The 60948-nt window shown below is 41.5% G+C and overlaps 1 pseudogene; it reads left to right on the forward strand.

The window, feature by feature from the left end:
- Positions 1 to 45935: 45935 nt before the first annotated feature.
- LOC144371058 (large ribosomal subunit protein eL20 pseudogene) lies at positions 45936 to 46455 on the forward strand (annotated as a pseudogene).
- The last annotated feature ends 14493 nt before the right edge of the window (positions 46456 to 60948 follow it).

Consider the following 60948-nt stretch of genomic DNA (forward strand, 5'->3'; position numbering starts at 1 on the left):
AAGAATCAGAGCCATTTTCTGGAGAACCTATCAGGAGCTCCCCTTTTTTGAACCTAATTTCTGGTTCTGTCTCTTATTTCTTTACTAATTATTTCAGACTTTCTTTTCTCAGGTGGCTCATCATCTTCTGAGCAGGAAACTAAGCTGGCAGGGTGCTGGCCACCCACAATAGTGATTATCAGATTAGTAATACAGTAAGGTCGTCACCACCTCTGACATTCCGAGATTCATCCTAGAGGAAACTCATACTAGTCTTCCACAATAATATTAGCAGCTTCTAGGGGAGAGCTTGTCCTGTGACAGATGCTGAGCCAGTGCTTTGCAGTGCTCTGACCTCAGTGCAGAAGGGGCTGTCCCACTGTCCTATTTGATCTTCACATCAAGAAACAATTTCATTATCAGAAATCTGTGTTCAAGAGGCTTCCTATTTAAATTGAATGAAATAAACCCTGTGAGGATACACAGCCATCTCCCCATCCTCAGGTGATTCCATGGTCTCATGGGACAGTGGCCACACAGCTGCATAGCACTTTTCCTCAGTTCAACGTGGTGTGCAAGGACCCTACAGCACTGCATGCCCAAATCCTTGTATGTTCTAAGGGATTTTTCAAGGCTAGTTTTAGTAACAGGCATCATACCATGATGTCTGGCATTTCATACCAGGTCAGGGACTGCAAACACCTTCCAGTGGCCCTAACGCAGACTCAGTAGGTAACCTGGAGAGGCACAGCTCTGATTGAGCTTCACCTTTAATGAGCAGGCCAATAATGGTGTGCATGAGGGCTGTGGATGTAGATCGGTGGTAGAGCACATGCCTAGCATGTGCACGCCCCTAGGTTTGATCTCCAGCACCACAAAATAATAATAATCATTAAATGGTGTGCATGAAGACAACATGTCCCCCCAAAAATTTCACCTGTACACACAAACGCATACACAAACACATGTACACACATATACACACATACTCCTATGTCACCTACCTTCTTCCAGAGAAACTGTCCTCAACAAATCCCTACTACCTCCCACCATTGGTGAACCCAAACCCTCACAACTAAGAGTTAAGGAATCCCAGCACACTATGAAAGGTGGAGAAACACACAGAAATTGAATATTACAGTAGCATATAATTTAGAATGATCTTAGGACTCATTAAGCCTTCAAAACTTAAAGAGATGTTTACTTTAAACCCCAACTAAAAATTAAAATGGTTAGCATACCCTTCAACCACTCTTCTTTGTGGGCAGGATGGCACAGCTAATCAGTGCACTTAGCTCTCACCTCAGGGGCAAATTAAATCTGTCTTCACTCATAATAGACTTCTGCTTAATGGCTTCCACCCAGTCCTTGCAGGGAGCAGCCTGCACTACACCAAAAGGCAGCCACAAGAAAGCGGAGAAGTTTTCCTGGGAAGGCTTTGGGAGATGAGGGCAGGTGAAGTAAGGTGAGGTGAGGTGAGGTGGCACCTCTGGGGCCATGAGCAAGCCCTCAGGTGACTTGATCCAGAGAGGAAAGCAGCTGTCAGGGTTGTGCAGGCGCTGAGGGCTCACTGCCATGCCGTGTCCCACACCGGTTCCACTCTCTGCACAACCAGCAGGCTTTCCAGCTTCCTGGCTCTCCCTGTAGGTCTCTTGACCTTCCCCTCTCTGCCTCCTAGCATGGTGGCCCACTGGAGATTTAGCTTGTGTTTCTAACTTGTGCCAGAAAGCTATCTTGGTCACCACTTGGACTCACAGGGCAAGGCAGACGTAGTCCCTGGAAGACTGGGGGACACACTGCTTGTCAGTGGCTGCAGACGCAGACAGCGCTGCTCTGGAACAGAGAGGTCTTATCACCGAAGAAAAAGAGGTTCACCATGCCTGTGGCTGCCCCTTAACCCATGCCCATCACAGATGACCTGCTGTCCTATATTTAGAGGGCTTGGAACCAATCCAGGGAGACCCTTGAGTTTTGGAAGGAGAAGTGTTTTCACAGTGGATCCTGGGGCCTGGAGTGGACCAGGGGAGAGGACCTGAGCTAGCCAAAGCCCAGACCCTCTGGGCAGAGGAGCCTGCACAGGAAAAAAGCTGTGGGCATGAGTGAGACCTCACAGTGGCTTGTGATCCCAGGCTTCACCACTCCTGCAGCCCTCTGTCCCCTGCTCCAGATTCTCTGTCCCTTCAGCTCCCTCCATAGTCTCCTGAACCCTCCCCACAGCCCAGTGCTGGGGATCAAATCCAGGGCAAGCTAAACAAGTGCACTACCACTGGGCTCCATCCCCAGGCCCCCTCCTGACTGTTGCCTTTGCCTCAGCCTCTGCACATCCAGAGTGTTCTTCCTAAAAGGTGTTTTCCATTAGCACTCACTGCCTGCTTAGAAACTTCAGTGGTTCCCCACTGCCGCCCAGGCTAACTGCCCACCCGAGACCTCAGCAGCCCACGCTCCCCCTGCTCTCGTGCTCCTCAGGGCAGCCAACTCCAATGCCCCTGTCAGGGGCCCTGCTTAAAGTGCCTGCCCTTCCTCTCCACACCTCTTTATGGCCCAGTTCCAGGCCCACCTCCTCCATTAAGCCTCCTAGGCCTGCGCCTACCTGGGACCTCATGCACTTGTGCCTTTCCTTGTTTCTGCCTCTTGATTTAATATTTGTGCCTTTGACACGTTCTGTTGCCATATTTTTTTGATTCTAAAATTCACTTTTAAAAAAGTTAACTCTTCAGGGGGATGCGGCTTAACCGCCCCTGCTCTGGCCAGGCCTAGTTGAGACAGTTGTGATTGTTGTGTTAGAGCATCAAAGTTTGAAGGAAGTTATGGTTTGAATCATACGTGTCCCCCCCCAAAAAAAACTCATGGGTTGAAGGCTTGATCCCCAGCTGATGGTGCTATTGGAGGTAGAGGAAACTTTAGGAGTGGGGCCTAGTTGGAGGAAGTAGGCCACAGGAGGCATGTCCTTGAAGAGCATATGGGGACCCCAATCTCTTCCTCTGTGTCTCTCTTTTCATTTTCCAGCAGTCATACGATGAGCAGCTGTGCTCTGCTACATTCTTCCGTGATGTTCTGTCTCATCACAGGCCCAAAGCAATGATATAAAGCAACCAGGACTGAAACTTCTGAAAGTGTGAGCCAAAATAAACCTTTCCTCCCATTATCTCGTCTATTTTGTCACAGTGACAGAAAGCTGACTAGTATTATCAGACTTGGCAAATAATCCTAGTAACAGGAGTGAAGCTCATCTTTCAAGAAAGGCTACACAACTGAGGCTCTTCTCAGTACAGAACAAAGTTATACAGAAAAGCATAGACATCAAAGATTCTCCATGAAAAACCAACTTAATCTCATCATTGTGTATATCCACAAGACTGAGATCCTAATTAGAATAAGATATACTCCATGTTTGTATAAATATGTCAAAATAGACTCTACTGTCATGTATTACTAAAAATAACAAATTAAAAAAAGAAAAGGGGGAAAACCCCACTTGAAAATACAGATTGTGTATGTGAAGAAGTCTAATAAATATTTTAACAAATTTATTTAGTTTATATCTGCATCTAAATAGGTCTCTTTTTAATATCTATAAAAGAAAAAGTCAGTGATAGCACAGGTGAAGGATCTCCTTGTTTAGTGACACATAAAATAATGGTGTGCCCTATACTATTCCGAGCTTCAGAGTGTACAAAGTGTGTTACTGGCATGAGAAGCTACCCATGTCCCCAGCTGGATCACTGACTTCTCAAGAGCTATGGGAGGCACTTGGGCTCCATCAGTGTCTCTTGGGCAAACAGCTGGTCTGAAGAGAGCTTTAGGTTCCCATGCCCTGGGCAACTCTTAAGGGGACCCTGCAGTGGCTACTTGGAGGAAGAGTAGCAAACCATCGGTGTTTCTCTTCTTCCCATCATCGACTGTTTCTTCAGACAAAAGAAGCCCTCAAAGAATTTCCTGGCATTATAAATGTCATTTAATTCCTTGAGCCTAAGGGGAAAGGAAGAGAGGAGAGAAGAGACACTCCCGTTACCAGGGTCTTTCCCTGGGCCTTCCTCTAGGGATGTGCTGAGATTGTCTCAGATATTTTTTCTTAAAATTAAAAAATGCTTGTGTCCCCTCTGCTACAGAGTGATCACTAATGGAAGAGGACACATCTGCTTTCTTCTGCTGTGAACAGGGTCATGATTCTGACAGCTCATCGCTGGGGACAAACGGGATGCAGGCCGCCACCGTCCCCAGCATATCAGATGTGTTCAGATGTGTCTCAAGTAATCAGTGTCACAAGCAGGCAGGAATGTGGGCATCTCCAGGGACGGGCCCTCTCCCCCTCCTGCATGTATCACACTTCTCTGGCATGTAGAGGAGCCGCTGGGCGCCATCTACAGCAAAATAAGCCAAGTAGTCAGACCTGGGGAGCATTATGGCCAATTAGTCACAGGTCCCTTCCAGCAGCAGGAGATCACAGTTCTGAATCCTGATCTCAGAGAAGTGAGGTTCAGGGGAGCAGGCTTGCTGACAGCCCTACACAAGGACAAGGCCAAAATGAGAACTCAGGTCTCCTGCCCTTTAAACAGCACCATCAAGCCCTTCACCCCACAGCATTAGGAAAGTCCATCGTTGGCAAAGGGGGCCCGGAGGAGGCTGCACCTCTGGTGGACCAGTGGACGTTCATGAAGAACCTCAAGTCTCTGCTTGGGTAACACCCTCCAGGGAGAACAGACTGCACTCCAAGAACCCTGCAGAGAAACCAAAGTCATCAAGGAGGTACAAAAATGTAAGGAAACATCCACTTTCACTTGGGGTTGGTCAGGAAAGGCTTCATTTTCAATGTGCAGGGAATAGGATGAGAGAATTTTTGAGGCATGGGCCAACACCCAGCAGTAGAAATGCGCCCAGGTTTCCCACCAGTCCAGCAGCCACCTGGGGAAGTATCTGCAGACGCACCAAGCATTTGAAGATGAAGAAAGTTGGGGAAGACCAAAGAGAGACCAAGTCTGTTTGGCAGCTAAAGCCATCTCAAAATTCTCTGTAGGAACACTTCCCATGACACCCATCAGTCTTCCAGAAGGTTCCCACTCACATTGACCAGTCAAAATGTTAAGCATTTTCTTCAAAGATTGTCCGAGGCTTTGAGATCATTTATAACAAAAATTGAATGAATGGAAAACATGGTTGTAAATTTGTTGGGTTTATTTTAAACTTTTATAAGAAGTATTTTCAAATACACATAAATATCAAATAGTATAATAAACTCCTGTTACCCATTACTCAGCTTCATTAATTACCAACATTTTGCCAACCCCATTTCATCTGTTTTTCCTCCCACATCACCTTGAGGTACATTTAAAATACAGCCAGCCAGGCATAGTGGCCAGCGCCTATAATTCTAGCCACTCAGAAGTGAGGCAGGAGGATCACAAGTTTAAGGCCAGCCTGGATCAACTAGTGAGATCTGTCTCAATATTGAAAAATAAATCCAGAAACAGTGGTGCATGCCTGTAATTCCAGAGACTCAGAAGGCTGGGGCAGGAGGCCCTAAGAAGTCAGCGAGACCTGTCTCTAAATAAAATACAAAAAAGGGCTGGAGATATTGCTCAGTGGTTAAGCACCCCAGGGTTTAACCCCCAATATTAAAAATTAATTAACTAATTAATTAATTTTAAAAATAAAATAAAAAGATTGCTCAGAGGTAGCAGCCCTGGGTTCAATTCCTAGTATCCAAAAATAACAAATAAAATACAGCCAATGAAGATACTTTTTAAGATGCCACAGTACAACATGGATGGTGCTCACAAGATAACTACAGAATTTGTTTTTAAAAAATGTGTATTAGTTCACTATATGTCAGAGGTAAGGCTGAGACATAAATTTGAGCAGGTAGATAAACATCTTCTTCCCTTCAGGGTGTCTGGGTAACCTCAGCCAGAGAGATGTCCAAATGTCTTCAGGGAAGCTCCTGGGGCTCAGAATGGACCCCTGGGGCTTAGGAAAGGATGGTCAGTACTGGGCCAGAAACCAAGTACACTAAGACAATGCTAGGGTAGGAAAGATGGTAACTGAAAGGAGAGACTGTGCTTGTGTCAACCTTAAAAACCCTCCTGGGCCAGGGGCAGTGGCTCATGCCTGTACCAGGGGCTTGGGAGGCTGAAGCAGGAGGATCACAAGTTCAAAGCCAGCCTCAGCATCTTAGCAAGGCCCTGTGTAACTCAGTGAGATCCTGTCTCTAAATAAAATACAGAAAAGGGCTGGGATGTTGCTCAGTGGTTAAGGGCCCCTGGGTTCAATCCCTGGTACCAAAATAGATAAATAAATAATAAAAAGTCCTCCTGGGCTGTCACCAGAGCTTCTTTCCTGGTGCAAATCTCAGTTATTAGAATAAATGCATCAATTGAGCCTTTCATCCAGAGGCCTGCAGACTCTGCAAGGCTACAAAAGGCAGAACTACAACAACCCTATTACATTTTTCTTCTTTCTCTTTTGAAGGAAAATAATTTTTTCTCTGGCGGTGATTATTGCCATCTTAGTGAAACACCTCCTTTAATCTTAAGATCTGAAAAACTCCGGTAGGAGGTGAATATTTTCAATGTTCTCTGCCTTCCCACAAGCAATTAGGGGTTTAAGCAACGACAGTTAATTTCCTAGTTATTATTTTCACTCTAACACTCTTAGTAGAATCATACAGACCCCACACCATCTAATTAAAGCATTTAAAAGGATAGCGTAGGCTATTGAAATTAACATGTGGTAAAATGTTAGGTGAAAAAAAAAAAAACAGATAACTCTGTAGCAGCAAAGCCTCAGAAGGGACACACAATGCCAGCTCTGATGTGTATTTCTGAGAGTCTGTTGCCCTCTGGCCCCTCCTGGTAGCAGCCACTGTCAAAGAAAACCAACCCATAAAATATGGGGCTAACTGTCCTGAGGATGCTGGAGCCAGGGAGAGCAATGGCTCCCATCTCATCTGAGGCTGACCCTTCCCACTCATCAAATGTGCCCCTTCCTCAAGACATAGCCCAACATTCAGGCATCCCTCCTCCACCCCACAGCTCTTAGGATGGAACCCAAATTCTTTTCCTGGACTTCCCTGACCTGCCTGGCCACTGCCTGCCTCTGGGACCTTCTTTTATAGCTCTTTTTTTTTTTTTTTTGCTTTGTTCTCTAATTTTCAACTATACTAGGCCTATTTCTTTCCTTCTGAACAGGCCAAACCCTTTCCCATGAGGACAGAGAGGGAACTGCAAGCTCTTCAATATGGGCTGGCTGGTTTCTTCTCTTTTGGGTCTTGGATCGAAAGCCACCTCTTCAGATAGGTCACTTATCAGCTTTCACCATTCTCTGCTTGACCTCACGTTTTCTTCACAATGCTCCCCTCTCTTCCTCTCTACGTCCTCTGTTTACACGTGTTCTGTGTGTCTTCTGTGCTGGAAATGGAAGCTCCGTAAGAGAAGGCACTGTGTATTGCGATCTGACTTAGGTTTTAGTTTCAGCACACAACACAGTGCCTGACAGACCACAGTGTGTAAATAATTCTCTGTAAGATGAAAATCAAGAACAATGGTGTATGAGAAAAGTCTGCCCAAGTGTGTCTCCCTTCCTGCAATATGAGTTCAGTCTTCTCTGGTTAATAAAATTTCAGTAATAACACAGAAGGCAATTTGGTACCTCTTGGAGGATCTGGTCAGGTAGATAAGGGAATTTGGATAAAAACTCTTCCTACAGTAGAAGTAGGAAAAACAAGGAAAAGTCAAAAACAGCTTGATTCCCAGGAAGGGTCTAAGGCCTTTTAATTCCCTTTGGATCAAATTGCTCAGTGTGCCCCACAAAAGCCACATTTTTGGTGTATTCCTCCCTGAGTCCCAACAACTATTACCCCATCAGAACACCCCTTGTCTCTAGCTTTAAAAGTTACTCACTTCTGACTACATTTATGTCCTTCAGAGCTTCCCCACTCCACCAGGCTTCATGATCATTCATTGACATTGTTTCAACAGCCACCTTCTGTGGTCAGGCCCACATAGCAGCTGCAGAGGAGGAAACCACGTCACCCCTGCTCTCAACCCTCCAAGGCTTCCTTTCACACCTAAAGGATTTCAAACTCCTGACAGCAGCCCACACACCCATGTGATCCTCTTCTTGCTGTCTGATTCACTTCTTCCTGTGCTCACTCCTCCGCAATAGCCCAAATGGCTGTACCTCAGTGCTTGGCGCCCACTACTCTTCTGCTCTGCACAGCCTCTTCCAAGGCTCACTCATCCTGCCACCTTCCTTCCAGTGTCTCCTCAAATGCCATTTTTTTCTTTATTGGTCCTTTTTAGTTATACATGACAATAGATATAATTATACAATCATGGAATATATCTTATTCTAATTAGATCCAGTAGATCCCAGCCTTGTGGATGTACACTGTAGTGAGATTCACTATGGAGTATTCATCTATGTACATTAGAGCAAAGTTGTGTCCAATTCATTCCACTGTCTTTCTTTTTCCTTTCCTCCCTCCCTTCATTCCCCTTTGTCTAATCCAATGAATGTCTATTCTCCCCACCCCCATTATTGTGGGTAGCTTCCACATATCAGAAAGAACACTCAACCTTTGGGTTTTTTTAGAACAAGCTTATTTCACTTAGCAAGATAATCTCCAGATTCATCCATTTACCAGCAAATGTCAAGAAGACATTCTTCTTAATGGCTCATAGCCATACCAATGTTTGTAGCAGTTCAATTCACAATAGCTGAGCTATGGAGCCAACCTAGGTGCCCTTCAACAGGTGAACAGATAAAGAAAATATGGTATATATACATAATGAAGTATTATTCAAATGCCATCTTAACTGTAAGTCCTTCTCTGGCTTCCTTATGTAAAAATCAACCTCCCATGTATCCCATCCCCAGGTGACTTAACCTGTCTAGTCTTTTGCCATCTGTCACATTCTGCATTTATTATTTATTTTTAGCGCCTCGCCCGATAGAATATGAGCTCTGTGAGGGCAGGAACTTTCTCATTCATGCTATATCCCTAGCACCTAAAACAGTACCTGGTATACAGTAGGCACTCAGTAAGCAGATATTAATGAAAAGACATATTTGCTTTGCATACCTTGATCACTACCACCTTCACAAGGCCACAAACATTATCATAATATCTCAGAAGGCTCCCCACCAACTGTTATGCTATCCTCTCTAGAGTATTTTCCCAGTTCTGTCTCCAGCTATCCCCACAAGCATCAACAGGAGGAGAGGCTTCTGGGATATACTTTCTGGAATCTGATCTGTTTCCCCCATTTTATGATGCTTCCAGTTAAGACAGCATTTGAGAAATACTCCATTATGTATGTATACCACATTTTCCTTATTCATTCATCTGCTGAGGGCACCTAAGTTGGCTCCACAGCTTAATTATTATGAATTGACACTAATTCTGGGCATGTTATATTATTCTAAATCTATACTTAATATAATAACTTGAAAATTCCAAATTTCTCCATTTTCCATGATATGTAGGAGAGAGAGGTTTTTTTGAGGCAAGGCCAAAAACCACTATCAACTAGGAAATGCAAGTGAAAGAGAAAGGGTTTTCAAACTGTGCCCTGCTCTGACCAGGCAAGACTAGGAAGTGTTACATACACAAACAAACATCCTTTGGTACAAGAAGACTTTGGTAGATTCATATCCAAAAAAAAAAAAATCGCACAAGTGTCTTTCAATCTCACTGTTGGGACCTGTGGAGGGCTCATCATTATCTGTCACAGCCAGCTAGGTAGCCAGCATGGTTGGGATGGCACTAACCTTCCCACTCATTTGACCATGGTCTTCTGTCTTGTGGTTATATCATGTTCCAACAAATACATTTCACCTATAAGCATATTCAAAAGACAATTGCGTGAAAGAGGCGAAATACAATTGCAGAGGCTCTAGAGAACTTTAAGATGATGGTTAATTCAACAGGATAACAGTCAGCAGGAAACCAAGACTAGCCAGTCCTTTGATTTAACCAAGAGTCAGAGAATGGCACTGCATGACATGACCTAAGGAAGGTCAATGGAGAAACTAGGTCTAGGAAGAGCAGAGCGTGTCTGCTCTTCAGGGAATTTGAAAAGGAAACTGATTCATGTACTGTCCCCTTTCTAAATTCATTTTCAAATTCTGCTGATCATGGATTTTATAACTCACCTTTCAAGGACCTCTTTCCCAACACTATCAGTAAAGGGGGTTCACATCCACAACTTGTAGGTCCACAGAACACATCCAACATCCCTTGAACAAGAAGCCTATTTATCTCTGTTGAGGAAGAAACTTTCCTTTTTTGTAGATCCCACTATAAACCTCACCCATGATGAACCCAGAGGTTGTTCCAAGGCAGGAATCAATAAAACACAGCTAATGCACCAAATCCAACTGTATTAGTCGGTTTCTGTTATGATAATATAAACCTGAGGCTGAATAATCTATAAAGAAAAAAGGTTTAGTTAATTCATAACTTTGGAGGCTGAATTTTGAAACATCATAGAAGAGAGAGAGATCATATCCTGAGATGAAAAGCCAAGGCAATAGAGGGTTGAGACAGTAATCACCTCCCACTAGGTGCCATCTCTTAAAAGTCCCACCAACTCTTAACATCACCAGACTTCCCAACACATGATCTTGGGTGACATACACAAACCATATACAAATCAAAGCACCAACCCTCTGCCTGTTTTCATGAATAAAGTTTTATTGGAACATGGCCACACACATTCTTTTATGTACTGCTGATGGCCGCTTTCATGCTGCAAAAGCATAGTTTAGTGTTTGCAACAGAGACCATATGGATCTCAAAGGCCAAAATACTTACAATCTGTTCTTCTATAGAAAAATCCTGCCAACCCCTATTTTAAAGCAATTAGCCAAGTCAACAGAGAGACAACAAGAATAGAATTGTAAAAACACAGGGCCAAACAGAGCTATTATCCTGTCATCTGCCTCCAGAGCACTTAGAGAAGAGCCTAGAGGTTTTTTCTAGCCAAACAAAGCAAATTGAAAGCTTCCCCCAAGCAGACCTCAATCAGAGATAGATGGGTAGTTGGTAAATAAATAGTTCTGCCCCTTTGCCCTTCAAATTGGGATAACTTAAAGTTACTTCCCCACAAATCTTTTTCTGTTTAAACTAATTCAAGTTGGGTGGTTTCTATCTCATGCAATTTAAGAATTCCCACTAATCCTAGTGGGCTGTTCCATAGGATCCTCTCCAAGTAGGAACCCAGCAGCCAAGGTCAGGTGCCTAACTGAGATCACCAGAGGATCAAGACTCTATTGGGGCAGGGACCCCAGGAAGACCCTTATGTACCTCTGCAGTCAAAATGCAGTGGATCAAGAGAAAGACATACTGGCTTCCCCACTTCCACCACCTGACCGCATGTCTCCATGCTTCCTGTGGTTACATTCATGACTTCTCATGTCCTCCAAGGTCCTGCACGGACTGGCCTTTGTGACTCTCCAAGCTCAATCCTTCCCATCTCATAACTCTCTAGCTACCCTTCCCTTCTTTCAGTCCTTTGACCAGACCAAACCTTTTCTCTTCTGGGGACTTTGCAGTTGCTCTTACCACTGTCTAGAACACTGTCCTCAAGATTTTTGCATGACTAGCTTTGGTATTCAGCAAAAAAATGTCACTTCTTCCATGACCACACATCTAAAGTGAGTTTATTCAAACTCAAAAGGTCAAGAGTCATGTTTTCTCTCATTGGTGGAAGCTCTAGAGAATGAAGGGGGGAAAAAAAAGTAGGGAGTAGTCACATGAGAAGCAAAGGGAGATCAATAGAACAGAGGAATGGGATCAGGGGAGGAAAGGGAATGCCTGGGAGGGATATTGGCCAAATTTTATATTGTGCACATGTACTACTGTGTAACAACTAATCCCACCATTACGCACAACTATAATGCACCAATTAAAAAGGTGGAGAATAGGGGCTGGGGATGTGGCTCAAACGGTAGTGTGCTCACCTGGCATGCGTGCGGCCCGGGTTCGATCCTCAGCACCACATACAAACAAAGATGTTGTGTCCGCCAATAACTAAAAGAAATAAATATTTTTTAAAAATTTCAAAAAAAAAGGTGGAGAATAAAATAAATAAATAAGTGGGCTTCTTTCTCCTGCCCCTTCATACTCTCACATCACCCTGTTTTAGTTCTCACTCAGCACTTGCTACTGTGAAGTCATCTTGTTTATCCATTTGTTTATATTATCAGTTTATGCTCTTTTGGAGGGGTGACTTCTCTATTGTTTACTATTGTTTCTTCTAGTATGAAGATAGCATGCTGCAGGTGCTGAATAAACATTTGTTGAGTGGATGGACCAGTGGATGGATAAATAGAAATATGAAGGGAAAAAAGGAAGGGAAAATGGATAGAAATAGGGTAGATTTCTCTACAGAATTGCCCAGATCTTGCAACTTAAAGTTGGGTTTATAATTTGGACCTGGAATGTTCCTCAAAGGTTCACGCATTGAAGGTTTTGTCACTGACTTTGCTTTTGGAGGTGGTAGAAATTTAGGAAGTGGGCCCAGCTGGAGGAAGTAAGTCACTGAGGTGCGCCTTTGATGGGTATATCTTGTGCCCAGTTGATCTCCCCCCTCCCCCCTCATAACTGCCACAAGGTGAGCAGCTCCACTCTGCCACGTGCTCCCCACCATGATGTCCAAAATAAGCCCTTCCTCCCTTACACTTATTTTCTCCAATATTTTGTGACAATGACGGAAAGCAAAAAAATGTCACTGGGTCGCCACTTGAACCAGATATATTTGATCATAGAGGAAATATCAGTTGAAAATGTGTTAGGTTGTAAAACTCAAACTATAATAGCTAAGAGATATGAGGTAATTTTGTTTACCAGTCATAAATCTAACAGTAGCACCAGTTCATGTGTTTGATGATGGCATACTTCTTCTTACTTCATCATCTCTGGCGTGGTGGATCTCTCCCCTGTCCACCTTTCCCCATGGTCATCAGGTAGCTGCTGCAGCTCAAACATCACATTAGCATTAAGGTAGGAACACAAGGAAGAGGTGAGGCCAGTCTTATTCCTTTCAGGAAAATGAAAACTTTAAACCTCCCCCCAACCACCCACCATATCTTCAGTTATATTTCATTAGACAGAACCAGGGCATGTGGTCAATCTGTAAGAGAGTCTGGGGAAATGGCTACATATCCCTCCCAGCCTCTACAGCAGAGAAGCAGGTGAGAGACAGGGTATTGGAAACAGGTATTCTGTTGAACCAACTCTTAGTGTTGGTCACTGAGCATATACTCAGTAGCCATGACAACTGAAAGAAGGAGGACAAGAAGCATCTCACACTAACCAAGGGGTGTTAACCAGAGAAAAAGGGTTTCTGTGCCTGCTTCTACCAAACCAACAACCCCAAAGGCAATGTGAGTTCATTCCATATAATGATTTGGGGGAAACACTTCCCAGGAGTCCTGAAAGCATCTCGTTCTCATTTTAATAATCTGTGGGCTTCATAATTGCATTAAATGAGATAGAATAATGGTGGTGAGAAAATATGTCACACTTTTTTTTTTTTTTTAGAAAGGCTAAATGAACTCAGTACATTTAGTCACGAAGTCGTTACAAGCTGTTAAATTATTTTCAGACTAGGTAAAAGAAATAAGCCTGGGAGATTTGTCTGGTGTGTTAACACATATTATTTACCCTGAGGTGACATTTTAATAGCAGGGGGAAACATGAGCAGCCTCCCAGCCCATGCACACATTTTGCCACACGCTGCTCTGAACACATAAATCCCAGCTTTGTCAACAGTAATGAGGCCCAGAGAGCAGGCACCTGCTGGGGTCCTTAAACTTTTCCTGAGATAAATATACATAATTAAGAAATTGTGAGCACTCACCTCTGATTTATTATTAAAACAACACACCTTGGGCCACATTTGCACCCTGAGTTGGAGTTAAACAGACAAGTGATTAAATATCAACCTCACAGGGGGTCTTCCCACACTAGGTCCTCACACTCTCAACGTTCTGCCCACCTGTTCTCAGAGAGCAAAGGAAAGTAACCGAGCAGCATTCCAATGTAGATAGAAAGTGGATGTTAGGAAGTTAGGAGAACTTTTGGCCTTCCATTGTCCCAGCTTTTATTAAAGAGTAGGACTCATGGTTAAGAGCGCCGAGTCTGGAACTTGCCAGACCTGGATTCCAATTCCATGTCTATGGTCTAATATCTGTGTGCTCTTCTATTGTTTGATCCTCAGTGTCCTCCTCATCTATAAAATTGGGTGGATAATGGCTCCTTTTTTTAGGCTGCAATGAGGATTTCCTAGACATGATTTCCAGTATATAGTAATTGTTCCTAGTCTCAGAATGGCTGCCACACCTCAAACATCACACCCACATTTAAGGCAAAAAGGGGAAGGAATGGGATAATACCAGCTTTCCCTCTCCCCTTGAAACTTCCCTCCAATAGCAGAGAGAACTGCAATGAGCTTTTCTGTACCCCATGACACTTAGGTGGTTTCTTCTGCATCATTTCTTCTATATCTCCCACCTTTGAAGACTCTGTTCCTAAACCCATTGTCTTCAGCAAGAAGCTTTTTCTGAACTTTCCTGACCCCTGAGAATTCATCCACTTCACTGGGAGCCCATGCAGAGCAGCTTCACATCACCACCTCTAGGGACAGGGCATGACCAGGAGATGGCTGGCCAGTCGTGACCTTCAGTGGGTCTCTCACTGGGTTTTTGAAAGGTAATTTGTCAATACAGTGCCTCTCGGGCTCTCACAAGGAACACTACAGGAACATTGTGAAGCAAGCCCCTGAGTCAGGCAGAGGAGGCCAGCAAGGAGCAGAGCATCGTCAAGAGGAAGCTCTCCATTAAGGAAGGAGGGGCAGCCTCGTCCCGCAACACGAGGCTGGTGATTGAGGGCTGCAGAGATTGGCAGCACATCAGAAAGGCCAAGACCAGAGCAAACTTCTGACAGCTCCCAGGATGACCGTGGGTAAGGAATCTGAGGAAAGGGCTTCCTGGTCACCCACGAGGGCCTCAGTATTGGTGAGACAGAGAAAGGGTCTGAGGCATGGCCTAACCCTTGCAGTGACCCTCCGCTGCAGCCTTGTGGCTCACACTGAGTAGCCTAGAAGGGCACAAAGGTGGCAGGGCACAAAGGTGGCATCCCAAAGCTGTCGGTGCTCCAGAGGGCTGGGGGAGTGATGGAGGGCTGCTAGGAAAAGGAAGGCCTTGAAGAAGAGTAAGAATTCAAAAGGCAGAAGGGCAGACTAAGAAAGAGAGGTGAAAATGGGCAGAATGGGTTCTTAACATTGTATTTCCTCAATTCTAAGACAACATTCATTTGGGGATGAGCATTCCAAACTCATCCAAAATCATCTTAAAGGTGCACAGCCATAAAGCACATTGTAGTCTCAGAGCACAATGATGTGGGGAGAGCATGAAGGCCACCTTCATATCAGGTCCTTCAAGTCCCCATCCCCAGGGCATAGGTATCCTCCTTTTATCTTCACTCCCACATTATGAGTGGGACAATTTTACAGATAAGGAGGCAAGAGAGATCAGAGGCTTGGCCAAGGTCTTCTCTAATTTCTGGCAAAACTCATGGGTGGGAAGGCTATGGTTGGGATACGTCCAATTGGATAAAGAAGGAAGAATGGCCCTGGCCAGGACCCCATGAACTCCCCTCTCACCATCCTCCACTCAGCAACAGGGTAACTTGCCTTCCCTTTGCACTTGGAATGAAATCCAGATTTCTCAAATGACTGACAAGACGCTACCACACGCGGCCTGTGCCACCCTCCTGCTTCTATTCCCTCTCTTCCTCCATCCTCAACCACACTAACCTCATCCCTCTTCCTTGGCCACTGGAACCTACCTAATTCATTCTTGCCTGGGGTTTCATTGCCAGTGTTAGTTAGGATCTCATCGCTGTGACCAAAATACCTGACCAGGACAACTTAGAGAAGGAAGAGTTTATTTTGGCTCATGGTGTCAGAGGTTCAGTCCACGGTCATCTGACTCCATTGTCAGAGATAAGGTGGAACGTCATGGAGGAAGGACAAGACTGAGGGAAGCGACTCACCTCATAGCGGCCAGGAAGCAGAGAGAGAGCATGGGGAGCCACAGCCAAACTATAAGACCCAATGGCATGTCCCCAGTGACTCACTTCCTCTGGCCACACCCAACCCAGTTAGTCCATTTAAATTATTAATCTATCAAATGGATTAATTCACTGATCAAGTTACAGCTCTCATAATCTAATCTTTTTCACCTCCGAACATCCCTGCATTAACACAGGTGTTTCAGGGGAAACCTCATATCCAAATCACAACATCACCTAGGAAAGTTCTTTTTTCCTCAGAAAAAAGACAACTCAGCCCCTGGCCAGTTGGCCTCTGCTTTTGAGTGGCCGCCGAAGAACAGCCTCCTCACCTTCAATCACAGAAACATTAGTCTAATTTATTTCATATCACTCTGAGAATGTCAGCTGACTTTTGTTTGTGTGTTGTCTCAAACACACACACACACACACACACACACTAACCCACACTTGCTAGAATGGGAGCCCCACAGTAATATAGACTTTTGTTGTTGTTGTTGTTTTCCCTACAGTTTCCATTTGTGAGTTTGTTTGTGTTTGTTTGTTTGTTTGTTTTCATTTTCATTCAGTGAATGAGTGCTCCCACCCCTAGTGGTAGTGGATTGGCATGTCCTGCCTTTGAACAAATTGACTAACCAAGCCAGGAGTCCCAGTGGGACTTCAGTCAGAAGCAGACATTGGGCTGAGCAGTCTCTCAGGGGCTTGTCCCAGCCTAGGCAGATGACCTGTCTCTGAGGCCCTCTTCCACCTAGAAATGAGCTGCTCCTTCCTACACGGAGCTGCGCTATCCCAGGGTTTTCCTGCATTATCGTGGGACGGTCGCTACATTTGTATTCTCTGCTCTGTAACTTCAGACAGTGTTGCCTGTAATCTTTTTCTCATTCTTACCTTGTAAATAATGAAACCTACAGGCCTCTCCACATCCCTGTTTGTCTTCTACCTCAAAGGCAGCTTTTTTAAAAAAGTTTTTATTAGTGCATTGCAGTTACACAAAATGGTAGGGTTCATTTTGACACAATCATACATGCATGGAATACAGTTTCCCCCATTTCAGTCCCTAGTGCTTCCTCTTTCCTTCCTCCCTCCACTCACCCTATTCTCCTTCCTCTACTCTACTGGTTTTCCTTCTATTTATTTATGTATTTTAATTGGTGCTTTATAGATATACACAAAGGCACAATTCACTGTGGCATATTCATATATGTACATAACATAATTTGGTCACTTCATTCCACATTTACTCCCTGTTGTCATTCCTCCTTCCTCCCCATCAATCTCCTTTCTCAACTCCACAATTTTCCCTCTATTTTCATGGGATCTCCCCCCTCCATGCTCCTTTTTCCACTTATTTTGCCCTGACTTCCACATATGAGAAAAAGCTCTCCACTCTTGGCTTTCTGAGTCTGGCTTATTTCACTTAGCATAATGTCTCCAGTTTCATCCACTTACCATGAAATACCATAATTTCATCCTTCTTCATGCCTGAGTTAAACTCCATTATGCATATATGACACTTTTTTTAATCCATTAATATGTTGACAGGCCCCCGGGCTGGTTCCATAACTTGTCTATTGCACTGCTATAAACATTGATGTGCTTGTATCACTATATTATGCTGATTTTATTTATTTATTTATTTTATAAATACTGAAGAGTGGGATAACTGAGTCATATGGTGGTTCCATTCCTAGTCTTTTGAGAAATTTCCATACTGCTCGCCAAAGTGGTTGTACTGATTTGCAGTCCCACCAAAAATGTATGGATGTTCATTTTTCCCCTTTGTATTCTTCATAATTGCCATTCTAGTTGGAATGAAATAAAATCTCAATGTAGTTTTGATTTGCATTTCCCTGATTGCCATGGATGATGAACATTTTTTTCATATATTTGTTGGCCATTTGTATTTCTTACTTTTGAGAAATGCCTTCTTAGGTTTTTTGCCCACTTATTGATTGGGTCTATTTTGGGTGTTAAGTTTTCTGAGTTCTTTATACATTCTGGATATTAATCCCCTGTCAGAGAAATAACTGGCAAAGATTTTTCTCCCATTCTGCAGGCTGTCTCTTCATGTTCTTAATCATTTCCTTTGCTGTGCAGAAACATTTTAATTTGATGCCATCCCACTTGTTGATTCTTGGTTTTATTTCTTGAGCCTTAGGGGTCAGTGCCTATGCCAATATGTTGGAGAGTTGACCCCATGTTTCTTCTGGCATTTACAAAGTCCAAAGGCAGCTTTTTCCCATGCTTGGGCATCACAAGACCTTCCAGGTTCAATTCCTCATAGCTTTCATCCCAGAACCTGGTCTTAATAGAAAGTCACTGAAAAGACTTGACCCCTTTCAGGACAACAATTAGCATGAGTTTAAAGAAATCTGGCCCTGACTTTCCCTAGAGAACATAAGAGAATATGCAGTTCTGCCTTCAGAGAACTCACAGTCTTCTTTTCCTAAAAAGCAAGATTTATACTTGCACAACCACCATGAATTCATTTACAATCATATTATCTTCAGGACTGAATTGTGAAATTCAAAATGACAACTACCTGAGGAAGAGGCAGCAGAGCAGTGAGGCTCAGCCCTCACAAGCAGAATGGAATGAAGATATTGTGAGAGGCAGGAGCTACAGAGAGCAAAACTGAAATCTTTTTTTTTTAAAGCATCATCACCTTGCCCGTGAGTCTTTTTTAAAATATTTTTATTTAGTTGTAGATGAACACAATATCTTTATTTTTTTATTTATTTATTTTTATGTGGTGCTGAGGATCGAACCCAGGGCCTCATGCATGCAAGACAAGCACTCTACCACTGAGCTATGGCTCCAGTCCCAAAACTGAAGTCTTGATGTTCAGTTTTTTTCCATTCTACCCTCATAGATTTTGTTGTTGTTGTTTGTTTTAAGATAATTTTCAATGTCTACACATGTACACTGTCAAAGGTAAGAAGTTACATTTCCCAATTAACACCACTAAATAATGTAATTTTGACAGTTCTTTCATGCTTCTTACAGTTATAAACACCTCCCAGCTTCAGGGAACTGGGAAACATGGATAGGAATGTACCCCAGTCCTGTGATGGGTGCATGTTACAGTTTAGGTATGAGGCGTCCCCCAAAAGCTTGTGTTGTGAGACAATACAAGAATTTTCAGAAGTGAAACATTCAGATTATAAGAAGTATAACTTAATGGGCTTATCCACTCAATGTTGATTAACTGAGCAGTAACTGTGGGCAAGTAGGGTGTGGCTGGAGGAAAGAAGTCACTGGGGGTGTGCCTTTGAGGTCACTCTCTCTACCTCCTGTGCCACATCCTGAAATGCATTCCTCTGGCATGATGTTCTGCCTCACAGAGGGCCCAGAGCGATGCAGTCAGCCGTCTACAAATTAAGCCTCTGAAAACATGAGCCAAAAGAAACTTTTCTTCCTCTAATTGTTTTATCAGGACTTTTTTTTAAAGAATATCTTTTTTAAATTTAATTTTATTTTATTTTATGTGGTGCTGAGGATCGAACCCAGTGTCTCATGCATGGTTGGCGAGCACTCTACCTCTGAGCCACAACCCCAGCCCTTTGTCAGGACTTTTGTTAAGACTTTTGTTAAGACTTTGTTAAGACAGTTGAGTTTGCAAACCAATACTTAGAAGTAAAGAGTAGAGAGGCTTCCTGGAGAAGGAACACTCAGTGACACTTAGCTTCTTTCTCCACTTCTTTTAAAAGCTCAGAGATTCCTCCTTCAAATTATTGCTCAGCTAGTGGGATGACAGTGAGAACTCTAGTATGCAAACAACATACTCTTCATTTCATCAGATCTTCATAACAGCCCCAAGAGGGAGCAGAACATGGGACATCAGTCTCCTCTATAAACTGAAGAAAGGAGGCTCAGAATAACAAAACAACGTGGCTTACCTGAAGTTACAAAGCTGGGGAAAGTGACAGACTCCCTTGGCATTCTTATCTTCTGTCCACCTTGCTGCTTTCCCTGCAGGGACCTCGTTTTTCTATTCCGACTTTAGTCATAATGAGTACACACACTGAATTCAAGAATCAGACTGATAAAATAATCCTTTTATGCAATGTTTTCCCATTAAGGGACGATATTACCTTGCCTTTTCATATTCCATTTTCCCCCAAAGCTGTATCACTAACTAAAGAATATCTACTGACTTATTCAATAAAGTGTTTAACCTTTTTTAATGTTTTATTGATTCTTAAAGCTTTGGTTCCACCAGAAGATCCTGATTGCTACATTAACAACCTCATTGATATTCTTTTAACAGACCTCTGCAACGTGAAATGCAGTGTGGGAAAGACAGCTCCCAACGATCTGTTAATCAATGAGCTAATCTTACCTCTACCTTATGTGCAATGCAGGAAAAATGAGTCATGAGAAATTAGAACACATGGTTTCCAGTGGGAGTTGTGGAACCCAAGCCCAGACAGCTGGGCTGCCCAAAGGTGGACCAAGAGTTCAGTGGAAGAAGGAAACATTTTTCTCTAGTCTTCTCTCTCCACACTTCATAGTAGCATGATCCCTGTACAACCACATTGATTTCTTAAGGGCAGCTATGTGCTATGAGAGGACTTCAAGCAGAAACTTAAAGTCCAAACTTTATAGCAATGCATAGCTATCCATGCTCTGGCCTCTGCTCTACATGGCAGCCTCATCCTTCACCATTTGCCCTTCTTTGAAATCTGTGCTGCACCTAGGCTCAACTGCCAGGATTAGGATAAGGCAAGGGAGGTTCTCACCTCAAGGGAAAAATTTAAATGGGCATCCAAAAAAAATAAAAGGCAGTAAACAAAACAAATGATATTTTATCACACTATCTTTTGTTATTAATTTTTTAAAAAAATAAATGACAGCAGAATGCATTATAATTCTTATTAAACATATACAGCACAATTTTTCATATCTCTGGTTGTATATAAAGTATGTTGGCACCAATTCATGTCTCCATACATGTACTTTGGATATTGATGTCTATCACATCCCACCATCCTTGCTAAACCCCTGCCCCCTCCATTTTCCTCCCACCCCTCTGCCCTATCTTGAGTTCACCTATTCCTCCCATGCTCCCCCTCCCTACCCCACTATATGTCAGCCTCCTTATATCAGAGAAAACATTCGCCATTTGTTTTTTTAGGATTGACTAACTTCACTTAGCATTATCTTCTCTAACTCCATTCATTTACCTGAAATGCCATGATTTTATTCTCTTTTATTGCTGAGTAATATTCCATTGTGTATATATGCCACATTTTTTTTTTACCCATTCCTCTACTGAAGGGCATCTAGGTTGGCTCCACAATTTAGCTATTGTGAATTGTGCTGCTATAAACGTTAATGTGGCTGTGTCCATGTAGTATGCTGTTTTTAAGTTCTTTGTGTATAAACCTAGGAGAGAGATAGCTGGGTCAAATGGTGGTTTCATTCCCAGTTTTCCAAGGAATCTCCATACTGCTTTCCATATTTCCAATTTGCAGTCCTACCAGCAATGTATGAGTGTACCCTTTCCCCCACATCCTCGCCAACACTTATTGTTGCTTCCATTCTGATTGGAGTGAGATGGTATCTTAGAGTAGTTTTGATTTGCATTTCTCTAATTGCTACAGATGATGAATATTTTTTCATATATTTGTTGATTGATTGTATGTCCTCTTCTGAGAAGTGTCTGTTCAGGTCCTTGGCCCGTTTATTGATTGGGTTATTTGGTTGGGTTTTTTTTGTTGTTTTTGTTGTTGTTTTGTTTGTTTGTTTTTGGTTTTTGGTTTTTTGGTGCTTAGCTTTTTGAGTTTTTTATATACCCTAGAGATTAGTGCTCCATCTGATGTTAACACACTATCTTTAGAAATCCGAATAAATGCAAAAAAAAATCCATGATAAACAAAATATTAAAAGATAAAATAAAGATAGTACTTGAATGACCCTTGTCTCAACTGACTACACCATAATCCTGTCTCCCACCCACCTCGACTCCTAGTTTTCCAAACACAGTGATTTCTGTTTTACTTCCTGGCCTTTGCCTGTGCTATTTTCTCTATCTAGAAGACTTCTCTCCTGTAAATCAGTAACATTTACAGCTTTTCCAGGCATGTCTTCCCTGACATTCACATGAACCACCTGAACCATTTGCATGCATAAACTCAGGACTGATTCCTGACTCAGTGCTTTAGTAACATGCATTGTAGTATTTATCAGGCTGTATCATAATTGCCTGGCTGTCCCCCTGATGGGTTTGTAAGCTCCATGAGTGGTGGCTAGATCATGATCACCACTGTTCCCAGAACTGATGGCTGTGGTGCCTGCTCCTATATAGGCTGTCTGGAGATGTGCACCAAGTCAATCTGAGTCCACATGAGTCTTGGAAATCCTATTGAGGTGGGGAACTCACGCAGGCTGCAGGCTTCCTTCTCCAAAACCACCTGTGCTGATGCCATAAGATGGGGGCTAAGGGATCTGAAATACTGAGAGAGAAACTGAGAAACACCTGCAAAAGGGAAGGAGTTTGGGCCCCAATGTGGGAGACACAATAGCCCAAAGGGCCAGGCACCATCTTCTGGACACAGGCTAAAGAAAGCTCTAGTTTTCTTCCCACCATTTCCCTGTCCCTTTGATCTTGCTGAGATATTTTCTGTATAATTATAGTAGTGACAAGAAGCCTGGCTGGGGAATCGGAGATAAAACCAGATGTAAACAGACCAGCAGACCTTGGGCATTCTCCACCTTGCCTGCCTCATCTCCCACTGTGCAGGTTTGAGTGATTGCAACTGGGGAAGTCAACTGAGGAACTGAGCAGGGCCCAGAAGACACTGAGACATTGATCTGGGGAGAGAGATGGCACAGGGTGGGAAACAGAATGGGGCTAATGATCCTGAGCTGTAACACCAGAATCTCTACTCTCATAGCACTGCTCCTTCTCCTAAATCCCCTCCTCCAAGTCCCCTCCCTGTCCCCTGCAAAAGAGACATGAGCTGGGCTTGGCTTTAGACCAATATATTCTCTATGGTATCCAGTCAGCAGCCAAAGTAGCTGACCACCCCAGGGAACAGAACTGAGTGGGAAAATATGAGCCATTTAAGGACTAACACTCTGTAAAATAAAGAACATCCCACCCAATAACCTATACCCCAGTGAAAGATTCTGTCCTTGACCTATCTGTAACCAGGCTCCTCTGAGCCCTCTATTTGACAAGGTCTCTCTCGACTTTGGTCTATAAAGACTTCAACAAAAACTCAACACAGTTTCTAATGGCACAAGGCCACCTCCCTAGGATAACCCTACTCCTCCCCAAACCTAAAAGGCCTGCCTGAGAAAACTCCAGGCTGCCAAAAAATATTACTGTTTGTTCTAGTCGACAGGTGAAGACACAGTCGGGCTTCTGTCTCCTAGTCTCTGTGAAGGGACAGAATCCTGAGTCAATAACATCCAGCCAGCAGACACAGCTGGCCTCATCAAATTCATACTAACTCATAATTTTCACTTCCCTGACTCTACTAAACTCTTGCCTACCCTGCTCTTTCCTCCCTTTAAAATACGAATTTGCCTCTACACAAATCAAAGTTGAACTCAGTTCATGCTGAACTCTTCCCTACTGCAATAGTCATAACTGATTAAAAATCTGTTCTTGCCACTTTAGTGTCTAGCTTTCTTTATCTTTGACACCATAGAACAAGAATTTATAACAAGCATATTAAATATACTCAAAAATATATAAAAGGCTTTTGATGAAGCCATTATAAACAAGATCTAGTTAGAAATACTGAGAATGAAAAGTATAAGAATGGAAATGTAAAGCTCTATAGATGGGTTGATAGCAGAATGGATACAGATGAAAAATGAATTGGTGAATTGGAAGGTCACATGCAGTGTTTCCTTGGAATATGATCTATTAAGCAGCAGCAGCACTTGGAAAGTTGTAAGAAATGCAGGCTCTCGGGCCTCACCCAGACCTACTAAACTGGAATGTACATTTTAACAAGAATCCTAGGTGATCTGTATGCCCATTAAGATCTGAGAAGCACTGATGTGGTTCTCAGCCTTAACTGCACATTTGAATTACCAAGAAGCTTTAGAAGGTACTTAGGCCTACAACTCAGCACCAGAGAGCGTCATCTGAGTAGTCCGGAGTGTAGAATCAGAAGATTTCTGCAGGGATTCTAACATGTAGCCAAGATTAAAAATCACTGACTTAAAGAAACTCTCAGTAACAAGGATAGGGATGAAAAAAGTAAAAATTAAGAGACATGGAGCACAGGCTTAGAATATCCACATACACATGATTGAAATCCTACATGGAGAGAGAGAAAAAGTAAGAGGAAGAAAATATGTTTTAAAATAAAAATAAAGATTCAAGACCACAGATGGAAATATTGAAACAACTCATGGAGTACAAAAAAGGATCAAATTTTTAAAGGCATAAAAATATTATATTGATATTTGGGACTATTAAGGACAAAGAGAAATCTTTAGAAGCTTTGGGGCTTTGCAGATCATGCAAATATGAACAAGACCAGGCTTTTTATACATCCAAAGCGGTGACAGAAATCATTCTGAACTCGTAATTTTATATTAAGTTTGACAAGCATTTAAAATGAGAGCAAAGTAAAATATCCATAGCCGTGCCAGGCCCCAGAAGGTTTACCATGTGAAGACCATCTCTGAAACATCATGTCAGTTCAGATTCACGGTCCAAGCGGACACCAAGGAAGAACTGAAAGTACAAGAGAGGTACAGGAACAGGGAGCAGGAGGAGAAAGATTTTTTCCTTTTGCCTTAGGCTCCAATATGGCTCAGCAGAGAATTGTCACTGATCTTGCCTCTAATTAAATAGTTGATATTTGATGCATCATGGATTTTTAAATTAATTTTTATTTTTAATCTTGGCATTAAATTTATTTAATTTTAATCAATTTCATTTTTAATATTGCATTAAAATATTACTTGTCTTTGCTGAGCTTTCTGGCAACCCCTTAAATTTTGCTCCCAAGGCAAATGCCTCATTGGTCATACCCACATCACCTTATTCCCAGCCCAGCTGCTCAAACTCTCCAGACATCCAGGCATTGGAATATTTGCAAAATCGTCTTAGTATATCAGTGCTACAACACAGAGACCATCCACCATGGGTGCTTCTCCATGCATGAAAATAAAAAATCAGGCCACCATCCATTTCATGTCCCATCCCCAGCCAGCCAACAGAGCGTCACAGAATGTGGGCTCGCTTTCTAACCACTCTGAAGATTGAAATTCAGCTTGAGAACTTTGTGGTTGAAGATGGCTCCTGCTGCGAGAAGGAAATATGACAGATGGCATAAGATATTACAGTAATTTTACTGACAAAGCACTAAGCATATCACAGAAGAAGTTCAAAATCATTTCATCTGCTTCCCAGCAGAAGCAAGTCTAACAGAGAGTGACGCATAATCTTGATAATGTAGTTGTTCCAAAAGAAGAAGGAATTAACCAGGCTACCCTAAATGTGTCTGAATGACACTCTTTTTTGTTTCTGTTACTCCGATAAGGATTTAAAATTCCATTTCTATGGAAATAAACTAAGTTTCCGAAGTCACCTCTCTGTTCGGAGGGAGTGATCTCAGGAGATCTGCCGCAGAACTCCTCACAGACTAAATGGGGTCTTGGGCTCAGGGTCTGCAGTTTTAGCTCTTGTTGTGGAATAATAAAGCCTTGTTCCAACCTCTATGGCTATGGCTTCTCTAAGAGCTTATCCCTCAAAGTTCTTTGACTGCAAGCAAGGAAAACTCCACTCTGAACAAGTGGATATCCTTCCAGCAAGTTATTTTTCTGTTTGTGTTAGCCAAAGGGTTTACTGAGCTGGAGAACCAGGTTCAAATTAGAATAGGAACAAGGTTCAAATTAGGGGTGTTTTGAATAGACAAGAGAGGATAAGAAATAGTTAACAGCTTTGTCAACTTCAGGACCCTAATTGATGTGTTTTAATACAGCATTACATCACACAAGACTCAAATTCCAAGAAAGTGAGTCCGATTTCTGTGTGGGTCATGTGCCCACACCTGATTTATGATCCCACCAAGACTATCCCCAATGATTAAGGAAAGGTTCCCCATAGAGACATAAAGGTGATGTTTCAAGAAAAGTGGGAAAGGACACTGGGTGGAGCAGGGAGAGCCAGGCCCTCCCGGAAATTAAACCCACATTTTTAAACACAGTGAAATTCCTATGCCTTCTAACAACAAATTTAGTAATTGCACTTTACACAGTGCCTGATACATAATAAACAAAACATTATCATTGTCATTGTTATCATCATCAAAAACTAATATTATCTGGAGTATCTGACCAAGGTAAGATATTCATTGTGACTCCAAAGGCAAGGCCATCTTGAAATGGCTTTGCTTTTTCTCAGTAAAAGAAATAAAGAAGCAAGTTAACTGGGTTATTATTGATGTTTTCGTCTAGAGAATCTGGTTTCCTGCTGTAACCTGTGGTGTCATGGTCCAGGCCACTCCAGAAACCAGATATCTATTAGGTACAGTGGGCATAGTGCCTAGGGCCTTTTAGGGGCACACAAAAATGTTTTTTTTTTTTAAATCAGAATAAGCATCAATTTGTAGTTGCAAGAAAATAACACATTATTTATACCAATATGGTTACAAAATATAACCATGAAGACCATAATATAGCCATGACTCACTCTCCCATAATGGAATTTGCACTGTGCTATAGCATTCTGGCCAAGGAGGCTTTTCCTTCCCACATTGAACTTTGCTAAAACATCCCTAATACTTTTCCTAGAGGCTGAAAATGTTCACAAATTCTGCATTCTTTGTTCAATAAACATTCATTATTTAGTAATACCAGATGCTCTGCAAACTAGACAAGGCATAGTCCTTGTGCTCATGGAGATTAAAGTCTAATAGGAAAAACATGTAATCAAAGTACTTGCCTTACTGGGTCATAATTACCTAGTTAACAGGGGAATATATGGTCACATCTAATATTTTGCACATTGAGTTGATCATAACCTAGAACTAAATTTCATGTTCACACATGTGCGTGCACACACACACATGCCCAGAGTTCAGAAAATATTTTCTCCTCCTTTGAATCCTTTTCCCCAAAATGTGCATCCTATCTAGCCCTATTAAATTTTCATAAAGAAATCTTTATTCAAACAAGTCTGGAATAAAAATTTTATCATTGAGACCCCATAAATATAATGGCAAGGATGAATGAATGGGTGGTGTTATGGACAGCATGCTCCAAAATCCATGTCAAAACACTAATGTCCGAGGAATGCTAACAGGGAGAGTGGCCTTTGAAAAATAATTATGTCATGAGGGCTCTGCCCTTATAAGATGAGATATGTGGAGAAACCAGGAAGAGGGCTCTCATCAGAACCCAACCATGCTGGCACCAATCTTAAACTTTCCAGACTCTAAAACTGTAAGAAATAAGCATCAGTGTTTAATCCCCCAATCCATGGTTACGTTTTGGCAGCCCAATATCATTGAGACAGATGGGTGGGGTGTATGGATGAAAGACTAAATAGATAGATGAAGGAAAGGAATAACAATGATGAAAGGAAATATGAATAGGGAAACAGGTAGACACCTGGATAGATAAATAGATGGAAGAAAGAAGGGATGAAAAAAAATGGAAGAAAAAAGAATGGATGGTAGATGGAAAGAAGGACAATAGATAAATGTTTGACTGTAGGGATAAATAAGAAAGTGGATAGAGGCAGGGGAGATTGGTTTGAGAGAAACCGATGAAGAGAAAAAGGACACAAAAGGTCAAGTGCATGTATAGATGGATGGATGGAAGGATGTACGGATGGATGGATGGATGGCTAAGTAGATGGACATGGTGATGGGCTACTAAATAAAATGGAGGAAAAGAAGGATGGATGTTGGAAAGGTTAGACATATATTTTAAAAGAAAGATAAATTGATAAATAGATTGATGAATTCAAGATGATAAATTGATGACAATCATAAATGAGCACACAAATAATGTAGGTAGGACTATATGGAGTTTCATTTGGATAAAAGAAATGGTAGATTTGGGGTATGTGAATTTATGAATAGATTACATGAATAATTGGATGAATGGATAGATGAATAAATGTTGAATTGACTAATTAAAATTCAAGTAATGAGTGTGTGGGTATATGAGCATATGTAAGAAAATATTGTATTTAATGTAATATGCTAAGGATGTGGAGCACAAAGCATCATGTTCTAATCTTGGCCTAACATTACCTTCAGCTATTTGGGGATATAAGGCTCAAGACATCTGAGGTAATTAACTATGTGAAACCTTGAAAGGAGATAGCAGTTTGGACTCTAGTCACTCAGGAAGGCTTTATAAGGAGGTTGTTAGATTCACTGAAGTGCATAAAACATTGGGCTGAGGGGACCTGAGGGCCCATTTCTTCTGCCTCAGGGTAAAGAAATCTGCACTGCCCCTCTGCTTCTCTGAGCCATTTTGTCTTTGCTAGAGATTCTCAATGATAAATTGCTTTTTGATGTTGTTAGTTAAATAGCAAAAAATGTGGGGTATGAAGATATTGTGTGAGTTCTCAGGTATGCTGTTCCATTTATGGCACATTTACATTCATTCAATTATAAACGTGTTTAGAAGGACCTTCTCTGTGCCAGATCCTGGGCAAATCCCTCTGTGAATGGCAGGAAAGAATTTTTTAAAACTCACTGCACTGCATCAAATCCTAGAGCCTCCACCACTTACCAGCCACATGGCCCTGGGGATATATAAATTCTTTAAATTTATTTTTAATTTCCAAATAATAATTGTTTATATTTATGGAGTACAACATGAGGGTTTTTGACCTATGTATAAATTATACAAAGATTCAAACTATTTAAACATATTCATCACTCACCAGTTTATCATTTTCTGTGATGAGAACATTAAAAATTGATTTTAGAAATTTTTAAAGTTACTACATATTATTATAACCATGGTCACCCTACACTGCAATATATCACCAAAAATTATTTCTCCAGGCTAAATGAAACTTTTCCCCCATCACTTTCCCTTTCCTCCATATAGCTACTCTGTGTCTCAAAGACATTGACTATTTTAGACTCCTCATACAAGTGTGATCAAATAGTATTTCTCTTTCTATACCTAGCTTATTTCACTCAGCATAGTGTCCTCCTGTTCCATCCATGTTGTCCACAAATAACAGGATTTCCTTGTTTTTGAAGGCTGGGCTGGAGAGCAAGATGGGGAAAGGGAAGATGTTGATCAAAGGGCACACATTTTCAGTTAGACTGGAGGAATACGTTTTTTTGTGATCTATCACACTTCATGGTGATCACAATTAATAATAACATATTGTATATTTCAAAATCACTGAAATCGATATTTAACATTTCATTGTGTCATATTTTCATTATCCGTTCATCCAGTGATGGGTATTTTAGGTTGAGTCTATATCTTGGCAACTATGAAGAATGCTGAAATGAACATGGGAATGCAGGTATCTTTGGGTAATAAGTATATATCTAATGGAATTGAAATACTTAGCATAGAATTGCTGGTTCATGTAATAATTTTATTTTTACTTTTTTGAGATATCTCCATATTATTTTCCAAATGACTGCACTAATTTACTCTCCTACTCACAGTGTTCTCTTTTCTGTATACCCTCACTAAGGCATGTTATCATTCATCATTTTTTTAAAGAGAGAGAGAATTTTTTAATATTTATTTTTTTAGTTTTTGGCAGACACAACATCTTTGTTTGTATGTGGTGCTGAGGATCGAACCTGGGCCGCACGCATGCCAGGCGAGCGCGCTACCGCTTGAGCCACATCCCCAGCCCTCATCTTTTTTTTTTTATTGTAGCCATTCTAACAGGTGTGAGGCGATATCTCCTTGTGGTTTTAGATTGCATTTCCCTGACGATTAGAGTTGAAGAGCATATTTTCATGTGTCTGTTGGCCATTTGGATCTCTTCTTTTGAGAAGTGTCCAGTTGTGTCCTTTGCCCCTTTTTTGATTGAGTTTTCTTGCTATGAAATTTGAGTTCCTTATGTATTTTCTTAGCCCCTTAACAAATATTTTCTCTCAGTCCATGGGTTATCTCTTTACTCTGTTGTTTCCTTGTGGTTCAGAAGCTTTTTAGCTTGATACAACACTATTTGTCTATTTTTCTTTTGCCAACCATCTTTTTGGAGTCCTCTTCAAGAAAAGCCCAGACATACTCATGTTTTTTTCTTCTAGTAGTTTTACAGTTTCAGGTCTCAAGTTCTTTATCCTTTTTGAGTTAATTGCATATAATGTGGGATTAGGGTCCAACTTCATTCTTCTGCATGTGGATATCAAGTTTTCCCGGCACCATTTATGGAAAAGACTGGCCCCACTGTGTGTTCTTAGCACTTTGTGGAAAACTCAATTGAACATAAGTACTTGGGTTTATTTCTTGGCTTTCTGTCCTGTTTCTTTGGTTGATGCATCTGTTTTTATGCCACTACCATGCTATAGTGATTACAATAGCTTTATGATACATTTTGAAATCAGAGAATGAGCTGCTTCCAGCTTTGTTCTTTTTGCTCAAAATTGCTTTAGCTATTTGGGGCTTTTTTAATTAAATTAAGGAAATACTGTTATTATCCCCATTTTAAAGAGGAGAAAACTGAGTTATAATGAGGTCAATACATGAAAAGCATTTACCACACACTTGGAACTAAGTGTTCAAAAGGGTCTTTTTTACTATTACCCTGCTTTCAATTGCAAAATTGGCCACAATTCTTCATCCCTCCATGCCTTTATGTCCTTGCAAATGTTATTTTGCAGCAACTCCCATCAAGAGGTGGGGTCTATCTCCCTACTTCTTAAATCTGAGCTGGCAGATTCAAGTGGCAGACATGACATTATGCCAGGTTCGGGTGTAGGCCTCCAGGGACATTAAGGGTTTCTTGTCTCTTGGGCCACGGATACTGCTATGTAAAAAAACCTAAGTCACCTGCTAGAAGATGAGAGGCCACATGGCGCAACCACACTGATAGCCAGCCAACTTCCAGACATTCGCTCCCCAGAGGCTTACGGACACCTAAGTGAGCCCAGCTGAGATAAGCTGAGCCTCGCTCAGAACAGCAGAACCACCCAGGTGATCCCTGGACTCATGATCTAGACTCATTGCAGTTGTTTTAAGTCACTGGGATGGTTTGGGGATCAAAGCATGGACCCATAAAGGCCACACAACTCTGAAAGACACATATTCAAAGAGGCCAAGATAGGAATGTGTAGAGTACAACAAAGGAAGAAATTCTCCTCAACAGGGGATCCCAAGTTTCCTGGTGGGTGGTATTCCGTCAAGCTTTGAGAAAAGTAGAGACAAGTTCCTGTCAGGGAGTATGGTGTCTGCAGAGCATCTCTTTCCCCATTGACACAGAAGCAAAAAAAAAGCAGCTCTACATCTCCACTTGGAGAGGCTTGGACCAGATCCTTGAATGTCAAAGCTGCAACCCAAAATGTCCAGCCAGGATCCGCTCCCCACAAGCACCTGCCTCTCTGTGCACATTCCATGCCCCTTCCCCCGCAACTCTATAAGCATTTCTAACAGCTCCTGTCAAGAGCCACACAGCTCCAGACCCAGGGAAATGTTCAAAACCATGTTCAATATCAAAATGAGACAGCAGAAACCATGTTTAATTCAACAAGGAAGAAACTGCTTTGGAAATGAGACACAGTGGGCAAGAAGACAGGGGTGCCTGTCAGCAGCACTTACAACAATGAGCAGCTCTGTGCATAGAACATGCCAGCCAGAGGACGGCACACTCACAAGCAATGCTCAACTCTCAGGTGGGAAGTGCTGAGGAGTCCAGGCATGATAGCTAAGCTGGCTTTGATCAAAAATATATGCATACTCTTAGTTTAAGAGTCAAATAATTTTGTAAGTCTTGATATAAAAATAGCAGGCTTCTACCTCTCTCTATCCAATTCACCCCTGATTCCCAGAGGCAAGCACTTTCAACTCTCTTTTTGTGATTCATTTAGTATTACTTTGATATCTCTGAAATTTCCAAAAGGAACATTTAGTTCTAGGTATTAACAATCTTCTTCCATAGCTGGAATATTCCTCCTTCAAATCTTCCCTGTCGTCATTCTCTCATACTTTCCTGCCTGCTATCTTTCCAGTATGGACCTTCCCCCATAATCTTCTGACTTTCCCCAGTTCAGATCAGTTGCCCTTACAGCTGCATACAGAGGTCTCTTTTTATCCTCTACCTGGGAATTCTCAACAATTCTCCTGAGTTAGATGCTCTGTTTCCTACATCCTATGTTTTCCTCTCTCCCTCTTGACTTTAAACACTCATTTTAGTGGGGCACATATCTCAAGAACTTTGTGACAAGAGTACATGAGAGTTAAATGTCTAAGGATATTAATAAACAGCCCTTATGCTTTCGTAAGATCTTAGCAGGAGATAGAATTCTAGGTTGGGAAGCATTGTCCTTCCAGTTTTTGAAGGCATTGATCCATGCCTGGGTTCCAACTACCAGTATTGCTGTTGAAAAGTTCTAAATCATTCTATTTTCTCCTCTTTTGTATATGACATTGTTTCAGTCAGCTTTTTTCACTACTATGACTAAAAGATCTACCCTGACAAGAGGAGGAAGTTTATTTGGGGGCTCACGCTTTCAAAGGTCTCAGTTCACAGACAGCCAGCTCCATTTCTTGGGACTCAAGGTGAGGCAGGATATCAGGGCAGAAGTGTGTGGTGGAGGGAAGCAGCTCATGACATCATACCAGGAAGCAGAAAAGATATTACACCTGTCAGATACAAAATATATACCCCAAACTCCCTATATGACCCAGTACCTATAGCCACACCCTACCTACGTTCAGTTATCACTAAGTTAATCCCTATCAGGGCTCTTATAACCCAATCATTTCACCTCTAAGCCTTCTTGCATTGTCTTATACATGAGCAGATATACTTCTTTTTTTTAAGAGAGAGAGAGAGAGAGAGAGAGAGAGAGAGAGAGAGAGAGAGAGAGTTTTAATATTTATTTTCTCAGTTTTCAGCGGACACAAAATCTTTGTTGGTATGTGGTGCTGAGGATCGAACCCGGGCCGCACGCATGCCAGGCGAGCGCACTACCACTTGAGCCACATCCCCAGCCCCAGATATACTTCTTTTTCATAACAGATATACTTCTTTTTTTATACTATAACAGATATACTTCTTTTTCTTCCTGGATACTTCTAGGATCTTCCCTTTGTCCCCTGTGTAATAAAATTTCATAAATAAACAAAAAAGAGGAAGTTATAAAAAAATTCAGAGAATAAGAAAGGATGTTTGAAAATTAAAAATTGGGAGACCATGAACACAAATTCTTACAGAATTGCTGGAAGACAGATATGAAAATATTTGCCGTATAATAGTAAAGACAATCAGAGGACATTTTTGCCTATATGAACCTCTGTCATATTAGAGGCTTTCCTTGGCTGTCTGGTGATCCTGAGCTGTTTGCTCTATTTGGGTACAGATGCTAACACACTAATTGGAAGCTCAGTCCACAGTGAAACCTATCAAAGTGGTCTTTAATGGAGAATCCCATTAAAGAACCCTCAATTTCAGTATCTCTGAGAAAACTGCAAAAGAAGAGAGACCTAAAGATGATTTCTCTAAACTCCTGCTCATGCAGTTCAGCATTCTACAAGCTGAATGGGGAAAAAACTGGAAGCTACTCACTATAGAAATGTTGACATGACCCCTTTTTTAGTACTGCACCTCTACCATCTCTGCTGTCCAGTGTCCCCAGGCTAGACAGCCTCTAGTTAATCCTCACTGAGAAGGTAGATTCTTCTGCTTTATCAAGTCTTATCTCCACTTCCATAAGTACCTGAAAGTGCCAATTTCTAAGGCTTTTAGGGGTTCTTCATCAAAAAGTAGGCTGGTTTTTCAGCAGACCAGAGAAACCTGATCCTCCCATTGTAGAAACAAATCAGTTATTACTTGTCATGTGCATTTCAATTATTCTTTAATACCTGCAGGAAAGAAAGGATATGACCAGGAAATGGAAAATATCTGTACTGGGATTGATTTTTCAATGTATTCAACTGAATAAAGATGACAGTCTCACCTCCTGACTTTTCTGACACTGTGTTCTATAAAAAAAGAGAAACTATCCCCTATGTGCAGCATGATTCTTCACACATATTCACAGAGAAGAACTTGCCCACCACAGAATAATACACTAAAATTCAAAATCACCATCTTTGCCTGTTACCATGGTAACGGTAGCATTAAGTCCTGCTGCTAAAATTTCAAGAGCAGATGACATGAACTATTTATGTGTAATTGCATTTTATAAGGAGAAAGAGCTTTTATTTCATATAAAATAAAACTGTGTCTCAGAGGAAATGTGTGTTTATATTGCATTGCTCTCAGAATGAAGTAACAAGACACCACACAACACACACACACACACACACACACACACACACACACACACACCAATACCACACTGCATGTTACTTCCAGAAGAAAGAGGAAAGCAAGATAGTACAGGTCAGCTTCCCACAGAAAAAGCCTGGCCTGATTTGGGTTGAGGGTCATTCCAAAGATGTTCAGGAGCTCAGTATTTCCTTCTCCAAGTTGAGTGATAGGCTTACTTTTTATTTCTGCAGTCACCTGCTCGTGCACCTGCGGTCCCCTGTGAATGGCTGATTCCTGAGTCACAGCCACTCACATCAGTCATCACAACATCAGCACAGAGGCAACCACAGACAGGGTCAAAACCCTATATTTTTCAGGTGGAGATTGAGAGGGGTCATAACTGGATGATTCTGGACTCAGGGTCATGGTCAGTGGAGGTATCACTCACCACCACCACCAGGAAGGCCCTGAGCTTGGTTCAGGATTGGGCCACTTTAATTTTTTCCTCATTCAGATATTCCATCCGTCTTCCTGAGACACAGCTATGTAGTAACAATAACCAGGGAGTTTTGTATGTATATGATGATGTAATAACACCACCAGCCCTCAAGCAGAGACGTTGTTTCTGACCACTGCAACATGGGTGCCAAGTGAACAGTCTTCATGTTCCTAGTGACCTCTAAAAAGAAATCTGAGTTCATTTTGGCATTCAAATCTTACATTCAGGGCCCGAGGAAAATAAGTAAATTTCAATGATCAGTTTTTTAATGACATATTTAGTAAGCTTTCTGGAAAAGATAGATGTTTTAAATAAAAATGTATTCATCCAAGTAACCCTGAACTTGTGAGGGAAGAAATAAATTTGGAGTGTGGAGTAACACTTTATTTAAAGGGTGATCCCAATGCTGGGCTCAGAGCCCCCATTTAGAAATAGCTTTCCTGCAATACTCGGAGTATGGAGAGATGGACAGTGAGTACATGAAAATCACCTACTAGCAAAATGCACACTGGATGAATGAATGAACTAATGCACTTAGAAAGGAGGGATGGTTAAGGGATCATCAGAACTGGGAGGATCCTGAAGGAAATGGACAAACTTTGGTGGTAGCATTTCTGGGGCCAGGGAAAGGCCCAGATGGAATCAGCCTGCCATTTCTCCTTCTACCAGAAATTCCTCCAGGGCTGCACAACACCATCTCTGATCCCTTCTGCTGCTATACCTTGATTGAGCTGCATTCCTGTTATAATCCCAGAAGGGGAAGAAAATACAAATAAGAAATAAGATTATGATAATTCCCACTGCCTTAACAAATCACTTGTATTCATTGGCCAAGGAAGGAAGTTACCAGCACAACTCAGTGCTCAAAGAACCCTCCATCAGGACAGACAAGCCTCTGTATTAATGCACCTACATGTGCACTTGCTGATCCAACACTCAGTACAGGAAGTCAGGTACTGGAAGCTTACAGCCCAAGGAGGGCTCTCCTAGGATTGACCCTCCCCCACAGGGACATGTGCCTGCCTTCTGCAGCACAGACCTAGCCTCTTCCAGCCCACAGATCCACCCAGGCCCCTGCTAGTTTTGTCATATTGTATCTGTTGGTTTGGGTAGCATCTGTTCCAGAAACATTCCCAGTCTTCTGACTCACTCCTCAACGGCACTAACCTCTTCATGCATGGCTAGGTTTCTGAAGTCACTTTTCATGGCAGTGGCCAAATCATTTCTTACTCGATTAAAGAGCTCCCTCTTTGCAGGACAGAGTGGCTGCCTTTCCCTTGATTAAAATGTTTGCCAGCTGTTCTGCGTTCTGGTCTCAGTCTGTCTTGAATCTTTGGGAAAGCCAGACACTTGACTTGCTGGGTAATTATTTATCCTTATTAAAACTCTGTTTCCCTCCATATGATCAATATGCAATTCTCCATGATGGTGTTAAGCTATTCCCACCTCTTTCATCATCTCCTCTCCATTTCGGCTTTACCAGCTGATTCCACACACCTTTGGTGCAATTAACACTCTCTCTGGAGTTTGACTCAACAGGATGAATCCAGTTCCAATGAGAGTCTGAGTCACCTGATAAAAACAAGCCCAGTTGTTTCTCAGGTCTCTCCTCCACCCCTTTGAAGCTTCCTGTTCATGAGAATAGGGTGCGACAACTCTCATAGCATAAAAACTTGCCAACTCCTAAAGAATATCCTTACAGATAAAAGCACCCAGTACTTGGAATTTTTCCTGCTCTGAGATAAGATCTCATCACGACACTACTCCCCTTCTCCCAATGCTATCCTGCGGATGGGTCCGAAACCTCACTTGCAGCTTCATTCTTCACCCTCCCCACCATGCTGCCCACACCTGCACAGATTTTCTGAGATTCTGAGGTTGAGAAAACATTAGAAAAAGAACACACTCAAAAAGTTGCACACAAAGGACAGAGCCCTGACACAAAAACTTTTAAAAAGAAAGGAAAATGTCCATGATCTTGGACATGTCTTTGTCAGATTTGTTTTCCCATCTGTTAAGGGAAAGGACAGGTACACTGCTCTATGTTAGCATTTCCAGCATATTCCATACCTGAGTCAAGCCAGAGCATAGAAAAGAAAGTCAACAAAGACCAAAAGTATGTTGGAATGAATGAGTTTTTATTCACTCCTTCAACAATTTTATGACTCTATCAGGTAACATTCTAGTGACTGGGGCTAGAACATTTATCTAACCTGAATACATCTCTTCTGTGTATGAGAGTAGAATTTCTGCTGATTGGGAAGCACTAAGAAGACAGAAGCCTGATATACAGTGGCAGAGACAGAAGGGCAGATGGTTGTCTTGGTTTGGTTGATCAGAGTCTGAGGAAGCCCTTGACATGCATAGATCGGAGGTCTGCCTCACTTGCTAGGCTTAACGAGCCCATCCTCCTCTGGTAACAGCATTTTCAATATCAGAAAGGCTAATTTTACACCTTGACACCATTGCCAACATCTAATTAAAACCTGCCTTCCTCTAGTAAAGATTTTAACACTTGATTAAAGCAGATCTTCATCACGAGCAAACAAAAGGAAATCATGATTTGGTTAAACATTCGATTTCCAGTTGTTTTTCTTCCTACTGTTTTGTTTTTAGTTCTCTTGTGTCAATTGAAGAAGAAGGTTGTAATCTCTTCAAGAATGTTCAGTTTCCTGGAAGTTAAGATTCCAGGCATGTTTTCCTGAGGTGTTCAGCCACATTCCCACAACATCTGCGAGGGGAAGAAAGATTGTCAAAAAGTTGTCCAATCTGGGCATGGTGGCACATGACTGTAATTCCAGCCAGGAGGCTGAGGCATGAGGATCACAAGTTTGAAGTCAGCCTGGGCAACTTAGTAAAGAATCTGTCTTAAAATTTTAAAAGGGCTGTGTAACATAGCTCAGTGATCTAGTGCTTGTGTAGCAAGTGTGAGGTCCTGGATTCAATTCCCATTACTGAAAAAAAAAAAAATTACCCAGTTAATTTGGTGACGTGTGCAGCATCTGAAAAGTGTAGCCTTTCTTTTCTTATGTCCTTAATTATTTGTGTAAAATAAATCCCTAGAAATGGACGTTAGCTGAAAAAAGCCTTACTGTAAAAGGTTTGCAAAAGTAAAAGGCAGGTGACAGCTGTCCAACATCATTAATGGGGCACTTTGCACCATCCTACAAGGAGGAAATATATCTTTTTTTTTTTTTTCATGTCTTCAGACATGTACTTTGGATAATGATGTCCATCACATTCCACCATCATTGCTAATCCCCTGCCCCCTCCCTTCCCTTCCCTCTCCTCTGCCCTATCTAGAGTTCATCTATTCCTCCCATGCTCCCCCCTCCCTACCCCTCTATGAGTCAGTCACCTTATATCAGAGAAAACCTTTGCCATTTGTCTTTTGGGGATTGGCTAACTTCACTTAGCATTATCTTCTCCAACGCTGTCCATTTACCTGCAAATGCCATGATTTTATTCTCTTTTATTGTGAGTAAAATTCCATTGTGTATATTATGCCACATTTTTTTTATTCGTTCCTCTACTGAAGGGCATCTAGGTTGGTTCCACAGTCTAGCTATTGTGAATTGTGCTGCTATAAACATTGATGTGGCTGTGTCCCTGTAGTATGCTGTCTTTAAGTCTTTTGGGTATAGACCGAGGAGAGGGATAGCTGGGTCAAATGGTGGTTCCATTCCCAGTTTTCCAAGGAATCTCCATACTGCTTTCCATATTGGCTGCACCGATTTACAGTTCCACCAGCAATGTATGAGTGTACCTTTTTCCCCACATCCTCGCCAACACAATCGGGACCCATCAGACAGCAGATGTCCACAGACCATGAGGGAGGCAAGGGCAGTCATAAGGGCAGCTCCTCTGCTCTACACCACTCTCTGGCCTTGGCATAGAGATGCCTTTCCCCCATCTCACTCCACTCCCACGTTGGAAGGACATCTAGCTCCTCCACTCCTTCCTCTGCCTGTGGGAGTCCTGAGACTGTTTCTGCTCCAAGCCTTTTTCACATCTGCCACCAATGTAATTCTGAACAGAAAAACAAGCTTTACAAAACTCATTATTTTCCTCCACATTTCCTGTGTCCTTCCCTCTTCCTTGGCTTACAAATTTTTGAAGGTCCCTCCTCCATTCCACATATTCTCCAAAGCTTTAATCAAAGTTTCAGTTTCTTCCCCCAAAATGCACATATACACACAATTTTATGGGTCAGGTAATATCTTAAAGGAATCCTTAGAGATACTACCATGCATTTTATCTGATCATAATGGAATGAAATTGGAAATAAATAATAAAATGAGAAAGAAAACATCCTACATCACATGGAGATTAAACAATATGCTACTGAATGAACATAGGGTTACAGAAGACATCAAAGAGGAAATTTAAAAATTCTTAGAGGTAAATGAAAACTCAGACACAACATATCGAAATCTCTGGGACACTATGAAAGCAGTACTAAGAGGAAAATTTATTTCATGGAGTTCATTCCTTAAAAGAAGGAAAAGCCAACAAATAAATGACCTCACACTACACCTCGAAGCCTTAGAAAAAGAAGAACAAATCAGCAGCAAATACAGTAGAAGGCAAGAAATAATTAAAATCAGAGCTGAAATCAATAAAATTGAAACAAAAGAAACAATTGAAAAAATTGACAAAACTAAAAGTTGTTTCTTTGAAAAAATAAATAAGATTGATAGAGCACTAGCCACACTAACAAAGAGAAGAAGAGAGAGAACCCAAATTACTAGCTTATGGGATGAAAAAGGCAACATCACAACAGACAATTCAGAAATACAGAAGATAATTAGAAATTATTTTGAAACCCTATACTCTAATAAAATAGAAGATAGTGAAGGCATCGATAAATTCCTTAAGACATATGAGCTACCCAAATTGATTCAGGATGATATAAACAACCTAAACAGACCAATATCAAGTGAGGAAATAGAAGAAGCCATCAAAAGACTACCAACCAAGAAAAGCCCAGGACCGGACGGATATACAGCAGAGTTTTACAAGAACTTTAAAGAAGAACTAATACCAATACTCTACAATCCATTTCAGGAGATAGAAAAAGAGGGAGAACTTCCAAATTCATTCTATGAGGCCAATATCACCCTGATTCCCAAACCAGATAAAGACACCACAAAGAAAGAAAACTACAGACCAATATCCCTAATGAATTTAGATGCAAAAATCCTCAATAAAATTCTGACAAATCGGATACAAAAACATATCAAAAAGATTGTGCACCATGATCAAGTAGGATTCATCCCTGGGATTCAAGGCTGGTTCAATATACGGAAATCAATAAACGTTATTCACCACATCAATAGACTTAAAGATAAGAACCATATGATCATCTCGATAGATGCAGAAAAAGCATTCGGCAAAGTACAGCATCCCTTTATGTTCAAAACACTAGAAAACAACTAGGGATAACAGGAACTTACCTCAACATTGTAAAAGCTATCTATGCTAAGCCTCAGGCTAGTATCATTCTAAATGGAGAAAAACTGAAGGCATTCCCTCTAAAATCTGGAACAAGACAGGGATGCCCTCTATCACCACTTCTATTCAATATAGTTCTCGAAATACTGGCCAGAGCAATTAAGCAGACAATAGAAATTAAAGGCATTAAGATAGGAAAAGAAGAACTTAAATTATCACTATTTGCAGATGATATGATCCTATACCTAAAAGACCCAAAAGGGTCTTCAAAGAAACTACTAGAGCTAATAAATGAATTCATCAAAGTGGCAGGATATAAAATCAACACACATAAATCAAAGGCATTCCTGTATATCAGCAACAAATCTTCTGAAATGGAAATGAGGAAAACCATCCCATTCACAATATCCTCAAAAAAATAAAATAAAATACTTGGGAATCAACCTAACAAAAGAGGTGAAATATTTATACAATGAAAACTACAGAACCCTAAAGAGAGAAATAGAAGATCTTAGAAGATGGAAAAATATACCCTGTTCATAGATAGGCAGAACTAACATCATCAAAATGGCGATATTACCAAAAGTTCTCTATAAGTTCAATGCAATGCCAATCAAAATCCCAAAAGCATTTCTTGTAGAAATAGATAAAGCAATCATGAAATTCATATGGAAAAATAAAAGACCCAGAATAGCAAAAGCAATTCTAAGTGGGAAGTGTGAATCAGGAGGTATAGCAATACCAGATTTCAAACTGTACTACAGAGCAATAGTAACAAAAACAGCACAGTACTGGTACCAAAACAGGCAGGTGGACCAATGGTACAGAATAGAGGACACAGAGACCAATCCACAAAATTACAACTATCTTATATTCGATAAAGGGGCTAAAAGCATGCAATGGAAGGATAACATCTTCAACAAATGGTGCTGGGAAAACTGGAAATCCATATGCAACAAAATGAAACTGAATTCCTTTCTCTCGCCATGCACAAAAGTTAACTCAAAATGGATCAAAGAGCTTGATATCAAATCAGAGACTCTCCGTCTGATAGAAGAAAAAGTTGGCTCCGATCTACATATTGTGGGGTCGAGCTCCAAATTCCTTAATAGGACGCCCATAGCACAAGAGTTAATAACAAGAATCAACAAATGGGACTTACTCAAACTAAAAAGTTTTTTCTCGGCAAGAGAAACAATAAGAGAGGTAAATAGGGAGCCTACATCCTGGGAACAAATCTTTATTCCTCACACTTCAGATAGAGCCCTAATATCCAGAGTATACAAAGAACTCAAAAAAATTAAACAATAAGAAAAAAAATAACCCAATCAACAAATGGGCCAAGGACCTGAACAGACACTTCTCAGAGGAGGACATACAATCAATCAACAAGTACATGAAAAAATGCTCACCATCTCTAGCAGTCAGAGAAATGCAAATCAAAACCACCCTAAGACACCATCTCACTCCAGTAAGATTGGCAGCCATTATGAAGTCAAACAACAACAAGTGCTGGCAAGGATGTGGGGAAAAGGGTACACTTGTACATTGCTGGTGGGACTGCAAATTGGTACGGCCAATTTGAAAAGCAGTATGGAGATTCCTGGGAAAGCTGGGAATGGAACCACCATTTGACCCAGCTATTGCCTTTCTCGGACTATTCCCTGAAGATCTAAAAGAGTGTACTATAGGGATACTGCTACATCGATGTTCATAGCAGCACAATTCACAATAGCTAGACTGTGGAACCAACCTAGATGCCCTTCAATAGATGAAAGGATAAGAAAAATGTGGCATTTATACACAATGGAGTATTACTCTGCACTAAAAAATGACAAAATCATGGCATTTGCAGGGAAATGGATGGCACTAGAGCAGATTATGCTAAGTGAAGCTAGCCAATCCCTAAAAAACAAATGCCAAATGTCTTCTTTGATATAAGGAGAGCAACTAAGAACAGAGCAGGGAGAAAGAGCATGAGAAAAAGATTAACATTATACAGGGACGAGAGGTGGGAGGGAAAGGGAGAAAGAAGGGAAATTGAATGGAAATGGAAGGAGACCCTCATTGTTATACAAAATTACATATAAGAGGAAGTGAGGGGAAAGGGGAAAAAACAAGGGAGAGAAATGAATTACAGTAGATGGGGTAGAGAGAGAAGAGGGGAAGGGAGGGGAGGGGGGATAGTAGAGGATAGGAAAGGTAGCAGAATACAACATACAATGGCAATATGTAAAAAAGTGGATGTGTAACCGATGTGATTCTGCAATCTGTATACAGGGTAAAAATGGGAGTTCATAACCCACTTGAATCAAATGTATGAAATATGATATGTCAAGGGCTTTGTAATGTTTTGAACAACCAATTTAAAAAAAGAATAAAAAAAAGGAATCCCTAAAACATAATAGATTTGGAGTCACCAATTAAGGATTCACTAGTTAGGGTACACTGTTAAAGATAGACAAAAAGGATTTGAACTCCTCCATCCTAAATAAAACAAAACCAGAAAATAAAAAATTTTACCAAATTAAATTAAATCTTAGAAATCAAGTACAACCATGGAGGAGATGAATCAGCTCCAAATGAAAAGGCGATCCAAGTGAGTGCATTGTGGAGTCCTTGAAGGATGTTTCTAAGCTTTTTTCAGGATAAACATGACCACTGTCCCTGACCACAGAGAAGGGGACAGGGCTTTGTCCCAGTGGGTTAAACCTTACATCTCTATACAGTTTATTATTATCAGCAAATGTATCTTTATTTAAGCTGTGATCTTGCATTGTTTGTATCCTTTTCCCGGCCTCTGAGCTCCTTGAGAGCAAAGCCTTTAGTTTCTCATCTCTATATCCAGGGACTGATCCCAAGAGATGAACCTTCGACAGTTTGTATTGAGCTCTGAGCCATCGGCGTCCATAATGCTGCATGTGCTATGGAATCCTGAGGTCCTCTCCTCTGCACTGCCATCTGTTCTCCACTGTGCTGGTGGCTCTGAAGCCACTCCAGCCTACCTTATTGGTCCAGACCCCTGGGGAGCCACACGGCCATGTCTTCCCTGGCATCCAGATGCCTCCTGTCCTTCCTTACAGCTGCTTGTTCATTTTTTTTCTGCTGTCTCTGTACCTCCCAGGCCACACTTGTGACTCAGGACATGCTTGTCTCACTCAGCCAATGTGAACACGGGGTCTTCCCCTGTTTTCAGCATTCCCTCCACCAACACACCACCAAGCTCAGCAGCATCAGTGTAAAACAAGAGTTCCCCTTCCTGAAGTGGGGGGGGCGTGGGGTGGGGGGCGCTTTCTGTGATTCTCTTTCATCTCCAATTCTTTCAGAAGTTTCAGTCTTGCCCATGAGGACTTTTCTCTCATCCCTGAACATCAAAAAGCTGTTTAGAAAGTTCTCGGTGCTGCCTGCATGCTAATGTTACTAAATGGTCTCATTCTCATTCCGATTGTTGGGAAACAAATGCCCCGTTGTCCCTTTGGCCCACATTAACGGTTGCAATCTGCCTGGCTGTGCCTCCGCCTCCCCAGAGACCAAGCGCCTGTTTCACACCACAATTAAAACGCATCACATCCTCGGCTTTGTCATCTGGATCATTCCATATGACGGAGGAAGGTACGCCCTCGGAATTGCTCTCTTTCTAAATTGCTATAAAATTATGAATTATGGCAACTACAGTCAAACTTCAAATTATTCAGATGCTCTAGGGAAGCATGACCAAATTTTGAATGAGTGAGAAGAGGTTACAAAAAAAAAAAGAAAGAAAGAAAGAAAGAAAGAAACCAGCTATATTTCAGGGAATCACATTTCTGTCACAGGACAATCAACCTCACATGCAAGCAGACCACACAAGGAACCCACCTTGTAGTAAGTTAGGAAGAACCCAGAAAATCAGCTCCCTTTATAGAGCAAGATGTGAACATTCGACAGTGAGAGTCCTCTCCCATGTGCCCATGTGAGAGGCTGGGTGTAAATCCCATCTCTGTCAGAGCAGTGATTTTTCAGAGGCCAATTTAAATGCAGGTTATTATCTCTCATGTGAGATAACTAAAATTTGCCAAATCTTAACCAGAGCACTTCCTCTTTCTTCCTTCCCCATATCTCACCGGATATGATAGTGGCACATGCCTATGATCCCAGCTACTTGGGAGGCTGAAGAAGGAGGACCACTTGAGCTCAGGGTATCATAGCCAGGCTGGGCAACAATAACAAGACCCCCATCTCTTAGAAACTAAATCAAAACTAACAAAAAAAATTCTTTCTTCAAAAACAAGAAGGGCTAGCCAATATAAGGAGCCCAATACAAGCCCAAGAAATTATATACTTTCAAAAGTTTGTCTTCAAAATATTTACACTGTTAAATGTTAAGCCAGGCTCCCTAATTAGAGAAAAATCACTGTGATGCAAACAAGATGGATTCTGGCTGCCAAGAGGCACAAGAGGAAACTGAAGGTAAGATAACGCATTACAAGCTACAGGTAAGCAGAGGGCCAGCCAGCACACATCTCTCTTTAGTTCTTTAGGCATTTAATCAACTGTAAAAGCTGGTGCCGGCTGCCTCCATTCCCAGTGGCCTCTCTATTATCACTAAAATAATAATGACAAATTGGGAAAGGCACAGAGGACAAGCGAATGTGAAGCCAAGTGTTGAAGATGGCAACAGGAGGTGACAGCCAGCAGTCCTCAAAACACCAGGAGGAGCCGGGTTGGCCTTGGGGGCCTCTTCCACCAGGAAGGAAAGCCTGCTTGTTGTATTCAGAGACCACCAAAAAGCAAGTCTGAGACAAGGAAGCCTGCAGGACTGTGCAGACATCAACCCCAGAGCTGCATCAGCCATAAAGCAACCTTGCCTCATTTCTGTTTGAGAAAGAGCAAGCCCTGGAATTACAGAGGAGGGATTTTAGGTGAGACAAAAACAGGGCTTTCCATGCCTAGGCTTACCTGGGACACCCTCAGCAGTCTGGCTCACTGTAGAGGTGGCCCCTGAAATGAATACCTAGATCCCAGCTTTTGGAACTGTCAACCTGCCCCCTGACTTTGGTTTGTACACTCTCTCTAGCAGCCAAATTCCTGAATCCTCTTTTGTCTCAGGAACTCATAGGTTAAGGTAGAGCCTGATTTCTTATCCTGCAGAAAATGATCCCAAAGATTAACAAATAAAAAGATAGGCCCAACAAGCATCTGGACCCTAGAGCTCCAGCTTCTTAGGTCCCAAATACCTAATTTAGACCATAGTTATTTCATTCACTATTCTCTAAGTTTCCTCTCTTGCTGGATCCCTCCCTGCAACTCTTCACCCAGATGATTCTTGTTCGGCCTTTATTTCTTCAGAAATTACTCCATCCACCACCCTTCTTCTCTGTTACATTAGATGCCCCATCAGGCACTCCGTTTTACTTTTCTGATATTTATTTCTTCCTTCCACAAATATTTATTGAGCATCCACTAGTAATAGGGACAGAGCTAGGCAGTAAGAATTTAGTTATGATCAAGAAAGGAACAATTCACCCTTTTGTGGGTGTCAGCCAGCCGGGAGAGAGGCCATGAAGGCCTTAGTCACACTTAGAGAGTACAAGGTAGCAGGTGCTGCCTGCCCACTCCCAAATGTCACACCCCACCTCTCTACCAGATGCAAATCTTTACACCCAATCATGTTGTCATTAAGTCCCACTTCTGGTATTTTGTGTCTCAGCTAAAGAAGATGAAGAAGGTTTGGGGGAAATTGTTCACCGCGGGCAGGTGTGTGAGAGGTACTCGCTGTGGGCAAAGAACCCCAGCATCTGACAGCACTATGATTCCCACAGCAACACCCACAACATGGACCAGTAATACCGCAACCTGATCACTGTACAAACTATCACCCAGTGTTACCAAGACATGGGCACGCAAACACCCACCTGGGCCCACTCCATCCAGATCATGAAGGTGGAGGAGATCACAGCCAGCAAGTACCACCGGCCAGCAGTCAAGCAGTTCCATGACTCCAAAATCAAGTTCCCTCTGCCCCATCAGGTGCTGCACACGCCACGCTTCACCACTAAGAGGCCCAACACCTTCTTCTAGGTTCCAGGACCCAGAGATCTGTCCAAGTAAACTCCATGGGAACACTTGTTGGAAAAAGGAAAAAGGAGAGGAGGGGAATAATGCATGCCTTCTTGGAACTTACCATCTAGAGGGGGTAATATCAAATGTTTATTACAACACAGATGGTTCCAACTTTTAATACTTCAACTTACAATGTTTCGACTTTAACAACTGGTACAAAAGCAATATGCAGTCAGCAGAAATCATACCTCAAGTTTTGATTTATTTCTGGAACTAGTGATATTCAGTATTCTCTTGAGATGCTGAGCAGTGGCCGTGTGGCAGCCACATGAGCTATTTAACACTTTATTATAAAATAAGGCACCTCCCAGGCACCCCTGTGACTCAGGACCTGCTTTTCTCACTCAGCCAACATGAACACCATTGCTTCCCTCATTCCCTCTACCAATGGCACCACCATGCACAGCAGCATCTGTGAAACACAATAGTTCCCCTGCCTGAGGTGGGGGTATGGGAGGGGGGCTTTCTGTGATTCTCTTTCCTTTCCAGTTCTTTCAGAAGTTTCAGTCTTGCCCATGAGGACTGTCAGATGATTTTGTCCACCTGTGGGCTAACATAAGTGTTCTGTGCATGTTTAAGGTGGGTGGGGCTAAGTTACAATGTTTGGTTAAATTAGATGTATTAAATGCATTTTTGACTTATGATGGCCATCATTAGAAAGGATGGAACTCCCATCCTAAGTCAAGGAGCATCTGTTTTTGATATTCAAATGCTACAAAGGAGAAATTCGTAGAGCTCTGAGGAAATAGTGTACATAAAGAACTTGAGGTGATATAATTGTAATAGTTGCACTACCAAAAAATTACAAAAATACCTATACTTTCCTACCCTGTCTCCTCCTGATAATACACACTAGGAGCAAGGGACCCACATATGCAGCTCACACCACAGGGCAGGACATCAGGCCCCACCTGGGGGGCACAGCTAGGGAAGGGGCCTTAAGCCACATAGCCATCCTTAGCTCAGAAGGGGACCCTGAACCTTGGCTTACCCTACCATCCTCTCCACCCAGAAACAATTTGTATCTCATAATTAATCCATTTGACAAGTGAGAAAACTATTTTCAAAGTAAACAAAATCAATCAAAATGGTGCTAACTTCTCTCACTAATGTCCTCCATCAATCATGGATGACTCAAGCTGCTTAAACAGAAAGATTGGAGGAGCAAACAGAATGAAACTTTAAACTGTTCTCCCAACTCTGTAATATTAAGGTATTGGATTGATTTGTCATTAAAAAGAAATCTACAGATACTTTATATGCCTGGAAGGTAGAAAAAAATCAATGTTAAACCATATAATTGGAGAGAGAAGAGGAAGTAGAAGGGGCTAAATTCCTTATTGATTCAGGGGGAAAAATGCAATAAAAAAAGAGTCAAAAAACTTCATTTAATGCCTCACTTAATGCTGCATGGGATAGGGCAAAAACACCAGAAAGGTGTACATGGCAGAAGCTTTAACACATCAGAGCCCATGTTAACACAGGTGACCCTGCAAGGAACGCTTGATAGCCTCAAGGGCAGGATCTGAACTGTGTGCAGCAAGCTCAGAATTCACAAGGGTAGAACGGGAGATGGAATACACAGGCAATAAGTGAAATACTCCAGGGAAACAAGATAAAACAACTAGAACCTTGAGGTGCTTGCCTCCATATTATCCATGAATAAAATTTTGCCAAACTAAAAATAAAGGTAGATTCATTAGGATAACTATAATTTAAAAGATGGTCAACAAAAGGTGTTGGTTGGCAGGGATGTGGAGAAATTCAAATCTTCATATGTTGTTGGTGTAGAATGGTGCAACCACTTTGGAAAATAGTTTGGCAGTTCCTCAAAAGCTAAACAGAATTCCCTTATGATGCCAGCAGTTCCACTCCTAGATGTATATCCAGGAGAACTGCAAACATGTCCACACAAAAACTTGTACATAGCAGCATTATGCATAACAGTCAAAAAATAGAAGCAATCCTAATGTCCACCAACAGATGGATAGATACACAAGACATGGTACATGTGTATAATGTAATATTCAGCTATTGGAAGAAATGACACATGGACACATGCTACAACATGAATAAACTTTGAAAATATTATGACACAAAAGACCACATAATGAATGATTCCATTCACATGCAATTTCCATAACAGGCGAATCCATAGACACACACAGGAGGGATAGAGAGAGTGACCCCTCACGGGGTACAGGGTTTATTTGAGGGGTAATGAACATGTTCTTGGATTAGACAGTGCTAGATTTTGAACAACTTTGTGAATGTACTAAAAATCACGGGATCATATGCTCAGAGAGAATTTTATGATATGAGTTGTATCTCAATACAAAGAAAATAAATACATAATACATATGGTAGGAGGTTGTTAATCTACTTGACAGATTCATTTGCTAATCATCTTAAATATAAACAATATAGTAATCACAAGGACTGGGGTTGTGGCTCAGCAGTAGAGCGCTCACCTAGCACATGTAAGGCCCTGGTTAGATTCTCAGCACCACATAAAAATAAATTTTAAAAATAAAGGTATTGTGTTCAAATGCAACATTTATATATATATATATATATATATATATATATATATATATATATATATATATAAAATCACAAGCTGTCTACTAAATAAAGCATGCCCAGTTTAGCAATACCTTGAAATAGATAGTTTCTACTTCTTCTTGGGAAGAATTGTATCTTTTGGGCTGAATTGTGTCTTCACACACGCAAAATTCATATGTTGAAGTTCTCAAGTACCTCAGCATATGAATGTATTTGAAGGCAGGGCTTTTAATAAAGAGGTTATTAAGGTAGAATCAGGTCATACAGCTGGACCCTAATCCAATATGACTAGAGCCCTTCCTTATAAGAATAGGAGATTTGGACACAGACAAGCACAGAGAAGTCTACAAGTTAGTGAAAGAGGACTTAGAAGAAGCAACCCTGCCAACATCTTGATCTTGGACGTTCAACCTCTAGAATTATTAGAAAATAAATTTCTGTTGTTTAACCACCGGATCTGTGGCACTTTGGATGGCAGCCCTAAAAAACTAATACAGGTGTTAATGTCTTAAATGTAGTATCTTATTCTCTCTCTAAGTATCTAGTATCTTATTCTCTCATCTGTCTTCTGAAGTATATGATCCTAAACTAGCAAAAACCTGAATGCAACATTTAACTCTAAGGCGCACCACCCCCCACCCCCCTGCGCAAAAAAAAAAAGGGGGGAAAACTGAAATTCTTTTTTAAGAATTAAAATAAATCTGGCAAGGTACGGTGGCATACACCTGTAATCTCAGTGGCTCAGGAGGTGAGGCAGGAGAATGTGAATTCAAAACCAGTCTCAGCAAAAGCAAGGCATTAAGCAATTCAGTGAGACCCTGTCTATAAATAAAATATAAAATAGGGCTGGGGATGTGGCTCAGTGGTTGAGTGCCCTGAGTTCAATCCCTGGTATGCCCACCCACCCACCCCACCCCCCCCAAAATTAAAATAAATCTTTGGGAAGCAGTTTATAAATTCCACTGAGGCAAAGAAAGTGAACACTGGAAATAAGGCTGCCCAGAATTCTGCAAATGTAATAGCTTCAGGCTACTTTGCAGAACAACTTTGAGGAATTTTGTGAATTTCAACCACTGAGATAACTCAAGGGACGATTGTTTGCCTCAGGAGAGAGGTTTAAAATCCAAAGATACATAAACAATAGCTTAATAAGAAATCAAACTTGGAATTCTTGTCACCCAGGCATTTCTAGGGGAGAAATGCCTCCAGGGAAGGGGTAATGAGTAGGATAAAGAAAGAAACAGCTCTGTGCTTCTTTTGAAAATCCCACCATCCACCTCACTTAATAGTGGACCAGACACAAAGTACCCAGCACATATTCCCAGATGCACTGGGGTTTTTTTTTTAAGTGTTTTTAGTTGTTGATGAACCTTTATTTCAGACCCAGCACATGCTAGGCAAGCGCTCTATCACTACAACTGAGCTAAAACTCCAGCCCCACCAGATGCACTGTTTGATAACAAACACCAAAATGTTTTTGTCTGTATTAATGAATATTACTATCCTCAAACATATTTATTGGCCTCAGTACAAATAATGAGTCTTAAAACAATCAAAGAGATTTAAAATATCTTGTTAAATCTTTGTTCATCTGAAAGGTAGAAAACTTTAAAATTTTACTCTATTTAGCAGTGTGATTCATAATAGCCAAGATGGAAATAATCCCAATGTCCATCAATGGATGAATAGATAAGTGGATTAATTGTGGTACATACATACACATGGAAAGAAATACAGACCTGATACCTATACAACTTGGAAGAACCTCAGAAACATTGTGCTAAGTGAAAAAAATCAGACACAGCAGGCATATATTATGTATAAGCAAATCCCTGGTGGAAGGAGAAACAAGAAGTGATTACTTAATGAGTATAGGTGTTTATCTGGCAGTAAGAAAACTAGATAGAACTGGTGGTTGCACAACATTGTGAATTCACTAGATTCCTCTGAATTGTACAATTTCAAGTCGTGATGCTATGTGAACTTCCCCTTGATTTTATTTTAAAAATTATACTTCAACAAGTATAGATATCCACACCTTCATCAACACTAGAGATGTAATTTCCACAGCCTTTAATCTGGAACACATAAGCAAAATCTTAAAGGCATGCATCCCCTTGGATCCAGAAATTCTACTTATTTCAATTTTTTCTAAGGCAATGGTTCTCAACTGAATGCAACGTTTGACAATATCTGGAGATATTGTTGGTCGTCACATATATTCTATTTTTGGTTGCTATGTATTCTACCATGCACTAGGCAGCACTCTACAAGGAGGAATTACTCAGCCCGAAATGTCAATAGTGCCCAAGTTGAGAAACCCATTATAAGGAAATAATCAGACAAGTACAGTGATGTACAGGCAAATATATTTGTTTTACCCTCCTCACTGTTGTACTTTTATATAATAATAAATATTTGCCTAAATGCCCATTAAACACATTAGGTTCCTATGAGCTATTAATAAATATAATTGTTGACAAGTCAAAACAACACAACACACTGATCTCTTATATCATCTCTCAGTCAAAGTTGAACCATTCTGCCCTATCTTTATTAAATGGCTTTGTTGGGGCAACTTTGGCTCCCAAAACAGTGCCTAGCACATAACAGGTGTTCAATAGGTCCTGAATGAACAATTGATCATTAAATTTCAAGGGTTTATTTTTGTTTTGTTTTGGTTGTTTTTTTTTTCTTTCTATACTATAGGGCACTCTATCATTGAGCCACATCCTCAGCCCTTTTTTTCTTTTATTTTGAGACAAAGTCTCAATGAGTTGCTAAGGACCTTGCTAAATGGCTGAGGCTGGCCTCAAACTTGCAATGTTCCTGTTTCAGCCTCCTGAGTCACTGGGATTACAGGCATGTGCCACTGTGCCCAGCAAATTCCAAGCTTTTAAGAGAAAGTTCTGAAAAAAAAAAGTTCTGTACTTCATATATTTATACATTACACTTTGTCAATAAGTAGAAAAAAAAGATTTTAAACAAATGTATTTAGAATGCTACAATTTTTATTGAGAAATATACATACATATATAATATATGCAAAGATATGAGCCTGAGAAGAGGTACACCAAAAAGATAATAATTATTATCTTATTTTTATTTTTACTTTTTAGTTGTTGATGGAGCTTTATTTTATTCTTATGTGATGCTAAGAATCGAACCAGTGCCTCACACATGCCAGGCAAGCACTCTACCATTGAGCTATGATCGAAGCCCAATAGTGATTATCTTTAGTTGGTGATATTACTATGATTTTTTAATTTCCTTTTATGTTATCTATGTTTTTTTAAAAATAGACAACACACATTGTGTGTGTGCAATGTAGTGGACAAAACCCAGGGTCTCTGACTTGCTAGGCAAGCCCTCTACCACTGAGCACTAAGCAATACCCCCAATCCCTACTCTTCTACTTGGGGAAAAATGTTAAACAATGAAGTTATTTCAATTCAGAGAAAGAATTCCATTATTGTTGTTTATAATTCAATTCTGAAAACTGCTAATTGGACATGCTAGATGCTTTTATTAAAATGCCTTAGCTGTTCTGAGGGTCTAAATCCATTTAGCTCTCTGACTTAACCAAAGAAATACAAATCTACCTGGGAAATTTAAAGATCAGTAACACTCAACTACAAGAGTTGCTGGGCCACTGCTGGCCCAGTTATCAAGGATCTGCCTGCCCTTGGGAACAATGGACAATAGGCTCATTCAGTATCTGTCCAGTAAATCACTTGCTGTTGACATTAACTGGTTAACAATTGTTGACATTAACTGAGTGTGCATCATCAGGAGGAAGAAACAAACCACTCAGTCAATAATCAAATGGGAAATAGAAGAACAATCCACTAGCTTGATATTCCTAAACCACTAGAAAGCTGCTATTCCCTTAATAACAACAGAAAAAAAAATCATTCTCTTCGACTGTCTTCAGGGAAAAAAGAGAAAACTCAGATACAGTTTTTCATTTGACACCATATAGTTCCCCATATATTGTTTTAATTTCTCTTTTTGGTTGTCACAGCCATCTTCTCCATGATCCCTACATTAGGAGTAAACAACAAAATTTTCCCAGAGTGGAGTCCTGAACTGGCCATGAGAAACTGATGTGACTCCATTTTTGAGAAACCAGCCTCTACCTCAGAGCAGGGCCTGTCCAAAGCGGGATGGGAGGGGAAGACCCTTGTTCTTGGAAAACCAGGTCCATAGCTACTCTGCTGAGTCATTTGTCCTACCAGATGTCCTTGACTCAGCAAATGCAAGTTCCTGAAAAGACCAAATGAATTACTGAGGTCTAATTTTGACCATAGCAACAACCAAAACAGAGTGAGATAGGGAAAATATCTGAAACGCCAGGTGACCCTCCCAATAGTTTGGAGGATTGATATCATGATTAGGCAACCCTGCAAGTTTAGCATATACTCTCTTGGAACCCCTTGCAGCCTAAACCAATCAGTTCAAACGTATCTACCACTTGAACTAACCAATCACCCTTACCCAACTTGTTCCCGCCAATGAATGTGCTAATCAATGTTGAGAGAGTTGTTGTTTGACTTTCCCATGGTATGAAATGATTTGCTATGTGATGTTGTGACCCATAGAGTATCCCCAAAAAACCTATAAATCCTCACTGAACTAAGGGCCAGGACTCACTCCTCGGGACGCTATGTTGGAAAGGGTTGTGAGTCCAGGCTCAAGCTTGCAATAAAGACTCTTGTGTGATTGCATCGGATTCAGCTCCTGAAGGTCTACTGGGGTCCCACGAATCTGGTGTTACAGCCACACCTCAAATATACTTGGAAGATCCTAAAGTAGAGAGTCTCGATTTCAGTTTCTACAGGGCTAGCATGTTTTACACCTGGCTACCTCACAAAGCAGAGAGAAGAGGGACTGAAAAACATAGTATCTTTCAGTTCCCAATTTGGTGGACTGGGGCCCCAGGTGTCATGTTTTGCAGATTTTAAGAAGACAGTAGAAATCCTTGTTTTTACATAAATACCTATGTTTTTCCCCCTCTCTGGGTCACTATTCAGGTTTTTAAGAAAAAAAAAATGCCTGGGCCAAACAAAACAAATCTGTGGGTCCCCAGTTAGCAACATCTGAGCACCTTACCTCAAGTTTGACATTGACTCCAAATCTTTCTAATCCTGGAATGTCACCTAAACAAATGGACAAAGCATCATCCTAGGACCCGCTGGGCTTCCATTTGTCTTTCGTCCTTAGATCATGACTTTCTTAACACAACTCCAGAGGACAGGCCCATATTAAGACTAAGTTGTTTTCTTCTAATCACTTCTGTTTGGAAACCACATTAATTACACCCCCAAAATTAATTTTCCCCTCTAGTCAACTGGATAATAGAATTATGGCCCCTATTCCTAGAAAGGATGCTTAGAGAAACATGAGAAGATTACGAAGATCTGGATTCCCTTACCCTACATTACCCTGGATTCCAATAAAGACGGGGGAGTTGGCACTACTCTGAAACTAGGCTGGCTGAGCAGGCAATGAATGGTTTCCCCTTGGCAGCCCAAGGGCCTGGCACAGAAGAATGTTGTACTGGCAGGAAGCCATCATAGACACTGGCTGTCACCCACCAGGTACTCTAGTGTCCCAATCCCCAATTCCTCTCCATCAGCCTGCTGCTCTTACTATCCCCTGTACTCTTCCCTACCCCCAAAACTTCCCATATCAAATGCCTGAGAACCTCTCCTGACTCCCTCTCCATCCAGCCCCTCTGGCCTCCAGAGCACAAAGGAACAAAGACAAATCCCTCTTTAAGCTGGAATGATTTGACATGATGGTGACATTCAGCACACTGTTTGAGAGAAATAAAGTCCTTGAACACATGCCATCTTTCTTTTAATCCTGACAAAAACCCTCTGAGTTTTATGCCCTTTTATTGAGAAGGAAGTAGAGGCTTAGAGAGATCAATTTAATAGAAAAGAGAGAGAGAAGCTTCTCCCAGCTGGGACCAGAAGTTTGGGCACTGGGGCAAGAACATGAGGCCACATTGGGAGAATAGTGACTTGACCCAAACCTACCTTTCCCAAAGCACCCCAGTTAGATCCCATAAGTCCCCCAGCTCTGCACAGTTATACCACAGGAGGCTTTGGAAAGCTTCATGCGAGAGAATAACCATCTCAAACAGCATCCAAAGATTTTAAAGCAGGATATAAGGTCTAAGAAAACCTGAACATTCCTAGGGCAGAGGATTGGAGATGGCAGCCCAAGAACAGCAAGCCCGGCCTAGGCTGTCAGTCACCAGGGCTTCCACCAGGCCCTCGTCCTACTTCTTCCAGGTTACTTCTCACACATGCCTGGTCTGTGTGGCCCCTGAGGTTTCTCAGTTTGCATTGCTTTACCTGCAGTACAGGGACCAGTTAGGGAAGGGATACAACAGGCCAGAGATAAGGGAAGCCTGAACTAAGGTAACAACAGGGTGTCTGGAAGGGAGCCCATGGGGAACAGCTTGGGACAGAATGAATGGGATTTAGAAAGGGAGCCAGAGGTAGGGACTGAAGGTAGAGAGGCCAAGACTGGGAAGGCAGGGGAGGGTGGATTTGATGATCTCTTGCAAAGTAAAGTCACACCCTGCAGGGCTGTGCTTCCTGCGATGTGTTTAGACATCTAGTTTGCCCTCTGTGCTGCTGTCTGACCCACAGGCATCGCCATCAAAAGTAGAAACTTGGAACTAGAAGAAAGTTCAGAGCCTGAGATGTAGCTCTGTGGAAGAAGCAAAATAGAGTCACTCTTGTCAACCAGATAGGAAATAAACCAAGATGGGGGCGAGGGTTGTGAAGGAGAGAATCTCATGCTTCTGCCTAATAACAAGAGCTATTCATGAAAGACTCTTCCAGAACCACAACCACAGCCTTACATAATAAATACTTCTGCAAGGACCTCTGTCCAACACCTGCCTGTCCAGCCTTGGACTGAAGCCATATGTGTAATTGATCCTTCTAGCCAACAACTTTTGTTTCAAAATAACAATGCTTCTCATTGCCTTTAAGGAAAAAAAAATTCCACCTCTTCAACCTTCTAGAATATACACAGGGTTTACTATGATACATATACTCCCATTGAAATGCTACAAATATGCCCAACACCCAGAATTTCATCCAAACTAACTAATGAACAAACTTAAAAATAATAAATATAAGAGCTTGAAAGACTACAAGAAAAAAATTTAAGGTATATTTGATAGACTGAGCTTGCATTTCCTGTCTACTACAGGAGAATGAAAACCTTCAGTGATGTCCTCCCAAGACCATACCCAGTAGGAGAGGAAGGGACAGTTCCTCTTAGCAAAATCACACACCCACTGACAACTACACTGATTCTGGGAAGAGGGATTTTATATGAGCTCACAAGTGAATACTCATTGAAAAAGATTTTTTGCGGGGGTGGGTAGAGATTTAACCCAGGGCACTTTACCACTGAGCCACAATCCAGACCTTTTTATTTTTTATTTTGAGACAGGGTCTCACTGAGTTGCTTAGGGACTTGATAAGTTGCTGAGGCTGGCCTTGAACTTGCAATCCTCCTGTGTCAGCCAAGTTGCTGGTATTACAGCTGTGCACCACCATGCCCAGCTCAGAAAAGTATTCTTAGTAGATGATGACAAGGAGTCCAGGCTGTCTTCTATTTCCCATCCATGCTGACAGTTCAAATGTAGAAGGAGCACATAGGGAATGAATTTGAAGCTATGCTCAAAGTTTGGTGCAATGCTCAAACAACTCCTTAGTGATTACCAAGTGAAGGAGCAACCAGCCTTGAACTCAAAAACCCTCTTGAACTTAGAATAACACACCCTGGGACTGAGGAATTTGAAAAACTCTTAGGATTCAGGAATCTTTTTCCTCCTCCCACCCACCTTACCCAACACACACACCTGCCTGGCCCACCTTGCCTTGCATCTGTATTGCCTAACAAGGCCTGGAAGAGGAACGTCCCACCATTGACAAGAGAAGGGAGGCTTAATGAGTTAACATTTTCAAAAGCTTTCTGAGGGCTTTGATGGGAGCAGCTGCTCAGCTACAAAGCAGCCTTTCATCTCTGATGTGCAAATACTCTTTCATACCCGCTCTATCCCGTTAGTACTAAGCAACCCCACCAAGAAAGCCCCTCCAAGAAGACAGGAAAGAAGGCAGCTCACACAGACGGTGACCTGTGAGCCCTTGATCCTCCTTCCTTCACCTAATGCACCTTGGCTAATTTTACCCAAACAGCATCATCATCAGCGGCACATGTGGCTCTGGGCAATGCTCTGTGCCATCTGAGGAAGCAGAAAAACCCTTCTGCTGGAAAATGAATGCAAATAGATTCTAATCAACAGGAAGAGCTCAATTAGAGCCAAGTTCAGCACGCTTCAAAGGTGTTGCTATTTTCTCCCCGGCCTACCCCACACGGCCATTTTGAAGAGGTCTCTGACCTTGGGAGGACATTGGCAAAGAGAGCTGCTCCAGGCAGCCTTGTAACTGGACCAGCAAGCTTCCCACCCCATTCTGGATGTCTGTTACTAAAGATGTTTGAGTGGCTTTAAGGCACAATCCTCCTGCATATCCACAGCAACTGGGGCAGGATACCGAGGGCAGGACACTGAAGTCCTGCATCCTGGTTATGGGCCTGAAGTCCCCTGAGCAGTAACAGCCCGCAGGTCATTTTGACCTCCTGCAGGAAGGAGGCTGCTCTTTCAAGCTGCAATAAATAGACTCCTGCCTAAGTGACCTCAGGTAATGAGAGGTTAAGAATATGAAAGCTGAGGAAGGGGACAGGACAGGAAACACGGCCCAAACGCCAGGAACTGTTTTCTGCACTGAGATCATGGCAGGAGCTAGTCATCAGCTGTGCTTCTTGGGAAGATTACTTAATACTGCAGATAGATATAACTGTTTTCTCTAGTTTATAAAAGAAACCTCACAATATCTCAAAGCCTTAACAAGAAAATGGAGGAAAATTCTTAGCACAGGGCCAGTACATAGTAAGTGTTCAATAAATGATGGCCAGTGATATGGTGCATTCTGGTGAGGTTGGTAAAACTGATGGGTTGAAAAAAGTTGATCAAAAATTCTGTGAAAAAGAGTTAGGGGCCCAAAACTCCAGGAATAGCTGCCTTCATCCTATTCTGGAAGTTTGACAAGGTACATTTCTCAGAGCCTTTAATGTGTTGAAGTTAAGTTTAACTTGGAGAAACATTTGAATTAAATAGATTTACTTATATATGTTTGTGATAAAGAACACCTATAAACAGGGAGATACATGATGGATATGAAGACCAAATTGAGAAATACCAACTGTTACATTCTCAGCTCTTTCTCCAGCCCTCCAAATAGAATACCACACACTCAGCCACAGGCACAGAGACAACTAGCAGAAGGTGTACAGGAAACAGGCAGACAATGGGGCAAGGTGTCTACACAGCTCACTATTTCTTTTTTTTTTAATATTTTTTTAGACATCAATGGACCTTTATTTTATTTATATGCGGTGCTGAGAATCAAACCCAGTGCCTCACTCATGCTAGACAAGTTCTGTACAGCTGCATTCCAACCCCAGCCCACAGCTCACTATTTCTGATATTAATCTCCATTGTATTTCACTCCTCCCTCCTTCCAAACTGGATCTTCCCAGGCTGGAGGTCATTATTAATTTATCTTCTATTTTGCTGTTGAACTTAGTAAATTTCAGGTTTTAGTTCTGGCTTTGTTTTTATTTTTTTAATATCTAGCTCTACTATCCTCTCTTTATTTTAGTTAAAAAAAAGTGGAAATTAAGCTGAAACAATTGGGTTGTTCATTCTGTCATTTTCACCTTTGCAACCTTTTTAAAAAAGTAAATTGGGTCAGTCCATTCACTCCTCACATCTGCAGCCCCAATTGAGAGCCTTCCATTTTATTATAAAATCTAAATTGGGAAAGTGCTTCTCCCCCAGGAAAGAGGGTTTTGTTTTTTTTTTTTAATATATGGACAGCATGGCAGTCACACCAACACAAGGCCCTAATCAGCAGACATGAGCTCCAGGACCTCTCGGAACTATTTCTTGACTGTTTCTTGTTGGAAAACAGGCCTTAGAGCCCACCAGCCAGGCTCTGCAACTTCCAATTCATCATTCCACTCCGATCCTTCTAAATCGCTCTGCAGGGCTCTGAGCCCTATTTCACCTTACCAGGAATTACAGGGGTTTCTTCTGATCTCAAAATGACCCTTAGAAACTTAGATCTATATCCTGAAGATTAAAAGTTGCAAAGCAACATTTTAAATCCCCAAAGCCTTGACTTTCTGAGCTCCACAGCAGAAAACTCAGACTCATGCCCACATATGACCTCCCTGAGGGTAAACTGGGCTTGGAACAGAGAGTGGTATGGTGAGGAGGGACTCCCAAATTAGCTTGTCCTTTTGTTCCCAGGTAGAGGTACAGGATCATTGTTTCAGTTTCTTTACAGACTCCAAGTGCCTTCTTACAGTCAGATCTGACCCAAGTGCAATGCAGTGAAGAGTTCAGGCTCTAATGTCAGCCTGCTCTTGGTTTCATGCCCAGTAGTGTGACCCAAGGCAGGTGACCTAACATCTCTGAGACTCGTTGTCCGAGTTTCACAGAAGGAAGCCAGCAATTTTTCCACATAGTTCCAAGTGAAAAAGACAGCATAAAATGAAGCTTTTAGCACAGCTCCTGGAATATAATTAATGCTAGCCAACATTTATTGAGGACTTAATATCATCATCATTAGTAACAAACTCATGGACACTAATGGGCAGCTAATGTCCAAAAAAAAAAAAAAAAAAGAGAGGGAGAAAGGAAAAGCATAGAATCAATCAAGAGAAAAACAATAATGTAAAATTGCCTGTTACTTTCTGACTTAGAGAACACTGGCACAGACATCATCTCATTTTATTCTGGTGAATATATGAAAGGGCAGACACGATTATTACTATTTCACAGGCATGAGACTGTCCTGAAAATGTGAAGGGATTTGCCCAAGAACATATACCTGGGAGCAGGGAATCCAGGACTGGGATTCAGGTTTTCTGCCTCCAAAATCCGCTAGATTAAGTTGTTTCCCACGAAAATTATAAGCTCCCTGTTATGGTTTAGATATTAGGTGTCCCCCAAATGGCCAGAAAGTTCAGAGGGGAAATGATTGGGTTATGTGAATCTGAACTTAATCAGTATATTAATTAAATGGATTGTAACTGTAGGCAGGAGGGGTGTGGTTGGAGGAGGTGGGTCCCTGGGACATGCTTTTTGGGTATATATTTGTCCTTGGTGAGAGAACTCTTTCTCCCTGATTCATGGTGCCATGTTCCCAGCTGCTTTGCTCAGCCACCCACTATCATGTTTGGCTGCCATGATGTTCTACCTCATCTCAGGCCCTGAGGAATGGGGTTTGCTATCTATGGACGGAAATCTCCAAAACTGTGAGCCCCAAATAAACTTTTCCTCCTTAAAATTGTTCTTGTCAGGTATTTTGGTCACAGCTGAATGTCTAAATGTTTTAGTGACAGAATGTTTTAGTCATTCTGCTTCCTAACTTTCCAGAGAGCTGGTTTTGTAACCAACAAATATTGGATGCCTGTTTACTAATGAAGAGCCACCATGGGGAAGGCCAAAGAAAACTTGAACACAGATGACTCCATATCCTGGACACCCACACTCTAAAGTCTTCAGTGCTCTGTCAGTGAGAAAGGATTTGCCCCAAATTCTCCTGACCCAGTTTCCATCCACCCTACTACATTTAAAACCTACAGCCCTTTCCAAGAAATAGGAGCTTTGGCGCAAATTGATCAAACAATTTCTTAAGAAAAAGTGATTTTCAAAAAAGAGCTAAATGCAATGAAAGAAATCAAACTAATACACACACACACACACACACACAAACACACACA

This window comes from Ictidomys tridecemlineatus, chromosome 15 (genome assembly GCF_052094955.1).
Source record: "Ictidomys tridecemlineatus isolate mIctTri1 chromosome 15, mIctTri1.hap1, whole genome shotgun sequence".
NCBI classification, from domain to species: domain Eukaryota; kingdom Metazoa; phylum Chordata; class Mammalia; order Rodentia; family Sciuridae; genus Ictidomys; species Ictidomys tridecemlineatus.